Raw genomic sequence first — 72,089 nt, 5'->3', positions numbered from 1 at the left:
ACCTCCACCATCGTTATTTACAGACTGAACTTACATCCTCTCCCTCTCGCCCGGGTCACCACCACCGTCGACACCATCCAGCCTGCCTTCTCGACCCTGTTATCGGATTTCCCGGAGGCTTTAGAGGCTTTACGAGACGATGCACCCGTGTGATTGTTTTGGCCAAAGCTGCAAACGACAACGCCAGAAGAAAATGCCAGGACTCTTATTCGATTTCTGTCAAGTTTTGTTAGTCTTGCGCCGATCCCCAGTGTCATACATCATTGCTCTATTGAAACTAATATTAAAACGAGGTTGATATTCTCTACGTTTTAAGTTTGTTCGTATTTCACCAGATCTGTTGTGAGGTCATCCGCCTCGTGCTGGCACGTCGTCATATTATATCATTCTTGCATGTCGTTTTACACCATGTCAGCGTTGCTATGTTATGTTGTATAATGTTACTGCTGTGATATGTCATGTTCTTGCCCCAGTGTAATGTTCTGTTGGTGTCGCGATGTCTTGTCAGTAGTGTAAATTCATTTTATGAGGGGCAAAACATTCCACCTCGTAATTTATTAGAGGAAAAATGTATTTCGTCAAACTGTTCTTTGATGTGACAGTGGCTGGTTGCGCGCGCGCGCGCGTGTATGTGTGTGTGTGTGTGTGTGTGTGTGTGTGTGTGTGTGTGTGTGTGTGTGTGTGTGTGTGTGTGTGTGTGTGTGTGCAACCATCTGTAAAGTATATTACATAAAAACACTTTTACAAGAACTGGGCATGATCGATCAAGGGTCCGAAACATATACAACAGTTAGTAGTAAAGAGAATACGATAATTGAAAAGCAGTCATCAGACACTTCTAGTCACGGAATCGAAGTAAATGATGACAACAAAAAATTACCATCCATACCTAGTATAGTAAAAATGCATAAAAACCCTGTAAAATTCAGATTCATAATTTCCTTTTGAATATGAGCAACAAAATCACTGGGAAAGAAACTATCACACATCTATAAATTGATTTACAAGCAGCACAAAAGATATTGTTATAAACTAAATTTATATACAGGAATCAATCGCATGTGGATATGTGATAACTCAGAAATGTGCAGAAAGGATATTGCTTCCATCAACCACAAAAGAAATGCAAGAAATGTAGCAACATATGATTTGTCAACGTTATACACGAAGATCGAACACGAGGATATAAAAAAGAAGTTGGAATGGACAGTGCAAGTTGCTTTTTAAGGACTGAATAAGAATTTGATCGTAGTAGGTGAACACGAAGGATACTGGGTAAATAAAAGAGATGGCAAAAACTTGACGTTCTCAGAGGATCAGATAATAGATATGACAAATTACCTGGTAGAAAACTGCTTTTTTCACTTGTGGAAATATGTTTTTCAAACAGTGCATAAGAATACCCATGGGAACATACCCAGCCCCATTCATGGCAAATCTATACTTATATAGTTATGTATTCAAGTGGATGGAACGAATGTCAAAAGTTCAATATTCAGTAGCGAAGAAATTTAACAACACTAGATGATTTATCGATGATCTAATATCCTTAAACAATGATGGAGAAATGAATGCAAGGACAAAAGAAATATATCCGGAAGCACTAGTATTAAATAAAGAAAATACCGACCACTGCCAAGTAAGCTTTTTGGAAATTAATATCAAAACAGACAACAAAATTATATCAACAAAACTCTATGATAAAAGAGATGATTATAATTTTGAAATTGTATCATACCCAAATTTGTCGAGAAACATACCTAGAGTTCCAGCGCACGGTGTATACATGTCTCAGTTGCTACGGGTCACAAAGGCAAGTACAAATTTGGAAAACTTTACTGCAGGAATCCAACAGATCACAAGAGAATTCCTCAGTCAAGGATTTTTCAAAACAGAATTACGTAAGACATTAAAGAAAACGTATCACCGTCATTATAACTCCTTCAAACACCTGAGAAGGAGATATAAATAGTCTTACAATAGAAATATTTGATTCTGCTGCGGATACAATAGTATCCCAGGGCCGTCGACGGGCAGAGAGTGCTCACGGGATCCCCCCCTGGCTCTGCATTGAGTCAGGGCAAGACACGATCTGATTCAGTCTGAAGTGTGTGTGTGTGTGTGTGTGTGTGTGTGTGTGTGTGTGTGTGTGTGTGTGTGTGTGTTTGCCTGTCACCCCACCAGCCAATCATAGTGGACTGTAGGTGAAGCGATTTTGACGTCAAATCCCAGAGGTGGAGTATTTTCCTTCAAACCAACCTGAACAGAGTATACCGGTAGTGAGGGTGTGATGGCTTGGATCACGAGCTTCGTGAAGTTTTGCTAGGTGAGCCCCGGGATGATTTTTGGCGCGGTATTATGCCGCCGCTTTCCACAGTAGTGGGAGTGTTACTGCTATTTTATGTTTGTCGTCCTCAAACCCGATGTCTAGCAATGGCTTAATAATCGCCAGAAGCGTGTGGACATCGTACTGTTCTGCATCAAATTTAGGCAATTGCACGTGCGGTTTGGTTGCCATTTTGCCGGTATTTCCTGAATGCCTCTCACGTATGTCCGGGTCAACAACCACCGCTGTCCACCAGTGTTATGCTAAGTGTTTCAGGGTCGACAGCTTCCCGTCCCTTGAACGCCTAGTATGCAGCTGGGTTCTCTTTCTAGACCGGTGCTTTGACAAATAAGAGAGAGGCAGGACACAAAAACTCAAGGCAACAACCTTTCACGCATATTGACTAATTCTACTTGTGGAACAGCTAGATGTCACAACAACAGGAATCTGAGTAATTATAACTCATATACTGGTATCGCAGTATAGCGCAGGATACTATTTGGTCAGTAGTTCAGGATAGCAGGTGAATGGCACAATAAATAGTGTTCGTAGTATTTCGGGCAGGGGGAATAGCTCGCTGTCACTTGGAGGGAAATAGAAGCTGTACTTAGGCTGGGCAAGTATTACACTGGTCTTGTAGTGCAGAGGAATTACACTATAAAGGCCGAGTCTGATGTTTACTGAAATCACTGCACTCTTATTAAATCTCTCTTACTCTCACTGTGTCACTTTTTGCCCAGATCTTGATTAGCGCCTGTTACTAGGCCTTGGACTTATATTCTATTGGAGATCACTTGCCCGATATTTGAGTCATTATCACACTGTCACTGCACTATTCACTGTCACTCACTGTTGGTGGCGCGGTGGAAGGACTCACAGCCCGACTCCTGATGGGGGCTGAGTCCTGCCTGTGGCCTCTGTATCCAGCGACCACAGAGTCACTTGTAGAGGCGTCTTCTCTTGTCTGAGGCTAGGGGCGGCAAAGGGCTCTGTACTGTCAGGGCTAGGGGTTGGAGTGCGACCCTCAGAGCTGGGGCCAAACAGCACCCTGAAACGCGTACTCAGGCGCCTGAGGGAGAACGAGGGTCGTCGGCATTGGGGTGGGGAGAGGCCTAGCCTAGGGGTCCTGGGGGCGGCTGCGGGGGCCCGGTGACTGCGGCCTCCTGCCGTCAAGGATGCCGTCAGGAGTGAGCTGCGGCGTCTGTCGTCGTTGAAGTCTTCAGGTAGGGTCCCTCTGGAGCCGGCTGGGCGGAGTACAACCCGGGGATAGCACAGGGCCTCTCCACAGGTCCTCAGGACTGGGACCCTCCTCCTGGAGGATATCACGTCATGGGGGTGTGGCAGCACTTGACGGAGGAGCGGCTGCTGGCCATCTCCTGGCGTAGAGCCTGGCTACTGGCTGTGGCCTGTGTGGGGGTGTGGCAACCGGCCATCTCCTGAGGGATGGGCCAGCAACTACTGGCTATCTCAAGGGCATCTTTGGAGTGGCTACCGGCCGTCTCAAGACGAAGGCAGGAGCGGCTACCGACTGTCTCCTGAAGGAGGGGTGAGCGGCTACTGGCCGTCTCAATGGCACTGTCGAAGCGGCTACTGACCGTCTCAAGACGAAGGCGGGAGTGGCTACTGGCCATCTCGTAAACGAGGGGTGAGCGGCTACTGGCCATCTCAAGGGCACCTTTGGAGCAGCTACCAGCCATCTCAAGATGAAGGCGGGAGAGGCTACTGGCCGTCTCCTGAAGAAGAAGTGAGGGGCTGAAAGCTGTTTCAGGAAGGGCGCAGCTACCAGCCATCACTGGGGTGCTGCCTGGACCTAAAGTAATAGCTCCACCCCGATTCTGTCGAGAGTCAGTTCGCCCACAAGGTAGTCTCCTTCTCCTGCAATGGCAGTGGTAGGTGAGTTCCGGGTCATAGAGGCGCGCGGCCAGGGTGGACTTATGTCCCTGTCATCCGGGGTCAGGTCCCGCTCTGTCTGCCCCTCCGTAGGCTCCTCCTGGGGTTGTCGTGTTGCCCTCAGTCGCTATTCCCGGCATTTTAATATATATATATATATATATAGAACAGTGTATATGTACGTGTGTGTGTGTGTGTGTGTGTGTGTGTGTGTGTTTTAGACCATGGAGTGTGCATGCGTGAGTGTGATTGTGGACGTATTTTGTATACATGCGTGTACCTGCAGAGTAAGGTACCCCTGATTTCCCCGAAGTATCCGTAGGGCTTTTCACCCAGGATTTACTGCAGCTTCATCATCACCGCTGCCACTGGAGCCTTCTTACCTCCTGGAGGATGAAAGTAATGTTTTCCATGAAGTTTTTTTTAACAAACTTAGGGTACTTTTCAGAGATAATTTACTCAAATTTCTTTTAATTTGTATACCTGTACTTTGCTCCGCTTCTTATGTATTATTAATAGTTCTTATACACAGCTTAATTTTCAGTATGTGTTCGTATCTATCTATCTATCTAACTATCTATCTATCTATCTATCTATATAGTAGAGAAAGAGGAAGAGAATCACTAGGGCTTGTATATTCAGCTTCATCTTTATTGGCTAACGTTTCGGTACAAACTTTTACCATCATCAGATCCTAAAAAAAGAATTAAAGGGCAGTACATGTAATATTCTTCCTTACTTTATTTTAGTCATAAATGCTCAAAATCACATCTTTCATTCTCATAGAATACAAACGAAATTTGGTGGTAACACTAGCTACACGAGCTTTTCATATTAGTCCAGATTACTTTAAGTTTGATGCTGAACTCCAATACCTGAGAAATTTACTACAAAACGAATTTTCATTTAAATTATATATATATATATATATATATATATATATATATATATATATATATATATATATATATATATATATATATATATATATATATAAATCATTATGCTCATCTGTTAAGTCACCTACTGTACCTAAAGATATGATTTATTTCCCTATTGTTTTTTGCTGGGAAACGCAGCTCTTCTCTCTGTAAACGTTTAAGCAGCTTACTACGTGAATTTTATCCACAGCTAAATCTTAGAGTAGTTTTCAAGGCAAATTGTACTATCCAGTCATTGTTTAGGTTCAAATATGTGATCCCTGAGGAGCTGAAATCGTCCGTTGTATGTCAATAAAAGTGTCAAAGCTGTAGTTCTTTGTATATAGGGAAGACGAAACGGCACCTCAAAACACGCCTCTGTGAACTCTTTGGTCGGTCTGTTCGAACAAACTACCCTATCACCAGCCCGCCTTTCTCAGCAATTCGTAAACATGCTCACCACAAAGACCACCCTATGTCCTCGGAGAGCTTTTCTGTGCTGACCAGTTCCTCCTCACTTTTTTGCATGGTCGCAGAGAGTGTGGACGTGTTTTCTAGCTCTCCTCTAGCATAGGGCTGCCTCACCGGCATTAGCTTTTGTTTTTTTCAGCCACTAGGGTGTTTTTTAAATAAAGTTAGGCTAGATAGTACTCATTTTCCTCCCCTCCCTGTTATAGACACATTAGGTGTTTGTGTCTGTTTTTGGGTTTACCTTTGCTTATCGCCCGCGGAGGGTCCCCCCCACTGATCGCTCTGGGGCGTGAAATGACACGGTCGAGCCTCCCTGGAGTGGTTTGAGACGGCAACCTCAGACACAGGTGTTTGGTCCCAGGTTGATTGTCCCTTGGTCGTTTTCTCTCCTCCTTCCGACTTCCCCCGTTAGGGGGGAGTGGTACTGTCAGACGCCCCTACTGCCTCCCCCCCCTTCAGGGGGGGAGGCGGTCCTGACCGACCCCCGACTGAACCACAGACTGACAGCCTCCAGACAGAACGGCCCCAGATTCGAACCACCCTTGACATTCCTGTACATAATGCCCAGTTTGTGACTCTCCATGCTCTCGGTTCCACTCCCTTGAGCAGTATCAATCCTTTCATCATCAAGAAAGTGATTGATTACTGTGCTGGGGAGGTGGAACAAGTAAAAAAACTTGGTAATGGAGACCTTCTTATCAAAACTGTAAACACATCCCAGGTTAAAGACTTAATGAAACTGCGTAAGTTCCACGAATATGATGTCGAGCCGAGGATCCTGTATTCCATGAATTCCTGCAAAGATGTTATCACCTGCAGGGATCTCATGGTTATGGAAGAGGACGAGATCATACGGGAACTTGCTCAGCAGGACGTAATTGGTGCCCGGTTTATTACTAGATATTCTGAAGGCGTGAGGACGAAGACTGCTACAATTAACTTGATGTTTGGCAAAGTTTCACTCCGGGACCATGTCAAAATTGGCTACGAAATTGTTAACGTAAGGCCTTATATCCCCAATCCACTTCGTTGCTTAAGGTGTCAATTATATGGGCACGGTGACAAGACTTGTCGGGCTTCCCAGTCAGTGTGTGGCAAATGTGCAACACAGGGACATGATGCTGAACACTGCACATCGGAGACGGTACGTTGTTTTCACTGCAAGGGCGCACACTCCACTTCCTCTAGGGATTGTCCCAAGTGGAAGGAGGAGAAGGAGGTCTGCGTAGTGAAAGCAACTGAGGGCATTTCCTACTATGAAGCTAGGAAAAAGGTGAAGGAGTTGCATGCAACTCCCACGCCGAATAGGTCCTATGCTTCGGCGGTAATGTCCCGTCCCATGATGTGCTCTGTTGAAACACAGACTGACCCTGAACCTGTTCCTCTTGCCTCACACTCTACCTCTCCATCTCAGCCTCTTGTCCAATCCAACTCTCAAACTGACATCCCCACTGCAACTTCCTACTCTCAGGCTGCTGCTGCCTCTCAGTCAGTAAAGCCTAAACAGAAGTCTGACAACTCTGTTAAGAGTAATATGACCACCCTTTCAAAACAGCCACGTCCTCATGTCCTTCCTGCTCCTGGTCCAGCGAGGGAGAAAAAGTTTAGTTCTTCCTCGGGGAACTCTGGGAGCCTAGTTATTGATGATCAATGTATGGAGGTTTCCGTTAGTAAGCACCGGGATAGGTCCCCCGGTAGCCACTCGCCTGGCGGCGGGCGGTATAAAAAAGCTAAGCACACTGGCCCCCCTCGTAAATCTTAAACCACCACATTCACTGTATTACAATGGAACTGTAGGACTCTTGGGAATAAATTCCACAATATAGCAATTTTGCATCTATACACAGGCCAGACATTGTTTGTTTACAGGAGACGCGCTTGGTGGATCACCCAGATCCTCCACAGTTCAAACACTACCATTCGTATAGAAGATATGATGGTCACGGAGTCGCCATATACACCTACAAATCACACCCACAAACGGAAGTGATTCTAAGTTCTACTCTGGAAGCTGTCGCGTGCAGAGCAAAATTTAATAACACGTATCTGTCTATTTGTTCTATCTACTGTCCTCCCCGTGGTCCCATTGATGGTGATGCTTTCACTTCATTAACCCATCAACTTTGGGTCATAAATTAATTTTAGGCAATTTTAACGCCCATCACTGTCAATGGGGAAACTTGAGGAGTGATGGCAGGGGAGAGCAAGTAGCCGAGCTCATACTGCAGTCAAACCTCTGTCTTCTAAACAATGGTAGAGCGACTCGTGTAGATGACCACACTGGTAACATGTCATGTATAGATCTGTCCTTGTCATCTCCTGATATACACACTAACATCTCTTGGGACCCATATGACGACTCGATGGGTAACGATCGTTTTCCAATCTGTCTTTCTTATACACGCGACGATTCTTGGCCTCCTCCACCACCTAAATTTAACTTTAAGAAAGCAGATTGGGGGTACTACTCACGGGTCGCCAATCTAGATATATCGGGAGATAACATTGACGAGAAAGTTTCGCACCTACAGACTTCCATTATACATGCAGCTGAGGCTGCTATTCCCAAGACATCTACAATTCCAAACAAGTGTAGAGTTTCGTGGTGGACACCAGATTGCCAACAAGCACATCAAGCGCAATAGGAGATACAGGATTTTTGAGAAACAGCCAACAGAATCAAACTTTATTGCCTACACAGCAGCTAAGGCTGAGGCAAGGAGGACAATTAAAGTGGCAAAACGGACTAACTGACGTAGTTTTGTGTCTACAGTGAATTGCTCCACCCCACTAAGTCAGGTCTGGTCCACCATAAATGTACTAAATAACAAGTACACCCGGTCACCAATCACCACACTTGAGGTGGCCGGGAATGTCATTGACGATCCCGTGGATATTGCCAATACTATCCCAACCATTTTGCCCAGTTAAGCAGCTCAGCCAACTATGATCTTCGCTTTCTCCACCATAAGTGTACAGCTGAGCTGCAAAACTTAGACTTTGCCATGGAAGACGGAGAGACCAGCTACAACTCCGAATTTAAGTTAGATGAACTTCTCCTTGCCCTTAAATCCTGTAAAGGCTCCAGTCCCGGTCCATCCACCATTACGTACAGTATGATCCGGCATCTTACTCAGGCCAACCTGAGTAAGCTGTTAGCGGTGTACAATGAGATTTGGGCGTCTCATACGTTCCCAAAATCATGGCACTATGTGCAAGTCATACCGATACCTCGCCGAGACGGTCGCCTTACGAGTCCCAGCTCGTTTCGACCTATTGCGCTAACTGACTGTCTATGTAAGGTCTTTGAACGTATGGTTAATAAAAGGTTACTTTTTGTTTTGGAGTCGAAGGGTGTGTTAGATGATCAACAGAGTGGATTCCGTAAATACAGGTCCACTCTGGATCATTTAGTGTACCTGGAGCACAGCATAGTCGGGGCTTTTGCCAATCGCGAATTCATTATGGGAATTTTTCCGGATATTCATAAGATTTATGATATGACCTGCCGAAACAGAATACTACGTAAACTCTATGCTTATGGTTTAAGAGGTAATTTGCCCATTTTCCTTCGGATCTTCCTTACTGACAACGTTTTCTCTCAGGTTACCCTGTAACATAACTTCGGACATATTTGTCCAAGAGAATGGGGTACCTCAAGGAAGTGTCCTTAGCCCTACTTTGTTCAGCGTTGCCATTAATGACGTTCTGTCGTCCGCTTCCGTCCCCAGGACGATTAGATACTCACTCTATGCTGATGATTGTGCAGTATGGCACTCTTCCCGCAATGCACAATCCTCGTTAAAGCAGATTCAACTGACACTTGAATCTATTCAGCGTTGGGCCCTGGAGTGGGGATTTAAATTTTCCGTCCCGAAATGTGTCGGTGTTGTTTTTACTCGTAAACTTAACATATATCCTTTGCATTTAACTTTAGATAATCAGCCGATACCTTTCAAAATTCAGTCAGATTCCTGGGTCTACATTTTGACAGTAGGCTCAGTTGGAGAACACACATTAATCATTTGCTTGCTTCTTGTAGTAAAAACGAAAACGTCCTTAAGTTTCTTTCCGGTAAATCGTGGGGAGTAGACAGAACGTCTTTACTGATGGTGTTTAAGTCCCTTATCCGTTCTAAGCTTGACTATGGCTCACAGGTGTATGGGTCGGCATCAGATGCTGTCCTCCGTAGACTGGTTGTGCTTCAGAACGTATGCTTGCGTATATGTCTTGGAGCCCTTCGATGTACTCGTGTGGAGCGGTTGGAAGTGGAGGCTAATGTGCCTCCCCTCCGTCTACGACGTGACCACCTATTATTTTCTTACGGTATCACCACCCACCGTAAACGCTCACTTGGCCTTCCGACCTGTCGGATCCTCCTACAGTGGGTATACCTGCTGTATGCGGCCCTCAAGCCGGTGGCTGTGAGGCTTCACTTCCTCTGTGAGGCGTTAGGGTACGACCTTTCTAATGGGGATCAGGGTTTAACATCAAAAATAGAGCCCTGGGAGTCACTTGCCACCACATTCAACACTGACTGGCTCCCGGTCTCAAAGTACAAGGCGCCAGAGGTGGAGGTACGACAGTTGTTCCGGCTGATCCTCATTAGACACCTAGCATCATTCCACTTGTACAACGATGGCTCTAAGATGGATGAGTGTGTGGGTGCGAGTGTGTGGTCTACAGAGTGCCGCATCCGTTTTTGCTTGCCCCCCCATACGTCTGTATTCACTGCCGAATTATTTGCCATAGATCAAGCTATAGACACTGCTTTGCGTTCGGATCACAACAGTTTTGTCATTTTTTCGGACTCTAAGTCCGCCCTTCAGGCAATTCATTCATTTAGGACTGATTCACATGAGATCCTGGGCCGCATTATCAATAAGCCGCACACATGTGCTAAATCCTTCTCTCTGATCTGGGTGCCTGGTCATTGCGGTATTTACGGCAATGAGCAGGCTGACGTACTAGCTAAATCATCTGTAGAACTCGAGGAGACTTGGGACGTTCCTCGTGAGCTACAGTCTACTCTCTCTTTCGGAAAGAAATCAATTAATCTTCTGTGGCAAAGTCAGTGGACCGACCTGGCAATTCCATCAGTGAAAAGGACCATATGTGACTGGTCCAGTTCCTCCCGAGGAAAGAGACGGGAGAAGGTCGCTTTAGCCCGCCTCCGCATAAATTCCACCCTAATAACACATATGTTACCATATATTAACAGACAATTTCCACCGCGTTGTACCACCTGTGACGCGGTGTTATCTATTACTCACATCCTTGAACTGCAGTAGGTATGCTGGGGAACGTACCTCTTTGGCTGCCTACTGTAGGACAAATGCGCTCCCTTTCACTTTTTTTTTTTTTTTTTTTTGTGTGTGTGTCCGACTCTGGGCATAGGCTTCACAACCTGCTATCAAGGCCCAGCAGTCCTCCTACATACCATGCACCTCTACATGTCACCACTTCGGCGCTAACACCCACCGTCCATATTGAATACATGCTAGGGCTGTCTCATACAGGACTGGTGTATTGGTATTAGCGGGGGTATTTTTACGACATGTCAGCGGGGCTTCTGGTAGATCAGTAAAGCCTGGTTTGATTCTGTCTTGGGTGATGAGGACGTTGGTGTGACTAATAAATTGATGACTTTCCTGAAAGAGACCAGATTACTCAGAGAGTTGTGATTTATTTTATGAACTCGGTTGTGGTTTCCTTTTTTTTTTTTTTTGTATATAGGGATATGGTTTTTGTACATATGTGAATACGTCAATACACTTTTATAGATTTGTGAACCGCAGGAGGAGGTTACATTTATATGTGTATTATTTTTCCTTTTGTTCAGGACCAGTAAATTTGTAATTGTTCTTTTTATGTATTTTTTACATAAATTTGATAATTACATGATTATTTTGTAGTAGTATAGTAATGAGTCTACATGTGATGTATAGATGGAAGTATTTGTCCTGGTACTATCCATGTATACTGATGTATTCTTTATTACTTATTGTGTTTCATAATCATGAATAATAACTTAATATTGGTATGAAATAGATGCAAATATTTCATATCATTATTTTGGCTTTCATGATTATTGATTCTTGCTGGCCTAATGCCCCTTCAGGGTGATGGAAAATCCTCCTCAGACAGTGGCCTGTTAATACTGAAGTCCCTTCTGTCATACAGGGACAAACCTACTATCTGCAATAATGAGGCATCTACAAAATCATTGTGTTTTTTCCATGTCTTGGACTCTTTTTTTTTTTTTTTTTTTTTTTTTTTTCTTTTTTACGAAACAAAGTTTTGCTAACTGTTGTGTCATCTAGTGCATTCATTTTCTTTTTACTTTTAAGATTTTTGCACTAGTATTTACGTAAGAGTTTGATACGTTAATGAATTCTTGCCACACTTTGCAACGGCTTGTGACTTTATTTATTTATATACTTTGTTTACTTGCCAGACCCGATTTCAGATTTTTGTTATTATTATTTGACCTGGAATGATTTTTCAAATTCATTATTTCACATAAGTTAATTTCACCCAAAAGTATTCATTTTGCACTATTCACCTTAAGGCTTTTATGCAGATATTAATGCAGTTTTATTTTATTACTTATGATTAAAACACAATAAGGAAGAATATTACATGTACAGTACTTCAATTCTTTTTTTAGGCCCTGATGATGGTAAAAGTTTGTACCGAAACGTTAGCCAATAAAGATGAAGATGTACAGTATATACAAGCCCTGGTGATTCTCTTCCTATGAAGACTGCGCTTTCCAAGCAACTATTCCAAGGCTGATTATATATATATATATATATATATATATATATATATATATATATATATATATATATATAATATTAGATAGATATTGATATAGATTAAAGGGTGGAGTATCTCAAATCTGATGTCAGTAGATGTGTTGCTTGCACAATTCATACAAAAGCCTGGTATAATGGTGGAGACTTTTGTAGCTGTCTGTGAGCGCCTTGCCTTGAAAATAATTGTAGAGACGTGTTAAGTGCTGGTTGTTGAACAAAGTGATTTTCTTTGTGATGAATGAAGAGGGACTTAAGGTGGTGAGAGAGTTTAAGGATCTAGATGCAGTGGTAGACAAGAGAGGCAAATGTGCAAAAGAAGTGGAAAGAAGTGGAAAGGCATAGGAAAGGAAAGTGGATGATATTGTGGAGTAGCTGATAAGAGCGTGGCGACTGCTAGAGGTTTACATGAAGGGTGTAATATTATGAAGTGACAAGAAAACGGAAAGTCAAGAATAAGGACAGTAGAGCATGAGCAGTGGGCTGTTGACGAATGCATGTGGAGTGTAGAGAGTTGCTGGGATAAGGAATAACGTGATCTGTGAGAGATGCAGAGAAAAGGAATCTGTGGACCTCAGTGCAGAAGGTGATAGGACACGTGGTAGGCCTAGGAGGTGTATAGAAATGGTTAATGAGTGTACGAGAAAAAATGGTATAGGAACTAAAGAGGCTGGGAAAGTGACAAGCGGTCGACGTAGCTGGATGAATTATTGTGCTGAGGAGTGTATGACCAGGGTTTGGCACCCGTTTTTAACTTGACAGTTGGTGGACTGACTCTGTTTGATAGGTGAGTGTGAAGCTATGTACTGACTGTTTTTTTTTTTTTTACCTTAGTTGGAGCCAGGATTCCGAGGGCTTCAACGGTGAGTGAATAGGAGTGTGGCTCTTTCAGTTGGGCCTTTCGTTAGCATTTCATTATAACAAGATTTTATTTTCGCTCTGGACCCTACCTCGCCCTACCTTTGGGTGGGAAAGAAGACCTGGATAATGATGATGACGATGATGATGATAATGTTTGACCTGTTTCTCTGTGTGATTTACACTAAACTTGGTGCAAGAGATTTACCAACACATTTTATGACAGTAAGTCAAAGGTTTAAGTCACATGAAATTGTCCCTTTAACCCACGTCCTCTTGGAGTTTTAACAGAGTGCCGTTTTTTCCATGTGTACCTTACCTTACCGATGTGCCACGCCAGATTTTGCGTTGGCGATCATGGACTTCCATTCTTCTCTCTTTTATCTTCTGCAACAAATCTGTAGTTTTCCACCTGTCTCCTGTGACTTTCTCTATTCCGTACATGTACTTCTCCCTTGGTCTTCCCCGAACTCTTCTACCTTCCATTTTTCATCATGTGTCTCAAGAACTGCAGTTGTCTTCATCTAATTACTATCAGTAGTTCTCGACTAGTTTCTATTCTTTCTAATATTCTCTAATTGGTAACTCTTGCTGTCCACGACACTCTCAAAACTCTTCTCCAAAACCACATCTCCTCTGCTTCCAGTCTCTTTTCCATATTCTTACACATGGTCCACACCTTGCAGCCATACATCACAGGCCACACATGTTTTCACCATCCTCTTTCTACGTTTCCTCGATATATTTCTGTTTGACAAGAGGATTTTCCTTCTATTGACAACGCTTTTGGCCTCACCAATTCTTCTAATTTCACTGTCACGCCGTGCATCTTTGGTTACCTGACTTCCCAGATAACAAAACCAGCTCATCTGATTTATACCTTTGATTCTAATATTCACATTACATCTGAACTCTTTACCTTTTATTTTTATCATGCATTCCATCTATTTCAAATTTATGATTAATCCTTTTTCTTCAATAACTCTGTTCATTCTTTCCATTTACTAAAACTGGACATGTTCATGGATTCATACCTCAGCAACTATATCACCTACAATAATCAGTTAACTACCAAAATACTCAACAACTCATCTTCTTTACAAGTTTCCCTAGACCGCTAGGCAGATAAGTGAGATAACTTTTGGCCGCAAAAAGGGGCTGCCTACTGGTGCGCACAATGACTGTAGCCTGGGTGGGCGCGGTACATGTTTCACTAACTTTGTACATTTGGTGCTTACCAGTTCGCCTGTTTTCCAACCATCCAGAGTGACACTGTGCCCCATGGTGTGAAGGAGGTAATAAATGTTACAAATAAACAATCAGTAAATGAAAACCACATACATTTTTATATTACTTTCTTTTACCTTATTTCACTGGCATAACTTAACGCGCTATTGCATCCTTTGCTAAACACTTTTTTTTCCTCTCTCTAAATCTCTTATTCTTATATCTTATATTATGAAAATATCTTATGAACAGGCACATACTTTCTATCCACGCAAAACTAATTACTAAAGGAATCACTTTTCTTTTACCTCTTTTCATGGAACCATGCTTAAGTTTTGCCACCGTACTATACATCTCAAAGGCTTTTGACCGAATCTGTCATAAGTCTTTAATTTCCATACGTCCCTTTTACCGTTTCTATCTTTCTATCAGAGCCTTCATCTCTCGCATCCTTTCAGGTCGTTCTGTAACTGCTCTTGTAGACAGCCACCGTTCTTCTAGAACTGAGAATAGTGGCGTTCCACAGGGTTTTTCCTTCTGTTCATTAATGACCTAAACTCTACGAGTATATTTGGCCCCATCCACTCATACGCTGATGACTCCACTCTCCTCTTCCATTCACTTCTTGTAGCATCTTCATCAACATTTATTTCAACAAATACCGGATGAGGCTATGGTGCACCTAATATCTGATTTGGCTCATATCTCTGAATGAGTTAAAATAATCGTGGTGTTTTTAATGCATCAGAAACTCAGTTCTTACATCTTTCCTCCCATCAGAATCTTCTGCAGGAGTATCCTGTAATTTTTAACAATATCCAAATAAATTTTTCATTATCTTTAAACATACCTGGGGTTTCATGCTCTTGGGATCTATTTTGGAAAGATTGTATTACATCTCTTGTAATATTTGCTTCCAAAAGTTTAGGTGTGCCAGGCCAACTCCAGGCCTCCTTTGCCCCTGTACATTGGTTGGCTTTATACAGGGATATTGTTCGCCCCTGTATAGAGTACAACTCTCATGTGTGGCGAGGTTCCCCACATATAAGTCTTCTCAAGAAACTGGAGTCAGAGGCTTTTCGACTCATTAAGTCTTCTCTTACTGGCTTCCTTCAACCTCTGTCGCCTGGATGCATTGTTGCATCTTTAAGTCTTTTCTGTTGCTATTTCAGAGAATATTGCTCCTCTGAGCTGTTTGCTTGCATCCCTCCACCACTACGGCGGGCACATAGCATCCGTTTGGCAACAACTTCTCGTCGCTTTTCTGTCCAGCTCTCTAAAGCAAGAGTTAATCGTTACACACGGCCCTTCGTGTGTGCAACAGGTCAGCTCAGGAACTGTCTTTCTCTGTTTGTGTTTCCTGCTTCTTATGATCTCTGGTCTTTTAAACGTAATGTGTCCAGGCATCTTGAAATGAGCAAAGGTTGAATTTGGCTCTTTCATAGTTTTTTATTCTCTCGAGGGAAGAAACTTGCAGCGTCTTGCCTTCGGTTCCATCCTCCCAGCATATATATATATATATATATATATATATATATATATATATATATATATATTTTTTTTTTTACAAAAATTATGTGTGCTCACTTTAAACCATGTTACTTGACATTTTTTTTCCACACGACACACAGCAACATCATAATATTTCCGCCGACATGTCGTAAAAATACCCCCGCTAATACCAATACACCAGTCCTGTATGAGACAGCCCTAGCATGTATTCAATATGGACGGTGGGTGTTAGCGCCGAAGTGGTGACATGTAGAGGTGTATGGTATGTAGGAGGACTGCTGGGCCTTGATAGCAGGCTGTGAAGCCTATGCCCAGAGTCGGACACATAAAAAAAAAAATGTGTAATTTAATTACACATGTTTGGCCATGTGGAAAGGATGGAGAACGAGAGACTAACGAGGAGAGCGTATGAGTGAGGTGGAGGGGTGGGGAGGAAGGAGGAGGCCAAGGATGAGATAGAGGGATGGAGTGGAGAGGTATGTGAGAGGTGGAGAGTGAGCTGGGAGCGGGGCAGTGAAATGCGGGGGGACAGGGCGATATGGAGGCGATTTGTTTGTGGCCACCCTTTTAGGGGATTAAGGCGTCTGGCAATAGATAGATAGATCATTAAAATCTTACTCATTCAGCTAAGTGAGAAGGTTATATATTTAAAACTAATTTGTTATTACAAAGTGATATAATACACACACACACACACAAACACACACACACACGCACACACACAGCTAAAGAAGCTTGTAGAAATTCTCTCTCTAGCATCCAATATTGTTGCCGGTTTCTGACATTTTGTACCTGGACTTCAAGAGCCTGTTTGGGGGTGCAGTGGGGAATTATGGAGGAGAGAGGATGAAATGTGAACGTGATATGGTATTAATAAGAAGAAGGAAAGTGAAGGAAATAGAAAGACGGAAAGAGGTGCCGGAGAGCAGTGAAAAGAGAAAACATAAACTAGAAACGGTAACTGCCAGCTCATATGAGTATTGACCTCTTCGGTGCATACCGGCCCGAGGTGATGGTGCCGTAGTCCAGAATACTTCAGCTATGAGACAGACCATCGACCCTGGTAGCATTTGTCACGATACAAAAACCTGTGGTGACCTCCGGAACACTAACTGTGGCAAATAATCCACAGTACGTTTCAAGTACTGAGAGTTCTTCCATAACAACCACCAGGAGTTTGAAAAGATCATGAAAAACTACACAGGAAGGGACGTTATTAGGCCCCTTGTGATCTAATAGTCTCCTGCACCTAGTTGGGTCAAAGTCAAATGGGATAAGTTAAAGGTTCCTAGGAGTCGGCTGGATATTTTCAGTTAAGCACTACCACCGGGGGCATAGGCTGGGTGTGTAAGACTAACCCATCACGTCCCAACCAATTTTCCACCACAGACTCCCCCCACTCCCAACTAATTTTGGAAAGAAAAAAAAAATTGGCTCAAACCTCAGCTTTTGGTGAGAAACATCGAAAATTCATAGAGAAATAGCTCACCTGAGGTTTAAAATACTCGATACAGGTAGCAGTACCTCCTTACCTTACTGGGTTTTCTATCAGGCTGGCTCCAAGGAAAATGAGTTCTATGGGAGGGTAACTATTCAACTCTACTCATAAACGGTATTTATTTATTTATTTGGTACAAATTTGTATGTAGTACGAGAGTATATTGGTTCACAAACAGTAATATAGGCATTATAAGCATTATTTCACTTACTAACTCATCAACATACCTGACCTTTTTTGGCGACATTACCTGATCATCATTTCTGAATGTTTCTTCCTCTAATGCTATGTAAACTTTGTCCTCCACATTGTCTTCAATTGGGGAATCACTCTGGCCCTGAATGTCTTTATTGGCCAGGTCACTGGTAACAGGTGAATTGCCGAGACAATGGCGTGCGGGGGGGGGGGTCATGTGGGGTAAGGCATTGTCCCTGCCTGGCATCTTGTAGAGGAACAGAGGAAGGTGTCCCGTGTATACGTACCAAAAATCATGCACGAAAATTGAAAGTTGTGCAAATTATGAACCTTGCAATTGCACGACGTACCAGTACGTCCATGGGTCTAGCTGTGACAAAACATTGCAACCTACCCATACATCGATGGGATGCCTCAGGCTAAGGTTGCCAGAGGCTGTGCTCTCACACCTCGTAAGAAATTATTTGAAAGCGATCCTCACCTTGTGTGCTGTAGTATGAGTTTGTTAAATTTGCTGTAGTCAACGGGATCACTCGTAAAGTGCCTAGTTTCCGAAAATCGTTAGTGAAAGATATGCAGAGCCATCCTAGTTACGCTCACAATTCTAACAGTAGAGAGAAAACTAGACAACGAATAATTATGATGGATTAGCTAAAAGTGGAGAAAATGACGAGTTTTGCTATGTACAGCTTTCTTCTCACTGTAAGGGATAAGTGGATGAAAACAAAGAAAAATATGGGAAGCATAGGCGGATCTTCGGAAGTGCTTTGGGGGGGGGGGCCAACATACCAGAGAGCCTAGTATACTTAAGTGTTGTATGCCATACTAAATTGTCTAGTATTGTTGCAGCATATTCTTTTGGCACAAATAGTCATAAGTAAACGGCTATTACAACGAACCAGTGCATCAGCATCACAAAAAATTTTACTTAATTTGGACGATTTGTATATAATCTGCATTCAAATGACCCCGGAGAAAAAAATACGTACGTAAATAAGCATTACATAATATATTTCAAGAGTATATACAACAATAATTGCATAAGTTTAATGGGCTGCTTTGATACATCAATAGCTTGTACATACCAAACAAAAAAAAGGTAGATTTGTAATAATGACATATAAAAAACGAGAAAAGTAGCACCATTACATGATAAACACCAACAACCACCACAACCATACAAATCATCTGAAGTTTATAGCAAAGAAAAGTCTCGTCGATGCGGTTATGCTGACAATGACTTTAATGTTGACTGTGAATCGCTGTTGTTAAGGGGTGCCGTTGTTCAGGCGTTGGCTTCCAACCAACATCACAGTTGATCAGGTAGGTGCAGATTTTGTGTATACTTGGTTAGATTTATTTGAAGCCCATCACAGTCAGTCATCATCATCATCAATTTACTGTCCAGTGCTGAACACAGGCCTCTCCAAACCATCTCCATGAATTCTTTGCGTTGATCTCTACCACGCTCTTTCCTACAGTCTTTTATATTTTGTCCCTCCACCTCATGTCTGGTCTTTTTCTACTCTGCCTGCAACCTAGGTCGATAAATTACAGAACATCTTTTCTTACAAACGATACTGTATGTATGGAACTTAATAATCACATATATTTTGGTTAACTGGTGATGTATTAAATTCATCCACAAATGATAAACCTAAACCTACATTTGATTAACCTACTTACATCAAGAAATACCGGTAAGGAAATTTAACCCTATTAAAAAGTTCTCATTTTTAAAATTACCACGATACATGCTCTCAAAATGTTGGTTAACCCGCCCCATCCCGACGTTTTCTGGGCAGTGGTACGCCCCAGTCCCGACATTTTTGGACCTTTTTTTTTTGGCTCAAACATCTGCTTTTGATGAGAAACATCGAAAATTCATAGAGAAATCGCTCACCTGAGGTTTAAAATACTCGATCCAGGTAGGAGTACCTCCTTACCTTACAGGGTTTTCTATCAGGCTGGCTGCAAAGAAAACGAGTTCTATGGGAAGATAACTATTCTACACCACTCATAAACGGTATTTATTTTTTTATTTGTTACGAATTTATATGTAGTGCGAGAGTATATTGGTTTTCAAACGGTAATATAGGCATTATAAGCATTGTTTCACTCACTAACTCATCACCATTCCTGACCTTTTTTTGCCACATTACCTGATCATCATTTCTGACTGTTTCTTCCTCTAATGTTTGTCCTCCACATTGTCATTGATTAGGGAATCACTCTGGCCCTGAATTTCGTACCATGGCATGACATGGCTTTACTGGCCAGGTCACTGATAACAGGTGAATTGCTGAGAAAAGGTCATGCAGAGGGGGGAGGAGGTCATGCTGGGTAAGGCATTGTCCCTACCTGGCATCTTGTAGAGGAAGGTGTCCAGTGTATACATGCCAAAAATCACTCAAGAAAATTGAAAATTGTGCAAATTAGGGGCCTTGCAAAGTTCTTTGCAATGTTGCCGCGTTAATTTACTTTCCGAGATATGAGTGCACATCATGTGAGGACGTGAATTCACGTCTCCAGGACGGGGCGAGTTAAAGTAGGTTCAGTTTTAGGTTAGGTTAGGTTTGGTTAGGTTAGGTTAGGTTTGGTTAGGTTTTGCAGTGGCATCACCAGGAGGAGGCTGGGGGGGGGCTTAGATCCTCCAATTCAAGCACTTAGCCCCCCAAAATTGCAACCTCCCAAAATAATATTAAAAACAGAATATATACCACCAACATACACTGTATGCCTGCGGCTCAAAACTGACTTACCTCTCACCCATCCACTTTTTATCCATTTAACCATATAATTTAAATTCAGGCCCATTAATATTTAGGTGTCCTGTTGGTTTCCCAGTTATAGATCTATGACAACTCCATTCCACTTTTTATTCCTCCATAGGCCTCAAACAGTCCCGGAAATTATTCAGTTCTCCAAAAAAAAAAAAAAAAATCCGGATCCCCCAGCTGCATAGCCTTCATTCGCCCATACCCATCTACCTATGCCAGGGCTACAGCACCCCCCCCCCCCCCAAAAAAAAAAAACACTGGTGACGCCACTAGGTTTTAGGTTAGGTTAGGTTAGGCTTTAGGTTACTTATATGTTTGGCAAGGTTAGATTTTAGGCCAGGATAGGTCTGAATTTTAGCTAGGTTAGGCTATATGTTTGGTAAGGTTCACTAACCAAACCTAAAATTTTTAGCTTTGGTTAGGTTAGTGAGTTAGGTTAGGTGGCTTTTTTAATGGGCAACAAAGCATTTCCAACAAAAATGAAGATCAGAATCATCCAGACACCATAAAACACACCACACATAACAATGTTGTACCAGAGGATTAGATGTGCTGGCCATCCAAGCCAAGACGTTGGGTGCAATCTAAACGATCAACCAAATACGTGTCAGCATATGGTCCCTGCCTTTTGCACATAGTTAGGCTGGCAAGCTGTCTTAAGTGTCTTTCCTATATATATTAACTGGAATATGTACGTACAATTGATGACTCACCCATCAACTGTGATTTGCTTCTCAACAGATGCAACTGGAGCTGGACGAATCTTCCCTGTGCCAGAAATCCGTTCACCTACTGTTTTCTCAGCCACAGGAACCTCAGGCACAGGCAGCTTGGATTTTTCCTCCCCCCAAAAAATTGATATCGCCGGCTGAGACGTTGACCGTATCACTGTTAAGAAATACAAAACAGTTGTACACAAACGCTAACGGATGGCCACTTGCCCACTCACGCACGCAACCAGCACAACACCCACGCGCTCACGCCGAAACCTTCACCGTGAACGTTCATAAACATACCCAAAGTTACCAAAATTAAATAAGAAACCATCAAAAACATTTTCGTGTACAATTTTTTTCGTTTTTTTTCATGTTCAGTTTTGCATTACTCTATATTTTTCCAGTGACATCACATCAAGGGAAAAAAGGCTTCAAACCTTTTTTGGGGGACAAAATATGTTATTTTTCCTTTTGGGGGGGCAATGGCCCCGGTGGCCCCCCCCCTTAATCCGCTTATGATGGGAAGTACAGATAATTGGAGGCTTTTTGGTTCATGAAGAAGTTATCTGCTGGAAAAAATGAGCTGATTTTGCCAAGATCTAACGAATTGTAAGAGAAAAGCTTGAAAAACGATGTTGGAAGAGGAAAGCTGATACTATATATATATATATATATATATATATATATATATATATATATATATATATATATATATGTGTGTGTGTGTGTGTGTGTGTGTGCGTGTGTGTGTGTGTGTGTGTGTATGTATAGAATAGAATACCGGGGGTAAGCGGCTTTAGACAGGATGTAGGTCAGAGGAAATAGACATTCATATATTAATAAAGCAATGATGTCGTTCCTTTCTTTATGCAACTAATTCCCTTGTGCTGCCTCCTTCATTGCCTCACATCTCGTCTCTTCTTTCTCTTAAAGCTTCGCATTACATTTCCTCGCATCACATTTCTTCGCATCACATTTCCTCGTCCACCCTCCTTCGCCCCACCTCGTCTTGGTTACGTCTATAAGAAAATGTTTTGTTTGTGTATGTGAAACAGAGAGAGAGAGAGAGAGAGAGAGAGGAAGTTAGTATGCATTGCATAATTCTCTCTCTCTCTCTCTCTCTCTCTCTCTCTCTCTCTCTCTCTCTCTCTCTCTCTCTCTCTCTCCATTCTCAGTCCCCAGGTCCCACATTCCATCCTTCAAGCTGACAGACCCTCGCGGGAAATATAAGCTTGGTGTATCATGGATCCGCGGGTACACTGCATGAAAAGAGGTAGAATGAGCGAGACCTTTTTTTTTTTTTTTTTTTTTTCAAGAGATGCAGGTACAGTACCATCCTCCTTTACTGGTGTTGTTTTTCTTCTTCTTCTTCTTCTTATTATTATTATTATTATTATTATTGTTATTGTTATTGACACATGTCAAGAGTGAGAGCAGTGGAAATGAGTTATTTAAGAGAAGCCTGTGGAGTCACATGGAGAGACAGGCTGACGAATGAGGATATAAAGGAGCGTTGTGGTGTGGATGTGGATGTGATAGGAAGCGTTATGAGGAACACACTGAGGTGGTTTGGCCATGTGGAGAGGATGGAGGGTGAAAGACTGACGAAGAGAGTGTATGTGAGTGAGGTGGAGGGAGGAAGAGGGAGGGGGAGGCCGAGGATGAGATGGAGGGATGGGGTGGAGAGGTATATGAGAGAGGGGGGTGTGAGTTGGGAGCAGGGCAGTGAAATGGCGGGGGACAGGGCGACTTGGAGGCAATTTGTTTGTGGCCACCCCAAACGGGATTGAGGCGTCTGGCAATAGATAGATAGATAGATTATTATTATCATTATCCATCCATCCATCATCCAATCCTATGTTGCCCCAAGAGGAGCGTAGAAGCCCGGGGCTAAGCAAATGATCCTGACGTTTAAGATGAGAGTGACCAGCCTTACTCATCCCTGAGTGATATTACATGAGCAATAAACCCCAACCTCCCCTTGGATGTGAACCTACACTGGTTCAATCCGATTGGAGCACCTTAATTACCCACCAAACCACCAGACGCCATAATTTGGTTAGTTGGTTACCACCCAGCGCGGTAAATGGTATCCTGGTGTACAGGAAACAATTTGCCTTGTTACTCAGTGTTCAGTCACCCGTAGACGGAATTAAGAGAAAAGAATGAAAGAAAGAAGGACAGAAGAGGATGGAAGGAAGAGAGGAAAGGGTAGACACCCGAGAGCAGCACTACATCGAGTGAGTGGATGGTGAGCACCTCCACCTACCACCAACATTATTATTATTAATATTGTGTTTTAGAGTTATAGCAAAGCTATCATCTCACTGAAACCAGTAGGGGTCTATCTTATTGTTCCATCATTATATAAGGAGCCAAATGCAAGGTGAAGTGTGCCGCTCCATAAATCGTGGAATGGGTTTACGCTACCATGGTTCCTGACCACGCAAATCAAAGTAGTGTTAAACTAAGGTATTGCATTACCTAGTTGTCATCATGCCAAGGACTAGGATGATTTAATCTTCATCTGCGCATCAGTCCCACCGCTACGGCGGGTCACAGAATTATATCCTCTCTTGGAGCTGCTGTTCATCACGTCTTCTGTCGGCAAACGAAGAATTTGGCTTCACGCCATCTCTTCACACGATTCTTCGTTGCCCCAGAGACCTTCCCCCACTGACTGCGCCTCCATGCAATATTGACAGGCTGCATCTCATCCTTTCTCGTTACGCGGCAGCATCACTGCAGCATTGGTTCTCACACATGGTTATCCACACCGCTCCTTCTCTTCTCTCCACTTCCTTACGCCTAGTCCTGTTGCATAGAGAAACATATATCCACCTCAACATTCACACTGCGGTCCTTTCAAATAACTTATCCTCCTTCCTCGTTAACGTTTCGTCAGGCGATAGTATTTTACTAGTTTCATATAGTGTTATTCAATGAAGAAAATATCTCTTGTACTGAATGGGAAAATTAAAACTTTATCTAGCACGTCCCGTGGTAGAGGTCATCTTAACCTGATGAAAATTTCCTGATAGCAAAAATTAAATGAATATATAATCGGTCAAAAGAGATTAATCCCTTTTATGAGTGGCATCTCTTAAGCCGCATAAAATAATCTGGGGTTGTCCAGAATAAAAACGCGAAACACGTCCTTAAGTTGAACGGGGTAAAGTCCAAACCTCTGCCCCATACAATAAAACTGAGCTACTGAACTTTTTTCTTGATGGCATGTAACCCCAATTAATTATTGGGCTCTAACGATTCCATCAAAGCCGTCCTTACTCTCCTCAAGATGACTACAGGCTCTTCCATAATAGTTCCTTTCTGGACTGGTGTCAGCGTCTGTCAGCATACTCGAAATTGCCTCTTTACAAATTGTTAGTGTGTCGCCTCAGTCTCTCATGGTTTCAGTCAGCTTCCCCGTCTTTTACTGGAATCGATCATATGATACGACATTAAGTTGGCTTAGATTGCCCAAGTTATTAAGGAGTAGAATAAGTGATGGAGTGAGACTTTAGAAGATGTGGAAATGAATTACGAGGAGTCGATGGGAAGGCAAACTGAGAAAGGGGTGACTGGAGAAAAGTGGAGAGGAGGGAAATAGTGAGGATAAACTATGATATAATGAGGTAAAATATACTCGAGGAGTTAGGTATGGATGATGATTTTCAGTGGCTGAAGAAAAGTAAGAATGAGTTATGAATTGTCGTTCAGAGATGATTCCGGATAATGAGTGGAAGGACAAAGTGAAAAGTTATAAGATGGAAGGCCTTCTGAAGCGGAAGACAGAATGGTGATGAGTTACAGTAAAAGGTAGCGGAAACATTTTCCGTGGTCATTATGGATATGCTTGGGGTTTTATTCTCTCGGGATTTATCTTGGAAAGATCATAGTTATTACCTCTCTTGTAAAATCTGCTCCCAAGAGATTAGGTGTGCTAAGCCGACTCCGTGCCTTCTGTACCCCTGTACAGTTGTTGACTTTATACCCGGTTTTAATTATCCCCTGTGTAGGGTACAACTCTCATGTGTGGGGAGGCTCCCTACATACAGCTCTTCTCAATAAGGTGGAGTCAAAGGCTTTTCGTCTCATTATATCTTCTCCGCTTACTGGCTCCCTTCAACCTCTGTCTCTTCGCCACACTGTTGCATCTTTATCTCTTTCCTATCGCTACATTATTGGTCACTGCTCCTCTGAACTATCTGCTTGCATCCCTCGACCACTATGGCGGGCGCGTAGCAACAAATTCTCAACTCTTTTCTGTCCAGCTCTCGAATGCAAGAGTTAACCATTACTCCCAGTCTTTCATGTATGCAACAGTTCAGCTCTGGAACTGTTTTCCCCTGTTTGTATTTCCCACTGCCTATGACCTCCAGTCTTTCAAATGCAGTGTGTCCAGGGGTATCGATGTGAACGGATCTTGATTTTGACTCTGTTACCTCGTTTTTGTTTTTTCTTGGAGGGATCAATCTTACAGGCTTCTGATTTTTGGTTCCATCTTCATTGCATAAAAAAAAATAATAATAATTCCTTTTGTGTCCAACTCTTTAATGCAAGAGTTAAGAGTTACTTCCATTCCTTAATGTATGGAACAGGTCAACTCAGGAACTGTCTTCCTATTTCCCATTACCTATGACTTCCAGTCTTTCAAAAGCAATGTGTTTTGTCATTCCAAAAAGAACACATCATGAATTTGGCTCTCTTATATTGTTTTTTGTTTTTTTCTTGGAGGGAACAATCTCGTCGGCTTCTGGCCTTTGGTTCCTTTTTCCTTGCATAATACAGCACATCAAATGAGTGGATGATGGTCGCACCCATCTACCACCAGCAGATACTGGGAAAGTAGAGAAGTGTAGGTGAGATGAGATGAGATTAGCACCAAAAATTAGGTCTTAAAACAAGATATCTCTGACTGAAGATATCGAAGGTAAGTTCAAAGGAGATGGGATGAGGGCATGCCAGGTCAAAATGAAAATAGGTGAGATAAGGTTTGGCGGGTGTGGTGGGGAGGGCGGCAGTGATTGTGACTGATGGGATAGCCTCTGGGCTGGGCTGGCACGCGGATTCTATCAGGACGCAGGAGAGAAGGGGAAGATGAAGGGAGTGAATGGAGGAGTTACTGGCCGTGGATGATGCTGGAGCTAGTCATAGGAGGAAGAACTGACGGGTATGGTTGCAATGAATTATAGGGAACAACTATTGATATGAAAAAAAAAAGAAGAAATGAAGTGTACCCAGTGTTAGGACGGAGAAAAAAAAAATACTGTTTTGTTCTTTTTTAAGTAATGCAAGTAACAGCAACATGCAATTCTTTCTCAAGAAACACATTCATAACAGAAAGTAGCGCTAACAATGATGACAGACATACACAGGTAAACTAGGTTTTTGGACACACGAAGTAAATAATTACATCGGCGGTGGAATACCATGATTTGTTGTATGTGTGATTTATATTCACCTGTGATCCTACCTGGCCTGTGTGTGTAGTGGAAGAATGGATTATCCATCTATCTGATTTAGTCTGAGTATTACTTATTTGTCTACACCCCACTCTGGCAGCGGGATGGTCGGCTGAGCCAGGGAACGTCAGGGAGGCGGGGTTGGTGAAGTGGCAGAGCGGTGAGACTATCCAGGGACACAGTAAATATTCAAAGCAGACAAGGAACATGAGGCGAAAATAGGAGTGTGAGACAGGGAGACAGGTGAGGGAAAGGTGGAGGCAAGGCGGGCAGGACGGGGTTGTAGAAGACTGAGCAGGGCGGAGAAGGGACGAAATAAAAGTGTTCACAAGGTGGGAGAGGGAGGCACGGCGCAAGTAAACAGAAACATGTTATGCAGGCGAGCTGGGTGATACCAGAATAGGAAGACGAGTATGCTGAGAAAGGATGTGGGTGAAGAAGGCAAGAGCGCAAGATATGTCGTAGGGTGGAAAGGCAATGGCTGAGCCAGAGCAGCAAGACAAGAGCTCAGACATGGTAGCAAGGCAAGGGGTGAGGCGGATAGCAAGAGAAGGGGTGAGGCAGTGCAAGAAGGCATGGGGCGAAGCAGGGTACGAAGCTGAAGGGTGAGGCATGGCAGGGAGGAAAGAGATAAAGCATAACAAGAAGATAAGGGTGCGGCAAGGCAGGCTGGCACCGGGTGAGGCAGGGCAGGAAGGTACGGAGGGAGGCAGGACAGGGATGCACAGGGTGAAACTGGGTAGGAAGGCATTAGATGCTGCAAGGCAAAAGGGTAAGGAGGGAGGTAGGGAAGGAAGATAAGGGGTGTGACAAGGCAAGAAGGTAAGGTGTGAGATAATATAAAAGGGTAACGAATGAGACAATACAGAAAGGCAAGAAGAGAGTAGGTAGGTATGCTCAGCAGGTGGTAGGGAGCGTAGGGATTCAGGTAAATGGAGAGAGAGGATGGGTAGGGAAAAAGAGAAACGGGAACGAAGATGCAGGACTGTCACAAGTAAGGACGGCTGGGAGAAGAAAATGAAGAAAGAAGACAAAAATGAAAAGACCAATATGGAATGTGAAGGAGAGAGTGAGGGAGTAAGCGTGTGTGAGAGTGTAAGAAGCTGTGAATAAAATACGACACTAAAAGAAGTATGAGATACGACTAGCGTAAATGTGAGGGAGCTGCGGAATTAAAAAAGAAAGGAATGAATGGCAATATGTATATTACCGGCAAAGTGGGAAACCAGTCATTGTAAAGAATTTCTTGGTATTCAACAGAATGCCTAAAACTTCAAGACAAAATAAAAAATAAAATCATCTCTACACATTACCTAGGTATTCTGTAGATATCAGAGTTTGTTTTAGGGAACGTGTGAAACGACCAAACTACAGGAAACAGGCAAGCTGTGAAATAAGTAATTTAATTTACGTTGCGTAAATTTAGGCTCCGGATAGGTTAGGCTGGAATTATCTCGGGTAAGTTTAGGTTAGATTAGGCTAGGTTGGTTAAGTTAGGTTAGTTAATTTAGATAAACGCTTAGCATACCTTGGCGTTCTTTTGTATTAACATAACCTAACTTAACATAAGCTAACCTAACGTAACCTGACCTAACCTAGCCTAACTTAACTTGAACTTAACCTAGCTTATCTAAGCCTAACCCCATGTTGTCTGTTATATTATACTTTGCCAAAAAAAAAAATACATATATATATATATATATATATATATATATATATCCTATTAGCGCCCAGTGTCCTCAGTATAGGACGGAACTGAGCATTTTCAAAATTTGAGAAAAAAAGGGAACCCGGGGGAAGGCACCTATGAGCTTCGCGGGTATGAGTCGACAGGCTGAGGGAGGTACGCCTAGCATCCTTCCAGCAAAATCCCTCGCACAGGAAGTCTGGGAGCCAATGGGATGTGGAGAGAGAGAGAGAGAGAGAGAGTGTTCAGGGTTTCCGTCATTTTTGTGTGCATAATACGCATGGGATTCGTAGGTAGTTAAGTTCGTGCAGTAGCCTCAGTAAGAACTACGACTGTACAAATGGATGAGTGTCATATTTTGGATTTATGCAGTGACAGTTAACAGGCCTTTATTCCAGCCCAGCTTCAATGGTGGTGCCTCCCTGGTACGATATTAACCATCCGTTTTCTGTATACACAGTAATATACATCAAATAAACTCCAGATTATTTTCCAGTGGACGTAATCAAATACCTGTCCTTTGTATCTTTTTTTTTTTTTCAGTTTAGAGTGTGATGCTATTCCTTATCTCGCTGATGTACAGGTAGAAGAACAGATCCGTTCAGAGGAGTGGAAGCGGGAGTAAATAGGACCAACTATTGCCGAAAAATAGACAGAGAAACTTAGCCTTGTAATGAAAGAGGGAATATAATGAGTAGGAAGAGGAGTTTGCAAGAATAAAGTGAAGAATCTGTAATAAGAGGGTAGAAAGTGAAAAGGGAAGAATCTGGATGAAGGTAAATTGGGTGAGGATAACCGACGAGGAAAGAGCTAGGCAAAGAGGAATACAGGGTAATCAAAGTATTAAAATAGATGGAAAATAAAACGACGGAAAAGAATGAGTGAAGAGGGGGAGAATCGGAAGGGGAGAAACAAGTAGTATATAATGTCTTAAACCGAAAAGGAAAGGATGATACAAATAGGAAAGCAAGTAATTATTAAATAAGGGGGAGAGTTGGCGGAGGAAGGTTCAAAACTGACGGGATGACGTAATCAGGTGAAGGTTAGGGCCATAGACGGGAAGGAGAAAGGAGAATTCCAGGAATGGAAGGAGAGGTCCATTAAATGATGAATGAGTTGGGTCGGAAAATCTTCATGGAAAAACGTTTCTCATTAGCGATTAAGTAAACTGGATGAGAGAGAGAGAGAGAGAGAGAGAGAGAGAGAGAGAGAGAGAGAGAGAGAGAGAGAACTCAGCCTGTTTGTTTCACATTTAGTCTCCCTGGGGTCTTTTGTAATGATCTGTACAAAACATTATTGTTTTCTAGTCATCCACGAGCTGGCCCAGTGATTAATTTATGGTTTACCTCAGTCCTTTCTCTTTACTGGATGTCATAGATTATTGACAGCGAGTCGTCCCTACATTAACCAATTCATTTCAGTTTCTTCTACTCCACAAATGGCTCTTAACTTCTTCAATGCCCAGACCTATTTCATTCAAAATCCCTTTCACACAGTTCTTCCACTCTCTCCTTCGCATTCCTTTCATTTCCTCGTCTGCTGTATCTGCTATAACTCGTCTACCTCCCCACCTGTCTCGTATAATGTCATTTTTCTCATCATGGCACTTTACCTCTAGTACTTCGGGATGAAACATGGAATATGATTACTGCAGAGAGGAAAAGTTTGAATGTAAATGAGATGAGGTGTCATAGGAGTATGTGTGGAGTGACGCGTATGGATCGAGTGTGAAATGATGAAGTGGGAAGAAGATGGCTGATTGAGTTGAACACAGAATGCGATGGTTTGGGCATATGGAGAGAATGGATGATGAGCGATTGGTGAAAAAAGATAACTGGATCGGATATGAGAGGTGTAAGGCTAAGAGGAAGACCACGAATAGGATGGATGGACAGTGTGAAGAGAGTGTTAGATGCAAGAGGGATGTCTGTTGGGCATGGAAGAGTGGCTGCGCATGATAGGAATTATTGGAGAGAATTTGTGAATGAATAAATGGTGATGCGGCCCTGCGGGGATATACTCCAGCATTTGGTCTGATCAGCTGATTAGGTTAGGTGCTGGTAAAGGGATGGGTCCGTTATAATGTTGCAGGGGTAAACCAGCTCTGTTGTTGGGCCCTGCTGCGGATGTCACTGATTGCATTGCCCAGTTGTCCCTCGTGCTGTGTGGTGCGGTGAGGATCTGTCCCTTCTCCTCTTGGGGCTAAGATACGAATAAATGTGTGTGTGTGTGTGGATGAGTAAATTGGGAGTGTGTCTTCCTGTCTCGGCTACCCCTTTTCCTTGGGGAAAGCAGCCTAGGTATATAGATAAAACTCGGTCCTTAGTATTCAAAGACCACGACTCACATCTGTACAGGTCTGTAGACATCACTGAACCTACGTGTACACCCATCTATGCCTGTACGTGTACACCTCATAATGCCCATAATGCTTTTGCTTCTTCTCTCATCTTATTATTTATTTCAGGTCTGCGAATTCCATATGGTGGTACGTCTACCCTAAGATTCCTAAAACGCTTCATTTCCTCTAAATTTTCCTCCCTAACTTAATCGCATTTCGCACTGCCCCGTCTGTTTAGTATATATATTTCATTACCTTGAACTTTCTTGCATTCATTCGCAACTTGTTCCTTTTCAAACTTTTGGAAGATCAGATTCAAACTGCTGAGATTTCCCTACTAAGTGTGCCACAGAAGCTGTATGATCTGCAAAGAAAAGTTGGTTTACTTTTCAGTCTTCTTTTCTTCTTTTATACTCATGTACTTGCACGTTTTCCTTGCACCCTTATATCTACCTCTCCTACCAACTCATGAATGAAAAGATTCAACAGCCATTGAGACATATCTCATTCCTTGACCAAAGCCCACTTTTATGTCAGACCATTCACTCTCTTCGCTCCCCACTTCTATATATTTGTCCTGCTCTTTTTTTCTTTGTACAGAAAAAAAAATCACTTTATTTTTCTCTCCTTGTAGATTTATAATACCTTACACAATGCACCTCTACCAACTTTGCGATACAGTATGCTTTGTCCAGATAGCAAACCGTGGCTAGGATAAACACATACCTCTGTCTATCTGTCTACCTTTCGCCCCCCCAGCCTCATCTCATACACTCTTCTCGTTAGCCTCTCACTCTCCATCCTCTCTGCATGGCAAAACCACCTCATTGCATTTCTCCTAACGCTTTCTATCACCCATATCCACACCAAAACGCTCCTTCACTCCCTTATTTGCCAATCTGCCTCTCCATGTAACTCCAGATGCTTCTCTCAAATAACTCATTTCCACTGCTCTCACTCTTAACTTGTGTCCTTCCAACAAGGTCAAAGCTTCGCTTCCAAGCGTTAGAGTTGGTATCACAATACTATCATGCAGCGATTTTTTTTTTTACTTCCATGCTCACTTCCCAATTTCTTATCACTGCTGTCAAAGAACCAGCAAACTTTTTTCCCTGCTGTACCCTTTCAAGCACTTTATCCTCTAAATTTCCATCCTTGCTTATCATACTGTCCAAATAGGCTACTTAAATGCGTCTACATTTTCCATTTCCTCCTCAACCAGTCTCAACTGAGCATTCAGTGACCATATTTCTTTCTATGACCACAACTTTACTCTTCCTAACGTTTATCTATAGATTTTGTTTTTCATTAACTCCTCTAAGTTCATTCACAGTGCATTGTAGTTCCCCTTCGTGTTCACTTAACAATACAGTATCATCTGCAAACAAGAGAACAAGAAGTGTTCAATGTGCAAAATTTCGTGTTCCTACATTAAAAGCTCTGGCCATCCGTAATGGCTTAGCTGGGATCCACGCCCCACTCCCCCACACACACTCCCCGGCGAGAGTGATTCCTTCCTTCCCCACACCTGGCCAGGAAACGTAAATCAATATGCAGAATTTCATGTTCTTTGCTTGACAGCATGGCCGTACATAACGTCTTTGGCCGAGAGCGCGGTAGAGTGGGGGGGAGGGGTCTCTGAGGGGCCCTACCACGCTTATGCCGTTGTGCAAAAATTTTTGTTCCTAGGTAAGAAACTGGCCGCGTCAAACGGTGCTGGGCTGGACTCGCGGGGGCGACCCTTGGGGGTTCCACCCTGCCTGAAACCTGGCCAGAATAGAGGTCTACCAATGTGCGAAATTTCACATTCATAAAACCACTCATAAAAAGCCCATACACCTTTCTTCAAGAATGTATAGTAACTCAGTGAGTGAGTGAGCGATGGATGAGTGACACTGTTAGGGAGAAACACACGTGGGTGTGGCAAAAAAAGAGAATACACAGGTATGAACAACCTGAAAAAGAAACACAGAGAAAGCAGAGAAACTGAAGCGCAGAGACAGTTTAAATGGGAGGGGGGGATGAAAGGCAATGATGAAAAAGATTGAAAAAGAGGATCTGTTAGAGAGAGAGAGAGAGAGAGAGAGAGAGAGAGAGAGAGAGAGAGAGAGAGAGAGAGATGGGGTTATAATGAAAAAAAATGTTAATCCTTGTTAGGTCGTAAGTCAAGATAGTTTATGGGCAAGGGTCTGACACAGAGGAAAGGCAGGTTAAGAGCACCTCCCCCTCTCTCCTTGCCTCCTCTCCTCGTAACTGTACATTCTTTTTCACATGCCATAACTCTGTCACCTTCACATATATTTCAATTAACTCCGTCAGTACAGTGACGGCTGTTTTATTTTAAACCTTTTATCTTTTGCAATTATGGCAGGACTTCCGCAGTAGAAGAGCTAATGAAGGATCTTACCCTTGCCTTATGACGTATCTCCAAAACCATATATATATATATATATATATATATATATATATATATATATATATATATATATATATATATATATATTGTCTGGAAGGGTTTAGAACAAAACATTCTTGGAATCACTGTAGTAAAGGAAGGATTTTCTCTCCATCCTTCCAGTACACCATCACCTCCGTCCGTCCAGGCCCCATGACCCCAACACCTTCCACACCAACGTCGTAAGTTTATGTTGGAGGAGTCGAGCGGAATAGGGCAGTAAGGAGGTTTTACAATGGGCGTTCTTGGGGTAGAGGAGGCCATGAGGGGACGATTTTCAGAATAAGTGTGCAGAAGTGGAATAAAAAAGAAGCAGTCGGACACGTAGGAGCATGAGAAGGAAAGGAAGGCGGAAGTGTGTAGAAGGCAGCTGCAGCGAAAAAGGACAAGGAAAAAGAGAGGAATATACAAGGCAGACATAAAGTATGTAGGAGTGGAATAAGATAGAAGCTGGATACGGAATAGCATGAGAAGGAAAGAGGGATGGAAGTGAGTAGAATGGAGGTGTAACGAAAAAAGAGAAAGAGGAAGACAGAAGTGAACAAGACAGATATAAAATGTAATTCAGAAAAAGCGTGCGAGAGTGGGAATAAGAGAAGCAGTTGGATACGTGGGATGATGAGAAGGAAAGAAGGATGGAAATGAGTTAAAGGGCGGTGTGACTAAAATGAAGAGAGAGAGAGAGAGAGAGAGAGAGAGAGAGAGAGAGAGAGAGAGAGAGGAGCAGACAAGGATGAAAAAAAATGTACCACCATTTTTCAGACATACAGTGTAAAGTGAACCAAACCATCCATCATCCAGTCTTGCAGTGCCTCATCAGAAACATAGGAACCCAGAATTTGGCCAAGTAATCCAAACATTGATGGTAAGGGGGACCAGTGATTCGCCTCTGAGCGTCATAATTTGTGCAGTAAAAACATATTTTTTGGACATGAACCCTTATGGTCAGTTTTCGGTTAGAGTATTGTGACCCACAGGACCACCAGTCATCCATAATTTTGTTACATTATTTTCAATCCAAATAAAATATCAGCTTCCTGACCTGCAGAAAACTTATCGGTTTGTCACCAGTAGGCAACACAGCTAGTGAGTAGAGGAAGAAAGATACACAAATCTGAGAGGGGGACACAGACAGTGAGAAAATGTGGGAGGGAGATGTCGATGAATGGAAAGCAGAAAGAGGAAGGTAAGGAAAGAGCGGCTGAAGGTGTGACAGTAAAGAGGAAAGAGGGCGGGAAGGAAAGGGCGGTAGAGGGTGTGCAAGTAAATAGCAAAGAGGGAAGAAAGGAAAGAGCAGTGGAGGGTGTGATAGTAAAAAGAAGGCGGAAGGAAAGAGCGGAAGAAGGCGTGATAATAAAGACAAAGAGGAGGGAAGGAAAGAGCTGCTTAGGGTGTAACAGTAAAGAGGACTGTGGGAGGGAAGGAAAGAGAGGCTGAGGGTGTGATAGTAAAGAGGAAAGAGGGCGGGAAGGAAAGAGCAGTGGAGGGTATGATAGTAAAAAGAAAAGAAGGCGGAAGGAAATAGCGGTAGAGGGTGTGATAGTAAAGAGGAAAGAGGGAGAGAAGGAAAGAGCTGCTGAGGATGTAACATTAAAGAGGACTGAGGGAGGGAAGGAAAGAGCGGTAGAGGGTGTGATAGTAAAAATAAAAGTAGGCGGAAGGAAAGAGAGGTAGAGTGTGTGATAGTAAAGAGGAAAGAGGGAGGGAAGGAATTGAGGCAACACAATGGCCAGTCAGGATGTATGGAGTGAGCGTGTGGGAGATGGAATGGATAAGTGAGGGGAAGCTGAGTTTACAAAAAAGACAAAGGACATAGCACCAGTGATGGAGGTGGGGGAGGGGGTGGCAGGGGAGAAGAAAGGGCTGGGATGGCAAGAATATCGAAGAGAGAGAGAGAGAGAGAGAGAGAGAGAGAGAGAGAGAGAGAGAGAGAGAGAGAGTCGAGTATAAATATGTCTGACCAAACCAATATCCGCACTGTAATCTCCGCCTGTCGTTCTCCTCTTTTTTCTCCCTCCCCCCCCCCCCTTCCGTTTCCCATCCTATTTCTCCTCCTCCTCCTCCTCCCATTTCCACGTAGCAGCATACTACTTTCTGCCATTCTCAAATTAATGCTACCGTTGTTTCTTGCGTTCATGAATCTTTTTCCCCTCATATTTCTTTATTAACTACAGGTATTTGTTTGTCTGACCACCACTGTCTGTATCTGCCAAAATATTTCTCATTTGCAGTATATCCACTTTTCCTGTTTGTCTCGCCATATTTGACTCAGCTGCATTTATTCAGTCAGTCCAGCCCTTCAAAATATTCTGATTTTTCTTTCTCCCAAACCCATAACATTTTTTCCATTTTCCTACAGTTGTTCTATTTTCTCTTTACACTTACAGCATTACCATTGCCTGTCCTCCTCCATTATTATCATTTTCTTCCTTCTTCCTCCACGAGTCTCTTAACTAAACTCCTTCCCCTTTCCACACTTGTCCTATCCGGCTCTTCCATTTCAGGATATTTTCTCTTCACCTTCCTGCACTCACTGTTTTCCTCCTCACTTCCCATTGTCTATCTATCTATCTATTGCCAGACGCCTTAATCCCGTAAGGAGTGGCCACAAACAAATCGCCTCCATGTCGCCCTGTCCCCCGCCATTTCACTGCCCTGCTTCCAGCTCACACATCCCCTCTCTCATATACCTCTCCACTCCATCTCTCCATCTCATCCTTGGCCTCCCCCTCCCTCTCCCCCCTCCACCTCACTTACATACACTCTCCTCGTTAGTTTCTCACTCTCCATCCTCTCCACATGGCCAAACCACCTCAGTGTGCTTCTCCTATCGCTTCCTATCACATTCACATCCACACCACAACGATCCATCACTTCCTCATTTGTCAATCTGTCTCTCCATGTGACTCCACATGCTCCTCTCAAATAACTCATTTCCACAGCTCTCACTCTTGACTTCTGTCCCTCCAACAAGGTCCAAGCTTCGATTCCATACGTTTGAGTTGGTATCACAAAACTGCCATGTAGTAACTTTTTCACTTCCATGCTCACTTCCCTGTTTCTTATCACTGCTTTCAAGGAATCAGCAACATTTCTTCCTTGTTGTACCCTTTCAAGCACTTCACTCTACAAACTTCCATCCTTACTCATCACACTACCCAAGTATTTAAACGCACTGACATTTTCCATTTCCTCCTCATCCAGCCTCACTGTACATTCACTGACTTCACCTCTTTCGAGGACCATAACTTTACTCTTCCCTACGTTCACCTTCAGATTCCGTTTCTTACTCCCCCAAACTCATCCACCAAGCCTTGCAGCTCCCCTTCGTCGTCACTTAAGAACACAGTATCATCTGGAAAGAACAAATACAGTGAATTTTCAAACACTGCCCTCCCTCACACTAGGGCCACTCCAACATCCACTGCCCTACCTTGTATCCCTTTTATAACCCCATCCATATAAAGACTGAACAACCATGGAGACATGACACATCTCTGTTTCAATCCAACCTTCAAATAGAATAATTCACTTAGTTCACTATCCACACGCACTGCAGCCTTAGCACCCTCATACATGCTCTTCACGGCATTCAACAACCTCCCATCTACTCCATATATTCCTAATACTTTTCACAATCCTTGTCTATTCACCCTGTCATATGCTTTCTCCAGATCCATGAAGGCCGCACACAACTTCTTTCCCTTCTCTAAAAACTTTTCCAATAAAGATCTAAGAATGAATATCTGATCTACACAACCTCTTCCCATCCTAGAACCTCCCTGTTCTTCTCCAACTAATTCCTCTGTTATTTCCCTAAATTTGTCAATAAGTATCTTTCCATATACTTTTCCTATTACACTAAGAAGACATTAATGCCCTTATGATTACGACATACTTCTTTTTCCCTTTTTCCTTTGAACAAGGGAATTATTATACCTGACTTCCAATCATCCGGGACTGTACCTTCCTCCCAGGCCAATCTGCACATCTTCCACATCCATTCTACTACCGTCTCTCCCCCATGCTTCAGCATTTCACCACACACTCCATCAATTCCTGCGGCTTTCCCCAATTTGACTTTCTTCCATCCCACTGATTTCTTCCTGTCTTCTCACCTCCCTCCGTCTCCCAGCCATTCCCCAGCCACTTATACTCGCATTACTTTCATTCTCTATGTTACAACAATTGTTTAAAGTGTTCTCGCCATCTACTCACTTTTTCTCCCTTCTCCACCAGTAATCTACCATTTTTATCTTTCACTCCCCAACTAACTTCTTTGGCACCCTGTCTAACTCTCTTTACCTCTTTCCAGAACATTTTCTTACATTCCCTCCACTTTACACTCAAATTCCTTCCAATTTCCTCATCCACTCTCTTCTTACTCCCTCTTATTGTTGTCCTTCTTAATATTTCTCTTTATCTTCCCCGACGTAAAAAGTACCATCAGTGGATCTCATGTACTATAAACCAAGTGTGTGTGTGTGTGTGTGTGTGTGTGTGTGTGTGTGTAGTGCAGCCAAAACTGAAAACAATATTATTTTGATGTTGCTTGGCAGGCTAGCTGGAATGGGGTTCCAAGTGGGTCAGTTTCAATTTCATATCTATTGATATTTTCTATTTTTTTTGTTTTGAGCCCTAATAATGTCCATATTGGTGTTTTATTACAGTGTATTTCCGTGGAGTTCCATGCTACACTACAAAACGGCTCTCATTTGGGCAAGTACTTGAACACATAAATCGTTGGTTATCAGCAAAGTGAAGAGCTGTTAAAAAACATTTCTTATTGAAGAAGTGCTGAGCATCGATATTTCGAGCATCAGGAGAGGTGCACATGAAAAACGGCCTTCATTCAAACACACTAGACCTAGTCCAGCCAAACTGGAAAAAGAATGCCGATGAAACTTGGTGTGGTAGTTGAAATTCAGTCTCAAATGGGCCGGTTTCAATTTCGTGCCAATTAATATTTTTTTAAGGGATGTTTTGGACTCTAATAATTGTCCCCATTGATGTTACAATACGTGCATGTGGAAGATTAGGCGGAACATTTACATATAAACAATTTGATGTCTATTACTTCATTTTTTGTGCTACGAGAAGACGATTTAATTCAGCGGAAATTTGTGGTAGCTGTGGTGGCGGTGGTGGTAGTAGCTATGACACTGATGGTGGTGATGGTGGCAGCTGTGATGATTTAGTGGGGGCTGTTAATGTTGGTGGTGGTGTTATCTGTTATGGTGACGGTGGTAGGTGTGATGATGATGGTGGTGTTGGAGGCAGCTGTAGTGATGGTGATGGTGGTGCTCATGGTAGATGTGATGATAATGGTGGTGGTGGCGATGGTGGTGGTGTTTATGGTATAGCTGTGATGGTGGTGGTAGTGGTAACTGTGGTGGTGGTGCTGATGATAACAGTTCAGAAACGGCTCTCATTTGGCCCAGCACTTGCGCCAAAGGGAACCTTAGCTGAAACGACTCTGATCTGGACAAGTGGTGAGCGGCCCCGCGAGGCTCATTTGGTGTCTATAACAAAGGAAACATGTATCGTGAGTTGACGCCAAATATCACAACTTTACTGTATCTTGGTCTGGTCTGATCACATATGGACTACACAATATTGCTCTTGTAATTTTCTAAAAGATATATGGAACTAAACTTGAAAGTGTCCAGAGCAAGTAATGGAGATGACACGTCTTGACATTAGGCTTTTGTTTTCTGAGGATACTCTTTATTAGAGAAGCCGTAGGTATTTTGATCGAGTCAGTGTCTTTGTATGTGTCTATGCATCTCTGTGTACATGCTTTTTTATACGGTCGACTCTGGAATAGGTTTAATAGCTCATTCGCTTGGCCGTAGAAGTCTACTTACGTACCTAACAACTCCACATGTTACCATTCCGGCGCCAACATCAACGTTCATATTGAATGTATGCTAGGACTGTCTCGTACAGGACCAGTGTATTGGTACTCGTATTAGCGGAGGTGAGTTAACATGTTGGCGGATCTCATGGTAGATCAGTGAAGTCTTAAACTATTCCCTGCCCCAATTGGGAATCGAACTCGCTTCCGTTAGGACAGCTGACCACCCCTCTACCGACTCGACCATCACCAAGTATCCCAAGAATGTCTGGTCGTATATGAATTATAACTGGCACATTGTGGGTACGAGAATTAGCAACTGTTTTAGTATTGTTTATTCAATGTCACGGGTCAAGGTCTAAGTTTTGTTGCGGTGTCGCTGTGCTCTCTAAGCACTTTTAATCAAGTTAAATTGACATTTATTCGAGAGACGAAATATAACTTTTAATAAGACAGGTGTGTAAGTGGACAAAGGAAATAAATACAGGCAATAACAGTAAAGTAACGATGATGAGTAGCCGGACACTGAACAAAAACGGATTTAACTTAAGATATATTTTATTCAGAAGGAAACCAGGTAAGCAATTTTTTAATAATATTGTAAAATACGATTCACATATAGTACCTGACTGCATAGTACCTTACGTCTTCGCTGAAGGCTGTAAGAATAATCTTGTTGAAAAGTATACGTAATGCAAGCTGGAAACGGCTGGAAACTTGTCGGTGCTTAAGCTGTGGTGAGACAAAGCTTTACTGACAGTGAATTAACACCCGATATCTTGAAATAAGTAATATGAGAGATTACTCAGTATGAAGCGTTTTATTATGTCTAAGAATTAGCTCACTGATCTGAGAAAACCATGGCTTTTCATTCTTCCAAAACTGATTAACCAAAGGGAATGTGTCTCTTATTTTACTGATTAATGTGCATTTTTTCATCACATTATTTTCCACACTGTATGAAATTCTTTAGTTATTCATGATGGGTAGGGCGAAATGTGTGCACGTGTGTTGTGGGAGAAGAATCTTCTGATTCTCAGTACTTTACCAAGTAATTTGATTGGTTTGAACATTTAATAATATTAATAAGTGCAATCTCTCATGGAAAAATGAATCTACTGCAGCATCTTTCAAAGTCAGTTATGTATTTCTTTCATTTACCATTCCCATTATAGGTTGCTTGTGAAATATTTGTATCTGTGAAACTGTAACAGCGAAATGACTGACTGTACACCTGTCATCCATTAACACTCACCTCACCCTATAGCTCCCTCCTTCTTCTCTGCCTTCTTTCTACTATCCTCTCTCCATCGCCCTCTCCCTCCTCCAGCCAGTAATACCTTTTGTTTATTATCGAGACAGTAATTACGCCGGCGGTAGATTTGTGTCGAGCACATGGTGGGAAAGGGAAAGGAAAGTATATGTTCAGAGATAAACATAGAAGAGAGAGGGTGCGGGGAGAGGAGGAGGAAAAGGAGAGCTCGAAGACTGGAAATCCAAGGAGGAGGAAAGGGGAGAAGGAGATGACACGACGGAAAAATGTGCACACTATTAGAAAGAGAAGAAGGGGAGGAGTAAAGATTTTATTGTAGAAAAGAACAGTATGTGAGGATTAAATAAATGGAAGGAAGAAGGAACTGTAAAAAGAAAATGATGTCGAGGACTTTGGGAGGTATACTGTAAATGAGAAGTAGAGAGTGAACATGGTTGATGAAAATTATATTGTGGGTGTCAGGAAAGAAAGGGTTAAACATTGGATTTATGGAGGAAAATGAGCTGGGGTATTGAAGTAAGAAGGGAAAGGGAAATATGAAATAAGATCCAAGGCATGGTGAAAAGAGGATATAAGAGTAATGACAACGTCTAAGGAGAAGTAAAATATGGGGGAATAATAAAATCATACTATTAAATTTTGGTGGAGTGGAGAAAGCAAAAGAAAAATGATGGTAAGAGACAGCTGAAAAGAAGCTATAAAAACTTAAATATAAGAAGTACAGTAGTTCCAAAGAGGAAAATGAAAACTGTAAGAGAGAAGAAATTGAAGTCATAGAGAGAAAAGAAAAAAAAAAAAGTCAGTGTAAGACAACAATGAACGTAGAAATTCCATAGGTAAGGAAGTGTGTGTGTGTGTGTGTGTGTGTGTGTGTGTGTGTGTGTGTGTGTGTGTGTGTGTGTGTGTGAGAGAGAGAGACAGACAGACAGACAGACAGACAGACAGACAGACAGAGAGGAATTATTACAAAACTCACTGTTAATTCCTTTCAATCGGATGAAAGCTTTGTATAAAATGTTTGGGATGGAGAAGCGGGCAATATCATACAAGTTATAATGATTGGCATATGTGAGGGAATAAAATCTAACTTTATGCTTAGATTAAAGTGGTAATTGCGCACGATGAAAATCATGACTGTAAAATGTCGTTAAATATAAGGAGGAAGACAATGTAGATGAAAGATGAATGTACAATATAGAGTTCAGTGTCTTGCTTGGTAGTGGAGTTTGTTAACTGTTGCCTACCCATAACTACATGAAGTTGGTCCTTGTGTTAGAGTCAGGAGAGTGCACATAATGCAGACCAACACAGTGTTTGGATCATACAGTTTCCTCAACACTAATATAAACATATTGGAATAGCCAGATCTTCTCAAGAACTGTTTAAATTTTGATTTACCTTATACAACGGATCGGACATCTAGAAAATTTAAGAACTGAATAATTTACGTTTCTTTTCATGCTCCTTTAGCGAAGCCCAGAGAGACGGTGTGGAGTATGAATGGCCTTTACGTAGCATAAATCCCTTTTGGCTTATGTTATTTACCTTTGATCAGCTTTCAGGTTATAGCTAACTGAGGAAAAATGAACCATCACGGATTTGCCTGGTAGATAATGTACAGTATAAGCTCAGTGTGCTAAATAAGGCTCCATTTGGTTTATGACGTAAATATCGATCTTGAATTGAACTGATTCAGGGTTTCATAGTGCTAGGTATCAAGGACAATGCAGCACTACTTCAAAGCAAAGACCAGGAATGGAACAGAAACGAAAGAGGCGTAAAAATGGTTTTGGCATGGAAGCGATCTTGGCGTTGAAGTAGTCTTAGCGTTGAAATAGTCTTGGCGTTGTAGTAGCATGGCGTTGAAGAGGTCTTACTGTAGAAGTGGTCTTGGCATTGAAGTGTCTCGGCAATGAACTGGCTTGACGATGAAGTCGCTTGGTGTTGAAGCGGCTTGACGTTAAAGTGACTTGGCGATGAAGTGGCTTGATTGGTTAGTTTTTGACAAACTTGACACTGGAAGGGAGATAGGGTCGACGTCAATAGGAGGTCTTTAAACCAATAATGCCACGAAGCCAAAAGTCAACCCTGGTAGGAGCAAAGGTATTTAGGTTGGAAGAAACACGAAATATTAAGAAGAGAGGTAGAGAGGAAGAGAAATGAACGATATTAAGAACAGGACGACTGAAAACAAAAAGGCCCATATTAGTGACCTCTGAGGAAAGCAAGGATAGTGGGGAAGTATTCTTTCCCCCGCCCCCTCCCCTATGGGATTTCGATCTTGAAATATTTAATGTTTGTTGGGGTAGAGTATTAATAGTACACAAACGATGATCTGAACAAAGAGAATTGGAAGAATATAGGATTACCGAAAAAAATAACACCATTCCATTTCACTGTTCTCAGTATATTCCTCCATCTTAACTTTTCATGTAGTCCTTTCTCCTCGTATCTTCATTATATAAACATGAAACTTAAAACAATATCTCAGTCTCACTGATCTTGAAACATCCCCAATTATCATCAGGTTGGAAATATGATATGGCACCGCATCCTTCACTCCAAAAATATCATATGAAAACAGACGCACGTGAATCATAAAATCCAAATTCCCCTGCTGCTCCTCCCGCCACTCTTGGACGCCCACCCTTGTATAAGCATAGGCTGAAATATGGTATGTCTCTAACTACCGTCTTCCCCTCTCTAAAACTGCTGAATAAAGACACCATTGCTGGAGATGGCCAGAAAAAATGTTCGGTCCCCAATATTTTGCTTCCCAGGCTGGGTAAATCTGGACATTGATCCGAGTCCACAAAATGGCTGAGGCAGTGGATGGCGGGAAATAAAAAATGGAAGGGAAGTAAAGGAAAAATAAGAGTCAAGAAGAAAGGAGCAGAAAAGCCAGTAAACAAGAATACGGTGCAAAATGAGAAAAGAGTAATCACATAAAGCAAAAAGAACGACAAGGAAAGTAGAGTGAAACTTAACACACACACACACACACACACACACACACACACACACACACACACAGAATACAGGAAACAAAATATGCGTGGGAAAAAGCTGAGAGGAGGAATAGGAATTCTAAGAGAGCATCCGAAAAAAAAGTAGACATTGAAAGTGAAAAATGTAAAGGGGAGACAATTGATCAAAATATTTAAATGCTGGATAAGTTTAGAGCCACGACATAACGTTGTTGTTGTTGTTGTTGTTGTTGTTGTTGGTGGTGGTGGTGGTGGTGGTGGTGATGGTGTCCTGGGCTCATCTACACGTGAACCTGGTGGACTGCAGACTGATCTTGCAGTTCTCCTGTAGTCCACTATAATTTTACCAGATGACGGGGGAGACGCTGAGGGACGCTTGTATAGCCTGGCAGAGGGAAGCATGTATACCCCGGCAGAGGGACGCTTGTATACCCTGGCACCTAGATATTGTGATGCAATCACATGAAGGCGTCCCTCTGCAGCAGCAAAGAAAAAAAATGTTATGTAAAAAAAAAAAAAAAAAAAGCTGAAGCGTAAAAATGGAGTCTGTATCGGAAAAACAACTGGACTGTGTTTACCCCCGAAATATATTGTGCCTTTAAATGAAAAGCTGCCAATAGGGGGTGAGTGGTGACATATTTTACTGTATGATATATGTAAAAATAAAGTAAAAAATATATACGTGCAGGGGAGCAACAGAAAAATAAGTGTAAAGCGAATGAAGGAATAGACACTTAATAGAATAAAATACAACGAAATAATAGTGATATAAACCTAACAAAGCAGGAAACATGGACTACGCAGACAACGATGTTTTTTTTTTTTTTTTTTTTAACTCATCGTGTTCAGATTTCACACATGAAAATCAGTCAGGGGAAAATGACCAGGGAAGGCTGAAAGTAGAAAAGTAAAAACAAAATGGTAGATCAATCTAGGAAGAAGTTACATAACCTGTGGTTGAGAGATGTTTAACTCACCACTTCTTTGGCCCAGCAGATTGAAATATAAATAAATAAAATAAGCAAATACAGAACCCTATAAATAAATAACCAGTTAATTAAAAGGCGCAGTTTTCTTCCTGAGCGTGACATGAAGAGCCAAGGGAGTCGTGTTTACAGACGCAGGTTTGCAGAATGCAATGACTAGTAGGCTGGCAATTTTTTTTTTTTTTTTTTATATATGAGGAAATGGTAGCTTATTGGCAGAAAGAAGGACATTGACTTGATATAATCATCATTATTTACTGCGCACCTCTGTAAATGGATAAATATTTTCTATAGAAAAACACTACAAATACAAGAGCATAAATCTGTATATATTCCCAGTCGAAACAAACAAAAAAATACATGGCTCGTAACATCCTAACTTTTCGTGAAAAATGGGCTCTGTCAAGAACGTGCAACATGGAACCATCCCTCCTTGTATCGGTGTACAGAGATAATTCAACCGCTAACTACCTGTGGAGCAAAGTCAGTTCCAATGAAGTGGTAAAGAGGGGCGGGGGGGGGGGTAGTAAATAGGACATACATCTCTTATTAGTATCAAAAAGAGATCACAAGCATTAACCTGAAAAGCTTTTTCCTCTACATATTTTTTAATACCGTGATAATATTCTAGATAGGTGAATCAATCATGACGAAAGCCACTCTGGTATGTATGAGTTAACATCACCCAAGAACAAACACACTTGTGAAGCTCTTTGAACCTAAAGAATGATTGTGTCCACAATTGACTTAGACAGAGAGAGAGAGAAAAAAGGACAAGCATCGTTTATGAACGAGACAGAGTCACAGGACGAACCTAAACACAAAAAGAAGCAAAAGGCAGGGAGGCAGTGTACAAGAATGATAAAGAGGGGGGGAGGAAAGAAATTTATTCAGATGTGTAACAAAAGGAGGGAGATATGATGGGATACAAAAAGAGACTAAGGGACATAAGATAGGGGAGGAAGCCTTAGTGAGAAAAGAAAGAGGAGAATGGAGAGGAAGGGATAGAAAGCGAGTTTATGGGGAAGGAAATGGATAATTTCGCTAAATGGACAGTTTGTGAGAAGTAAAGGTACATGGAACACCGAAGGTAAAAAGTATGACTGAACAAAAGAAGAATATGAATATATGCGCTGAGAAGACGGCAAAAACTAAAAAAAGAATAACAGTAATGTAAGTCGGAATAGAGGCGAGAGAATATGGAATTAGGAAAGGGAAAGGAGATGAATATATTTTCATCTCCTTTCCCTTAGTTAGCAAGCAGGAAATGAGGTGTAGAGGAGGAAGAATGAAGAAATGAAATGTATGACAGCCATGAAAAAATAATGAATATAAGCTGAATACAAATAGGAGCACGACAAGAGAAGGAACGATGGCAGGAAGTAGGGGAAACTGAATCCTAGGCAGAAATGCTGGGAATTCTGTTGTGGAAAAATGTATGGAAAATAACAGTAGAAGAAGTGCTGAAAGTTTTTGATGGGAGACAATGAAGGAAAAAAATCATCAAATATGAAACAGCACATGAAAGTAAAGAAAAATGGGAAGAAAAGACAACCGCAAGAAAATGAAAACAGACCGAGAATAATATTATATATCATGTAAACAAAATACTAGAATTATGAAAAAAAGTTAACAAGCCTACTCAAGTAACCTTTCAGTAAGATGGTCAGTAAACAGCAAATAGCCCCACACCCTGCCATGTAATGTCAAAGATTATTAGTTCTTCTGACATTGCTCCCATGAAGCGACAACGTGGACTGATGAACAGCTGTATAAAATTACGTCTTCTTTTTATGGTTCATTTTTCTACCACCAGACAATCGTACTAAGTTAGATGGAGACCTCATATAACAAATCCACTAATGAAGGCTGTATGAGACATCCAGAGTTCTAAAAGAATCACCAAACCTGGGAAAAGAGTCTGGCCTCGGAAAATCTTAGGAGGAAATTACATCATTGCAGTGGAAGGGATGGGGGTATAAGCTGTTCCTTTATTACGGGTTTGGATAGATAACATTTTCATTGATCTCACAGCCCCAGGGGGATGTCCCTGTCTATATAAAAATCATCCGGTGGCAATCATGATAAAGTATATAAGATGTCATTCTAGTGAAAATTTTCCACATGAAAGATAAGGGTAAATAGAGGGGAGAGAGAGGCATACGACAAGCTTCATGGGGGAAGATTACACAGACACACACACACACACATCTCTGTCTGTCTGTCTGTCTGTCTGTCTCTCTCTCTCTCTCTCTCTCTCTCTCTCTCTCTCTGTATATATATATATATATATATATATATATATATTTAGAGAGAGAGAGAGAGAGAGAGAGAGAGAGAGAGAGAGGTTAAAAATCAATATTATATCTTTAGAGAGCGATGTAAAAGAATGATGTTCGCCTATACCCTGCGTGCCAGTGGAACGACAGGACACGTAGTTTTATCATTCCAGAATGTCGTGAGCAAAGGAGATGCTCATGATATAGAATGATGAAGTACTGGGTCGTGTGTAGTTGATGGTAATGAGATCGATTTATGAAAGATTATGGTGCATAGGACGTTGAAGGAATTCTGAAGATAATGTTTACAAAACAAAATCTTAATATAGGATATATGTGTTATGTTTTTTCATTTGTGAATGTTGAAGAAACTGATATGGTGGACGGTGAAGGACGCAAATGGAAAACATAAATATAGCTTTGCTATTTTGCCCAACATTATATACATCCTCGCCGCTATTTATCAGGCCTGTTTACTTTACACTTCATGTTCCTCTGTCTTTTACCCCTCCGTCTTTACCTTCCATTTTTCTTCTGTTCATTCACATATATCTAGGATTTCCTTATATCTCTTTTCCCATTCATTTTACCTTTCTTCACCTACTTCTTGTGTTCTCGTCTTTCTGTTTCCTCATCCGCATCTTATATTCCTTTTCCTCCCTCTCACCTAACCAAAATTTTAAACTTTCTTCAGCATACTCCAACACCTTTATCTAATTCCCCGGTTCCACTCTCTACTTTCTGATCTGTTTTAATTAAGTTCCCCCATCTCATCCTCCTTTTCCCTCGTCCTTATCTAATATTACCTCTAACCCACGCTCCTTATCCACTTAGGTCCATTTTTCGACCCTGTCCCTCATTCATATCTAGTCTTCCTTTCTCCCCTTCTCTTGAAACCCGCTTTTATCTTTTATTTCTTGGAATCCCTGATCCATATTATTTACTCGCACACACCCCGCCCTCGCTTCTTTGTTGTCTCTTCTTTCTCTTCCCTTCTCCTTATGTAATCTTACCTAAGTTCGTTCTCGCCAGGTCCAATTTGTTCCTTTTTTCTTCCTATGTTATCGTCCCTCTCCTTCCTCTCTCTCCTTCCTATGAAATTTGCCACATAACGTGTGTTTTCTGATGAAGGATAATGACAGAGAGGAGCGGAGCACTTTAAGAATTTGCATACCACGTCCTTTTCCCTTCCTTCTATATATTCCATTCTGCACCCTTCCTTTTCAATTGTCCGTCTCCCGTCATGAAACACTTTTTCATTTAATTTGTTACTATATGAACCAAATTCATTTATATTACAATTTAGTTATTACAGAAGTCAAGACATACTTTGGAATAAAAACACGTGTCAGCTTAACGACTACTTGTCAGTATCTTATTGACTGTTTGTACAATCACAACAAACCAACTTTCCTTAGAAACGAATTAAATTTGTCTTGTGGTAAATTTATAAAATCAAAAATGCGTCATAAAATCAGAGCCGTTAGTGGAGACTGCCTTTAACTCCCACAAAATCAGTCGCATCTCCTAACGTGCAGAAAATCGCAAGGGAAGAGAAAAGCCTGTTTACATTTAACGTTCTTGCAGTGAAGGGTGAAAACAGAGCTCCTTTGCCTTGCAGATAATTCCTCTACCCTACGGATATTAACACATTCAGCACAAAAAATATTCTAAGCAGCAAAACTTAGCTTTATTCTGTGTGTGAAAGACCTATTTAATATTTCGCTGTCGCCACGATAATAAGTCTTTTTACATTGCCTACCGCCATAGGAATACATTTAGCTTACGAGAACATTTCCCTTAAACCGCGACTATAATCTTTAAATATTCCCTTATAGATGCTTGTGTTCGGTTTTCTACAAGTCTGTGTGTATGTGTGTGTGTGTGTGTGTGTGTGTGTGTGTGTGTGTGTGTGTGTGTGTTTCTGTTCCAATGAGTTGAGGTTGGTGGTAAGAGAGAGAGAGAGAGAGAGAGAGAGACTGGGGGAGGTAATAGGGTAGGTGACAAGTAAACAAACAGGTTACAGTAATTGTGAGGAACAATGAAAATATTTAGGTGGTGACCGATGTGAAAATAACTGTAAAGTGTGAGAGAAAAATAAAGAAAGGATAAAAGAGAAAGTATCATATCTGTAAGAATGTAACCCTGACTTCAGCTCAGTGGAGAGAGAATGGAATATGAAGAAGAGAATTTAGAAATTGAGAGGGAGAGAAAACAGAGAATGCAAGTAGGCAAATAAATGAGCATCTGGTATAGAGGGTGTGAGGAGGTGAACAGAGTGGTGTAAAGAAGAGTCAAGAGAGTCTGGTGGGATCTGGGTGGATGCAGTTTCGTTGGAAGGCTAGCAGCAGGGTAGGAGAATAGATGGAAATGTGATAAAGGTTACAGCTGGAAGCGAGGTGAGAGTGACAGAACGATCTGAGAGTATTGTGCCAAAAAAATGGGCTTTAGAGAAGTGGAAGCGTGTGTGTGTGTGTGTGTGTGTGTGTGTGTGTGTGTGTGTGTGTGTGTGTGTGTGTGTGTGTGTGTGTGTGTGTGTGTGTGTGTGTGTGTGTGTGTGTGTGTGTGTGTGTGTGTGTGTGTGTGTGTGTGTGTGTATGTGTGTGTGTGTGTGTGTGTGTGTGTGTGTGTGTGTGTGTGTGTGTGTGTGTGTGTGTGTGTGTGTGTGTGTGTGTGTCAGAGAGAGAGAGAGAGAGAGAGAGAGAGAGAGAGAGAGAGAGAGAGAGAGAGAGAGAGAGAGAGAGAGAGAGAGAGAGAGATAAATGACCCCACACAAATCCCGTTCCCGGTCCTTGTACCGTACTTTGTTGGCTTGACTAATGGGAGAGTATGTCTTCGAGGAGAGCCTCACTACAAGACTGTCTTCTTATATTTTTATTGTCAACATTTGCAGTTTTGTATGGTCTACGAGTGAAGCACCCGAAATGAAGGGATAAGATACCACCGCCATGAATTCCTTCCCTCCTGGACTACAATCAGATCGCAACACCAGATGGAGCACTTAAAGAGATGAACTCCCAGGCCAGCACCTGGGCTGAGGGCCAAACATTTGACTCTGCCCTGTGGCGGATCCAGTTAAAGACGACTGAATTCAGTGTTAGTAAGTGTCCACGCGACTGGGATGGGTGTCAGCAAGAGAACAAAATGTGATCATAAAACTGGGATGGAAGGCCTTACTAATGCAATAGCGGAGAGAGACTTGTGTGTAATGACACAGTAGGGATTATCACCGGAGACCTATATAAATAAGGTAAACAGCGAAACGTATAGTCAGGTGATGAATATACGAAAACCATATAATGATATGGTAAAGAAATGGTGGGTAAATTGATAATGACAATGGTAATTTCTAGATTACATCTTAGTGGTAGGTGAGGGCGCTCATCATCCCACTCACTCGATGTAGTGCTGCTCTCGGGTGCCTGCCCTTTCCTCTCATCCTTCCTTCTCTCCTTCCTTCCTCTTCAGTCTATCTTTCTTTGATTCTTTCCTCTTCCTTCTTTCTACGGCGACCCTACACTGATTGACAAACCAAATGGTTTCCTGTACATCATTAAACCATTTACTACGCTGGGTGGTGACCATATAACTCAACTATGGCGCCTGGTGGTTTAGTGGGTAATTAAGGCGCTCCAATCGGATTGAGCCTGTGTAGGTTTATGTCCTGGTTGGGGTTTATTCCTCACCGAATGCCATTCAGTGATTAGTGAGGCTGGTCACTCTCATCTTAAATGTCAGGACCAACTTACCTAGCCCCGGGCTCCTACGCTCCTCATGGGGCAACATAGGATTGGATGATTGATGGATGGATGGACTACCGCATCAGCAACATGGCTTCCACACTCAAAGAAACATTTCAGTTAACCGGTGAAGTTGCAAAGGGTGGTTGCTAAGATTACAGGCAACATGAAGGAACTACAGTATGAGCAGAAATTACAGTGCCTGAACTACCTATACTGCAAGAGAAAGAAAAAAAGGAGATATGATTGTATTTTGTAACTGTACTCACCGTCCTGATGGTTTTAGTGGAGATAAGTATATTATGGAGGACCGTAGGAGAATAAGATGACGTGCCTATAAACTTAGGCTGCCAGGGTGCTCAGATGATGCAAAAGAATGTAGTTTTCCTATTATAGGCTTAGAAAGAATGGAATCAAGTGGTTATAACTGTGGGAAATTCTAAGAAAATCCATCCATTTTTAAAAAGGTGGATAGATATAACGATAAAGGAAGGATAAAAAAAAACAATTATAGTTCAAGCCCAGCAATATAAAGGTGAACAGAAGTATGGGAATCCGCTTACACACACAATCACGGGAAAAAAATAACTGCCATTTTTACCGCTTCTGTTAGCAAAATTTAAAGACTGCCTTTTTTACTCTCTCTCTCTCTCTCTCTCTCTCTCTCTCTCTCTCTCTTCGTTTCTCCATCGTCTTCCCTCCGCCCACCTTTCTGTCCCCTTCTGTCCTTGTTCTTTCTCTGGCTCAGAATTTCATTACTCGTCGTTCTTCTGCATCTGTCAGTTCTATCCCTCCTTCTTCATCACCCTAGTCTACCTATTTTTCCTCTCTCACACTCCTCTTCTTTAACTTTTTCACTGTCATGTCGCCATATATATTATGTTCCATGGCATATATTCTATTGATGAATATATGAAAACCATATAATTATTTAAGTAAGGATATGGTAGGTAGACTGATAATGACAATGGTAATTTCTAGAAGCAATGACAAGATGAAAGAGGAGGAGAGAGGGTCAGGGGTAAAGGTAAGAACGAGTTATGAGAAAGACTAAGGAGATGTATGAGAATGGCAACGGAAATTAGTTGGCTAGAAAAACGTGATAAAAAGCTGACGCTGAACCCCGACTGATGACGAAGGGTACATGAGAACAGAGGTAATGAGAGGGAAACAAGAGAGGGAGGTATCAGAGCTGTGAGAGGTGATGAACACATGAACACTGGGTAAAAATGAGAGAGAGAGAGAGAGAGAGAGAGAGAGAGAGAGAGCAAAGGAAGTGATAAGAAGAGTTGTCTAGCAGTAGTGGTCACATACACAGTATGTATAGATGCGAGACTGTTATGATATTAGAGATGAAAAGTCATGATTGAGGGCAATGGAAATGAAGTTTTTGAGGAAAGTGTGTGGAATGCGTAGAGGATATAAGAAGTGTTGAGATACATGTCAGAAGTGGTGTAAGGAAGTCTGTTATTAAAGACTGTCCTCAGATGGCATAATCCTGTGGAGAGATTGGATGTAAATCTAATACATATTTTGAAATGTGTCTGTTTGTCTGTCCATTTGTCACCTGTGGAAATTAAGGGGGGACACTCTCTAGGGCTCCAGAGGGGTCTAACAGGGCTAAGGTTTTATGAGAAAGTTAATGTTGTGGTTCAAATTCCTTAAATGGTGCCCCTGATTGCCAAAAGTAAAACTAATCATGTGAAATTGGAAGACTCTCAGTGGCCGATTAGATATATAACTTACATCCAATAACTTGTCAAAGCTTGGTGGCCACGTGGGTAGGATAGTGAGAGTAAGGGTTGTGTGTGTGTGTGTGTGTGTGTGTGTGTGTGTGTGTGTGTGTGTGTGTGTGTGTGTGTGTATGTGTGTGTGTGTGTGTGTGTGTGTGTGTGTGTGTGTGTGTGTGTGTGTGTGTGTGTGTGTTTGTGTGTGTGTGTGTGTGTGTGTGTGTGTGTGTGTGTGTGTGTGTGTGTGTGTGTGTGTGTGTGTGTGTGTGTGTGTGTGTGTGTGTGTGTGGTGGGGCAGGGTGGGAATGTACGGGTGGGGATGTGGGAGGGCGATCAGAGTAGTTGTTGATGGGTGGGCAAGACAAACGGAGGCATGGGAACGGGGTGGATAGACAGAGTTGGGTGGATGGGTATGCGTGTGTGAGGTGAGGCAGGGTGGAAAAGTGTGGGTGGGCAAGGTGGGTGGGTGGGTGGGTGGGCAGGGTTGTGGATGGGAAGGGTGGACGGGTATGTGAGTACTGGGAAAGTATATCCATGGGGAATACTTCCATGGGATGAATAGGCTCATGGTAAGAATAGGTGCGTGGGGGATATATCCCTGAAGATAGGGCTTCAATAGGGAACATAGGCTCAGTCGGTAAAGTGAAACCCCCGGGGACGTCTTCCCAAAGGGTTTAACACTCCAAGGTCCGAGGCAATGCACGGTCATAGTTTTTTTTTTTTTTTTTTTTTTTACTCGAACAACGCCGAGAGTTCTGTAAGTAGAGTACTGAAACTGTTTGTGAGAGTGAGACTGAAGATGTAAGGAAGCTTCACAGGCAAAGAATGTTGCTGAGTTTGGTAAGATGGTGTATAAGCAAGTGACATCTGGTGGTGGATGGGGCTAGGGAATTGATAGGAAACAGAATTGACTGCATAACTGAATTCGTAGGAGCACATGAAACGGATTTACTATCCTGTGGTGCTGGGACACATAATTTTTTTTTATCAAGGTAAGTATAATAATGTAGGATCTGACACATATTCTCACCCACTAAACACAGTAGAGAGATACAGAAACAGCAGGAAAATATTGCTTTAAATATTTTAAGTGTAACAATTTAAAGTCCTCTTAATGAATTTTGCCCAATAAACGAAACCACAGCCAATCAAAGTAAATTCTTGTGAGTGCACCAGCTCCTCTGTCCCGTCTTCTTCATTCGTATATCTGTAGTCGGCAGCTCTTCGTTCTTTACACTTACGAAAAGACCTCACACCCGTAGTCAGTCGGACCCACACAGCACACTTGTAGACAACTCCAGCAGGCACCACTTGTTGTCCTCTGGCTCTCTGGTCTTCCTATCTGTTGGCACTGCTCGTTGGACCTGTGTCATGTAACACGGCGTCGGAGGTAGGTAGGAATGGAAACATGACAGAGATTACTGGCAGTAGGAAACGAGTAACGGCAGGCAGCTACCCTCCATCCCGTCTTCCATTCAGACAACTGCTTCCCGACTGCTTGGACAAGGCGACTGGTTCAGAGTTGGGAACAGTAGCTGTAGTGATGTGGATTCTTGTCTGCCTGTTGCGGGTCTGCCCTCAGCAGTACTGCCCGTCTTATATCGTTATTCCCAAACCCACTGAACAAGTTCAACAACCCAGAAACTTGTGAACCACACAGATCAGGATATTACAACCCCACGTTCCTAAATCACTCGATATAGGTTAGGCACAGATCAGTAAACTCGAAACCCCAAACTCATAATCTGGTGAAATTCTGTCACTCCTACATCTTTTTTTTATTTCTTTTCTTCCTCGAGACCGTCCGACTGACTGTCTGGCAGCAAATGTGAAGTGCACCTACAATTATAACACAAAAAACAAAACTACAGATGGTTTGGCCTGTAAGGTAGAATACAATTGGACTGAATGGTAAGTGAATGAATATCTGGCCCATTTCACAGGGCATGCTCTTGGCTAGTTCTCCCTCTAACTTTCTTTCTCTTTCCTTGGTTTCTGGGCCATACCTTACTGTAGCCATACACGGCAGAATTAGGTAGGTATGATGATAATGATGATGGTGATGGTGATTAATGGTTGATGGATAGCAGGATGGATTATAGCATCAAATCATGCGATCGTAACATCAAAGGCCATTACCTCCAAATAACGATGTAAGAATGATAAAAATAAGAAAGAACAAAATAACAAGGAGTGAATACGAATATGAACATAATACAAGATGAAAACTGTAGTACAGCGTTAGACATACTCGTATACTAAACCACTGGTTCTCAAACTGGATTTTAGGGGGGTCATGGCGAGCTAGTGTACTGTAAGTAGTACACTCGGGCGAGGGGGGGGCACGTGCTCGAGCATAACATCAAAGATGATTATCTCTTCTGTACACAGCTTGAAACTACCACAGATTCATTCCGACATTTAAGAGCAGCTAAAGAGGTTGAATCTCAGGCTACAAGATAAGGAAGGAAATGTATTTCGCGACATGGACTGTAAAGCGTGCATTTCTTGTTAAACTCCAGAACTGACAGAGGAAAAAGGGTGTAGAAAATGTTGCCATGTTTGAGATTCTTTCAACTGTTTTTGACGAGACTGAAGAGGATCACCTATTTGACTCATCGTTCAAAAGTGAATTAATTCAGCACTTGAAATCGTTGGAATGTGTGCTCAAAAAACTTTCCAAAATTTAACGAGGAAGAAGGAAAACTGGTGAGGAATTCATTCTCTGACACTCTTAATAATGCCGCCATTCCCGATGATGTTCAGGACGAATTCCATGACCTCAGGAATGATTCTGCTGCCAGATTCCTTTATGAAGAAAAATATTTGACTGTGTTCTGGTGCTCCATGTATCAGTCATATCCAAAGGTTAGTGAAATCGCATTAAGAGTCCTCTTGCTATTTTCCAAAATATATTCATGTGAATCTTTTTTTTTTATGTGTCCGACTCTGGGCAAAGGCTTCACAGCCTGCTCCCAAGGCCCAGTAGTCCTCCTACATACCATGCTCCTGTACATGTCGCCACTTCGGCGCTAACACCCACCGTCCATATTGAATCCATGCTAGGGCTGTCTCATACAGGACTGGTGTACTGGTATTAGCGGGGGTATTTTTACGACATGTCTGTTTTTACTAAATTCAAATCCTTAAACTGTTCCCTGCCCCAGCGGGGATTTGAACCTGGGTCCGTTAGGACTACAGGCCACCACTCTACCGACTGAGCTACCACCTTTCCACCCTTCTACACATAGAAATAAAAGCCGAAACCGATTGGATGTGGACCCAGATATGGGATGTGCGTTATCAGTGACAAAGCCTCGAATCAGTCGACTGACAAAGCAAACAGTGTCATCGATCCCACTGACATGGAACACAATATGCATTCTGACTGACAGTTGTTACCATTAAAATAAATGGAGAGCACGAAAACATTTTTTTTTTCATCATTATTTATGAGAGGCTTCAGAGAAAACTGGAGAGGGTGTCACGAGAATGTTAAAATCCTCACAAGTGGGGAATGAAGTGAAAAAGTCTTAAACACGCTGTACTTGGCAGATTACTGCCAGTAATTTTGACAACTACATCAAATAAACAAAGATAAAAATTTAAAAAAATAACTCCTACAATGCTGACACTACTGCTACTACTACTACTACTACTACTACTATTACTACTACTACTACTACTACTACTACTACTAATAATAATAATAATAATACCAATAATAATGATGATGATGATGATGATGATATAATAATAATAATAATAATAACAATAATAACAATAATAATAATAATAATAATAGCGGTAATAATAAAAATAATAATAATAATAATAATAATAATAATTATAATAATAATAATCATAATCAGTAGTAGTAGCAGTAGTAGTAGTATAATGCTATTACCCTCAATACCTCTTACTGAAGCCAGCAGGAAAAGGTATAAATGGACATGAGATTTTTTTTTTTTTTTTTTTTAATCAAACAAAACGTAGATTCATACTTCCTCTTTTGCTGTAGCCAAAACAAACACAGAAATAATTTATCAAACTGACAGTACAAAAAGAATGAGAACTGAAAGGATAAAAAAGACAAACACTGAGAAAAAAATGGACGAGAAGGGGGAGAGAGTGAGGGCGTAGAAGGTTGAAAACAAAAGAGAAGTGGCAGGAAAAAGGGAAGGGTGACAGTGGAAGGGGTGAAGTGGCTGAATTAAACTGAGGAGAATCACAATGATGGTATAAGGACATGAAATACAAATGCAGAATGATGAACAGGTATGAAATTATAAACAAAAATCATGTGATGATATACAGAGATTAGAGAGATGGAAGGTCAAGGGGAAGGAGTAAATGATACCTTGTCTGAAGTAAGAAGCAAGCAAGTTAGAGTAAGGATGTTGAGAATGGAAGCAAAATAATAAACAATAATAGGAAATAGGGAGGTGTACGAAGTACAAAGGAGTACAAAGGAAAGCAAACAGAACAGACCTTATAGTCCTTTCGAGGCTGCTTGTTACAAAGAAGACTATTACTATGATATCTAATTCTACAACTTGAAGGTAAGGATAGTAAAGTAAGAAGGCTCTCCTCCACCCACCAAACCCTCCAGTTAAAACTGGCAGGAAAAAAACTGAGAAGGACCACCATGAAGCATGGAAAAGCTGACATGGAATTTTCATAGGAAAGACTGAAAAGTTGTAAACTATACATTGTGCCACTATATCTATACAGTACATATAGTGCCAGTAAGGGTAAGAGAGGTAGGAAAGCAAAGAAAGGAAAATCTGTATATATAAAAGAGCCGCGTTTTTGTGTGTTTGTTTGTCCTTCCCTTTTGTTTCTTTGTTGTCTCTTCTTTCTCTTTCCTTCATATCTAATCTTATCTAATCTCGTTGTCTCCGGTCCAATTTGTTCCTTTTTTCTTCCTATCTAATCCTCCCTCTCCTTCCTCTCTCTCGTTCCTATCAACATTGCCACATAACGTGTTTTCTGTTGCAGGATAATGACAGAGAGGAATGAAACACTTTAATATCATGTACTGTATACCACGTCCCTTTGCCTTCCTCTCATATATTCCACTCTCAACCTTTCCCTATCAAATGTCTGTCTCCCGTTATGAAACCCGTTTTCATTCAGTTATTACTGCATAAACCAAAGTTACATATATCAGAATTTAGTTTTTATAGAAATAAAGACAAACTGGAATAGTAATACGGGCCAACTCAAAAAACTAAATGTCAGTAACTTATCGACTATTAGCACAGTAACTACGAGGCAATTCTCAATAGAATCCGATTAAAATTATTCATCTTGCAGTAACAAGAATAAAATTCGAAAGAACACCATAAGACAAACGGGGTTAGTGGAGACTGCCTTTAACTCCGACAGGCTGAGTCGTCTCTCCTGACCTGCAGAAAATCGCAAGGGAGGAGAAAAATTTGCTTAAATTCAGCGTTATCGTGGCGGCGTTAAAACAGTTCCTTTGCATTGCATTTAATTCTTCTTTCCTACCGATATTAACTCTTTCAAAACAATATGTATTCTAGAGACCAAAACTTACCTTTGTTAGGTTTGTGATAGACCTATTAAATCATTCGTCGTCTACAAAATTATAAACAGTTTTGTACTGCCTACTTTCAGACAGATTGTTTTGGGAATATTGTCCTTAATGTGCGACTACTCGTTTCTCCTTAAATATTCCAGTATACTTGTATTCTGTTTTTACATGTGAGTGTGTGTGTGTGTGTGTGAGAGAGAGAGAGAGAGAGAGAGAGAGAGAGAGAGAGAGAGAGAGAGAGAGAGAGAGTACAGAGTCAGTGACACATGAGGGGAGGCAAGAGGGTTGGTGAAAAGAAGAGAAACAGGTTACAATAACTGCAAGGAATAATGAAAATATTTAGGTGACGACGTATGTGAAAATAACTGTAAAGTGTGAGAGAAAAATAAAGAGAGAGGAAAAGAACGAAAAAGTATTGTATCTGTTGGCATGTAACCCTGACTTCAGCTCAACTGAGAAAGAATAGACTATGAGCAGCAGAATTTAGAAAGTGAGAGAGCGAGAAAACAGACAATGCAAGTGGGCAAAACAGTGAGGGTGTGAGGAGGTGAACAACATGATGTGAAGAAATGAGTCTGGTGGGATCTGGGTGGATGCAGTTACAACACAAGACTAGCAGCAGGGTAGGAGAATAAAGGGACTTGTGATAAAGGTTACAACTGAAAGCGAGGTGAGAGTGACGGAACGAAGTGAGAATTGTGCCCAAAAACTGGGTTTTAGCGAACTGGAAGTCTGTGTGTGTGTGTGTGTGTGTGTGTGTGTGTGTGTGTGTGTGTGTGTCTGTGTCTGTGTGTGTCTGTGTCTGTGTGTGAGAGAGAGAGAGAGAGAGAGAGAGAGAGAGAGAGAGAGAGAGAGAGAGAGAGAGAGAGAAAGAGAGACAGACAGGCAGACAGACAGACAGACAGACAAAGACAGAGACAAAGACAGAGACAGAGACAGAAACAAATGACTTCAGACAAATTCCGTTCCCGGTCCTTGTATTGTACTTTGTGGGCTTGACTAATGGAAGAATATGTCTTCAAGGATAGCCTCACTACAAGACTGTCTTTTAATATCTTTCTTGTCATTTGCTGGAAGTTATGTACAGTTTACGAATGAAATTCACGAAATGAAGGGATAAGATACCACCTCCGTAAATTCCTTCCCTCCTGGACTACAATCAGATCGCAATACCAGATGGAGCACTTAAAGAGATGAACTCCCAGACCAGCACCTGGGCTGAGGGCCAAACATTTGACTCTGCCCTGTGGCGGATCCAGTTAAAGACGACTGAATTCAGTGTTAGTAAGTGTCCACGCGACTGGGATGGGTGTCAGCAAGAGAACAAAATGTGATCATAAAATTGGGATGGAAGGCCTTACTAATGCAATAGCGGAGAGAGACTTGGGTGTAATGATGCAGTAGGGATTATCACCAGAGAACTATATAAGTAAGGTAAACAGTGAAGCATTGAGTCTGTTGATGAATATACGAAAACCTTATAATTATATAAGCAAACAAACTGTAGGAAAATTGATAATGACACTGGTAATTTCTAGAACAGTACCACATCAGTTATATGGCTTCTCCACTCAAAGAAACATTTCAGTTAATTGGAGGAGTTGCAAAGAATGGTTTCTGAGATTACATGCAACATGAAGGAAATACAGTATGATGAGAAATTACAATGCCTGAACTACCTACACTGCAAGAGAAAGAAAAAAGGGGATATGATAAGGTTTTATAAGTGTCCTCACGGTACTGAAGGTATTGGTGGAGATAAGTATATTATGGAGGATGGTAGGAGAACAAGAGGACATGCACGGAAAGTTAGGATGCCAGGGTGCTCGGATGATGCCAGAAAATGTAGTTTTCGTAGTTTAAGCTTAGCAAGAAAGAAATCAGGTGTTTAAGCTATAGGAGGTGCTAAGATTATCCATTCATTTTTATAAAGGTGGATAGGTGTAACGCTAAAGGCAGGAGTAACGAGTATAAATCAAACCCTGCAATATAATGGTGAATAAAAGTATGGGAATCCGCTTACACACAGAATCACGCAAAAGAAAAAAAAAAATGCCGTTTTTACAGCTTCTCTTAATATTTAACTATTGCCCTTTTTACTTTCTCTTTCTCTCTCTCTCTCTCGTCATATTCTCTCCACCCACCCTTCAGTTCCCTTCTGTCGTTGTTCTTTCTTTGGCTCAGAATTTCATTACTCCTCGTTCTTCTCCATCTGTCAGTTTTATCGCTCCTTATTTATCTTCCTAGTCGTTCTATTTTTCTTCTCTCACACTCTTCTTCTTTAACTTTTTCACTGTCATGCCGCCATTTACATTATGTTCCATGGCATATATTCTATTGATGAATATATGAAAACCATGTAATTATTCAAGTGAGTAAATGGTAGGTAGATTGATAATGACAATGGTAATTTCTAGAAGCAATGACAAGATGAAAGAGGAGGAGAGAGGGTCAGGGGTAAAGGTAAGAACGAGTTATGAGAAAGACTAAGGAGATGTAAGAGAATGGCAACGGAAATTAGTTGGCGAGAAAAAGGTGATAAAAAGCTGACGCTGAACCCCGACAGATGACGAAGGGTACATGAGAACAGAGGTAATGAGAGGGAAACAAGAGAGGGAGGTATCAGAGCTGTGAGAGGTGATGAACACATGAACACTGGGTAGAAATGAGAGAGAGAGAGAGAGAGAGAGAGAGAGAGAGAGAGAGAGAGAGAGAGAGATTTTGCCAATGAAGTGGTAAGAAGAGCAGTAAAGCATTAGTGGTCACATTAATGTATGGATGCGAGACTGTCATGGAAAGTCATGACTGAACAATGGAAGTGGAGTTTTTGAGGAGAAAAGTCATGACTGAACAATGGAAGTGGAGTTTTTGAGGAAAGTGTGTGGAATGCGTAGAGGATAAAAGAACTGTTGTGATACATGTCAGAAGTGGTGTAAGGAAGTTTGTTATTAAAGACTGTCCTCAGATGGCATAATCCTGTGGAGAGATTGAATGTAAATCTAATACATATTTTGAAATGTGTCTGTTTGTCTGTCTGTTTGTCCGTTGTAGTAACTAATGGGGGACACTCTCTAGGGCTCCAGAGGGGTCTAACAGGGCTAAGGTTTTACGGGAAAGTTAATGGTGTGGTTTAAATTCCTTAAATGGCGACCCTGATGGCCCATAGTACAGGTGAAATTAGACGAACTTAATGGCCGATTAGATATACTAACTTCCTGCAATAACTAATCAAAGCTTGGTGACCACATGGGTAGGGTAGTGTGTGTGTGTGTGTGTGTGTGTGTGTGTGTGTGTGTGTGTGTGTGTGTGTGTGTGTGTGTGTGTGTGTGTGTGTGTGTGTGTGTGTGTGTGTGTGTGAGTGTGTGTGTGTGTGGTGGAGCAGGATAGAAATGTATGGGTGGGGATGTGGGAGGGCGATTAGAGTGGGTTGTTGATGGGTGGTCAAGACAAATGGAGGCATGAGATCGAGTTGGGTAGGCAGAGTTGCGTAGATAAGTATGCGTGTGTGAGGTGGGGCAGGGTGGAAAAGTGTGGGTGGGCCGGGTGGGCAAGGTAGTTGGGTGGGTGGGTAGGTGGGCAGCATGAGTGTCTGAATGGGTGGGTAGGTGGGCAGGGTCATGGGTGGGAAGGGTGGATGGGCATGTGAGCAATGAGAAAATTATCCATGGGGAATACTTCCATGGGTTGAGTAGGCTCATGGTAAGAATAGGTGCAGGGAGGATATTATCCCTGAAGAAAGGGGTTCAATAGGGAACACTGGCGCAGTGGGGAAAACGGAACCCCAGGGACGTCTTCCCAAGGGGCTTAACACCCCAAGGTCCGAGGCAATGCACGATCATAATTTTTTTTCTTTTTTACTCGAACGCCGGAAATTCTGTAAGTAGACTATTGAAACTGTATATGCGCGTGAGACTGAAGATGTGAGGAAATTTCATAGGCAAAGAATGTTGCCAAATTAGGTAAGATAGTGTGCAAGCAAGCTACATCTGGTAGTGGATGAGGCTAAGGAATTGATAGGAAATAGAACTGACTGGATAAACTGAATACGGAGGAGCACATAAAGCAGATTTACTATCCTGCAGTGCTGGGTCACTAATTTTTTCTCAAGGTAAATATAATATTGCAGGATGGGACACATACAGTATTCTCGCATTCTAACCACAGCCAAAGGATTTTAAAAAAGCAGGAAACTTTTGCTTTTAATATGGTAAGAGTAACAAATTAAAGTCCTCTGAATGAACTTGGCCCGATAAACGGAACCACGACAAATCAATGTAAATTCTTGCGAGTGCAGTAACTCCTCCGTTCCGTCCTTGTCACTCGGATATATGTAGTCGGCAACTCCTCGCTCTTTAACGTACACTCAAGAGAAAACTTCACACCTGTAGTCAGTTGGACCCACGCAGCACACTCGTAGACCGCTCCACCAGGCACCACTTGTTGTCCTCTGGCTCTCTGGTCCACCTAACTGTTGGCATTGCTAGTTGGACTCCCGTGTCATGATACTCGGTCTCGGAGGTGGGTAGGAATAGAAACATGACGGAGCTTATGACAGTAAAGAATGAGTAATGTAAGGCAGCTACCCTTCAACACTTCTGCCATCCTGTTAAAACTCTCCCGACTGTTTGGACAAAGCAGCTGGATCAGAGTTGGGAACGGTAGCGGTAGTGATGTGGATTCTTGGGATTCCTGTCTGCCTGTTGCAGGTTTGCCCTCAGCAGCACTGGCCTTCTTACATCGTTATTCCCAAACCCACGGAACTTGTTCAACAACCCAGAAATGTCTGCAGCACGCAGATCAGGATGTTACAAACCTACGTTCCTAAACCATACAAATCAAGAAACTGAACGACACTGATCAGGATATTCAAAACCTCAAACTTACACTCTGGTGATATTATCACCCTCCTCATTTTTTTTTTTTTTTTTTAACTTGAGACCGTCCAACTGACTAAGTCTGGTGGCAAATGTGAAGTGCATCTATAAGCAAAACACAAAGAACAAAACTGCAGATGGTTTGGCCTGTAAGGTAGAATCCCGTTGGACTGAATGGTAAGTGAATGAATATCTGGCTCATTTCACAGGGCATGCTGTTGGCAAGTTCTTCCTCTAACTTTCTTTCCCTTTCCTTGGTTGCTGGGCCGTACCTTACTCTAGCCTTACACGGCAGAATTAGGTAGGTATGATGATAATGATGATGGTGATGATGATTAATGGTTGAGGGATGGAAGGATGGATTATGGCATCAAATCATGCAATCGTAACATCAACGACCATTGCCTCCAAATAACGATGAAAGAATGACAAAAATTAAAAAAGGACAAAATGACAAGAAGGGAATACGAATATGAATATAATACAAGATGAAAACTGTAGTACAGTTTAGGTATACTCGTATACTTGACCACTGGTTCTCAAACTGGGAGCCAATGCCCCCAAGGGGGCCACGGCAGGACTTTATGCGGGTCATGGCGGGCTAGTGTAAGTAGTAAATCAGAGTGTGCCTGCCTTGCACTCGGGCGAGGGGGGCCACGTGCTTAAGCATGACTTCAAAGATGAATATCTGTTCTGTACACAGCTTGAAACTACCACAAAAGCTTTATATGTGATGGGAAAGTTGACATCTATCTGACAGCTTTCTTCACAGCTAACGGAATAGCCCGGGAAAATTGTTTTGGATTCTGTACTGACGGAGCTCTGGCGATGCTGGCATCAAAATCGGGGTGACAGAAGCATGTCAAGGAAGCAGCTCCGAATGCGAAAGTGGTTCACTGTATGATCCATCGTTTTGCACTGGCGTCAAAAACACTCCCTAATGCCCTTTGCAAGATCCTAGACGTTGTGGTAAAATGTGTCAAGTTTGTGAAACAGGAGATTCAAATTCTCGCCTTTTCCAGAAACTCTGTGAAGACATGGATTCAGAGCATGAATCCCTCCTCCTTTACTCCAAAGTCCGATTGCTCTCCAAAGGCAATGTCGTGAGCAGAGTATTTGAATTTCGGATAAAACTTAAATTTTTTTGAAAATGAAATGGTAGGCTGAGGGAGTCACGTCCTGCATACCTGGCCGAAATTTCTGAGCAGCTAAACAGGTTGAATCTCAGGCTACAAGACAAGGAAAGAAATGTATTTCACCTCATGGACTGGATGCGTGCATTTCTTGCTAAACTCCAGAACTGGCAAAGGAAAGTGAGTGCAGAAAATCTTGCCATGTTTGAGAATCTTTCAACTGTTCTTGGCTAGATTGAAAAGGATAACCTACTTGATCCATCACTCAAAAGTGAAATAATTCAGCACTTGAAGTCCTTGGAGTGTGAACTCAAAAGATACTTCCCAGAATTTAAGGAGGAAGAAGGGAAATTGATGAGGAATCCCTCCTGTTACACTCTTGATAATGCTGTCATTCCCGACGATGCTCAGGACGAATTCCTTGACCTCAAGAATGATTCTGTTCCCAGACACCTTTATGAAGAAAAACCTCTGAATGTGTTCAGGTGCTCCCTGTATCAGTCATATCCAGAAGTTTGTGAAACCGCACGTAGAGTCATCTTGCCATTCTCCACAACATATTTATGTGAATCTGGTTTCTCCACCCTTCTGCACATAAAAGGTAAAAGCCGAAACCGGTTGGATGTGGACCCAGATATGAGATGTGCGTTATCAGTGACTCATCCTCGAGTCAGTCGACTGCCTGAAAGCAAACACTATCAACCATCCCAATGATATGTAACAAAATATGCATTCTGATTGATGGTTTTAAGCTACAGTATCTGTCTATTGCCAGATGCCTTAATCCAGTAAGGGGTGGCCACAAACTAATCGTCTCCCTGTCGCCCCTTCTCCAGCCATTTCACTTCCCTGCTCCCAGATCACACACACCTTCTCTCATACACCTCTCCACTCTATGCCTCCATCTCATCCTTGGCCTCCCCCTCCCTCTCCCCCCCTCCACCTTACTCACAAACAGGCTCTTCGTCAGTCTCTCACTCTCCATCCTCTCCACATGGCCAAACGCTTCCTATCACATCCACATCCACACCACAACACTCCTTCACTTCCTCAGTGGTCAGTCTGTCTCTCCATGTGACTCCACAGGCTCCTCTCAAATAACCCATTTCCACTGCTCTCACCCTTAACTTCTGCCCCTCCAACAAGGTCCAAGCTTCACTTCCATAATTTCGAGTTGGAAACACAATACTTTCATGTAGTAAGTTTTTCACTTCCATGCTCATTTTCCTGTTTCTTACCACTGCTTTCAAGGAACCAACCTTTCTTCCTTGTTATACCCTTTCAAGCACTTCATCCTCTAAATTTCCATCCTTACTCATCACACTGCAAAAGTACTTAAACACACTCACATTTTCCGTTGCCTCCTCATCCAGTCTCACTGTACATTCACTGCCTTCACTTCTCTCGAAGACCACAACTTTACTCTTCCTTACATTCACCTTTAGATTCCGTTTCTTACAAACTCTCCCAAACTCATCCACCAAGCCTTGCAGCTCCCCTTCGTCTTCATTTAACAACACAGTATCATCTGCAAACAGAAGTATTGGGAGTTTACAAACACTGCCCTCTCTCACTGGGGCCACTCCAGCATCCACTGCCCTACCTTGTATCTCTTTTATAACCCCATCCATATACAGACTGAACAACCATGGAGACATGACACATCCCTGTTTCAATCCAACCTCCAAGTAGAAGAATTCACTCAGTTCACTATCTACATGCACTGCAGCCTTAGCACCTTGATACATACTCTTCGCAGCATTCAACAACTTCCCATCTACTCCATATATTCTTAATACTTTCCACAATCCTTATCTGTCCACCATGTCATATGCTTTCTTCATATCCATGAATGCTGCATACAACTTCTTTCCCTTCTCTTGAAACTTTTCCACTAAATATCTATGAATGAATATCTGATCTACATACCTCTTCCGCTCCTAAAACCCCCATGTTCTTCTCCAACTAATTCCTGTTATTTCCCTAACCCCGTCAACAAGTATCGTACCATATAGTTTTCGTATTACACTAAGAAGACAAACGCCCCTATGATTACCACACGCTTCTTTTTCCCTTATTTCTTTGTACAGGGGAATAATTATACCTGACTTCCAATCCTCCGGGACTCTACCTTCATCCCAGGCCAATCTGCACATTTTCCACATCTATTCAACTATTATGTCTCCCCCATGCTTCAGCATTTCACCACACACTCCATCAATTCCTGGGGCTTTCCCCATTTTGACTATCTTCATTGCGTCCACAACTTAAATCCTACTGATTTCGTCCTCTCTTCTCACATTGCTCCGTCTCCCAGACATTCCCCTGCCACTTATACTCGCATTACTTTCATTCCCTATGTTCAACAATTCCTTAAAGTGTTCTCTCCATCTGCTCACATTTTCTCCCTTCTCCACTAGTAATCTACCATTTTTATCTTTCACTCCCCAACTAACTTCTTTGCCACCTTGTTCTAACTCTCTTTACCTCTTTCCAGAACATTTTCTTGCATTCCCTCCACTTTACACTCATTTTCCTTCCAAAGCCCTTCTCCACTGTCTTCTTACTCTCTCTTACTAATCTTTTCACCTCTCTCTTCCTCTCTACATATAACTCCCTCTTCCAAAACTCCCTCTTCCATCTCTCAGCTTCTTCCATGCCCCTATTTCTCATCCAGGCACTATATGGGTTCTTTTGTGCCACAGCCTATCTCACCTCTTCATTCCACCATGCTGTTCCTTGCACCCCCTTTCGTCTTCTCTTCACCCCACACACCACCTCACATACCGCACTAATTTCTTCTGTGAATATCTTGCACACACCTTCCACGTCCCCCATCTGCTCCAATCTGTATTTACCCAGTCACTCTTCCACTTCTCTCTTATGTTCAGCCTTTTTGTCATCCTTTTGTAACCTTTCCACTCTCCTTGCATATACTCCTTCCTCTCGTCCTTCCCTTCTTCTTTTTCTCCATTTCACTTTGACCTTGATTCTCACCACCACCAAGTTGTGGTCAGCAAGTCCACTTCCCCAACCTCTATGTGCTCTTGCATCCATTACACACCTTCACATCCTTTCATCCACACACACATAATCAGTTCATTCAGTTCACCACCCACCCTTCTCATCATTCGCAAGATATACCTATGGATCATTTTGTGCCTGAAGAGGGTATTAGCTATCACCAACCTCCTCCGGGCACAAATGTCCCACTAAAGCACTGCCATTCTCATTTGTCTCAGCAGGCACACCCCACTCACCAACTACTCCATCCACCTTCACATTCCCTACTTTACCATTCATATCACCAATCAAAAACACTCTCCCATTCCTTTCAATCTTTTCTATGGACACTTCCACATTTGTCCAGAACTCTTCTCTTACTCTGCTTGCACGATCTTGCGTTGGTGCATACAAGCACGCAATCGCCCACATTTGTAGTCCAACTTTCAATCTTACCCACACAATCCTCGAACCAACTGATCCATACTCTCTTATATTATTCTCCTTCCATCTGATACTCACAACAATACACACTCCCTCTTTTGCCCTCTCATTCTCACCCACATCCGCACATATACCCCATCCATACTCGCATTGTCTTACACTCTCACCTCCCCATTTACTTTCAGTTAATTCACATACATGCACCATCGCACCCTCAAGCAACTGGACAATCTCTCTTTCACCTCATCATTTGCACCCCTTACACTCCATGTAGCTATCTGTGCCATGTCCTTTGTTCGGTCTTAGTCGTCACCTTTTGGTCAGTCCTGGTCCTGGGCTTCTTGTTCGTATTTTTAGTTAGTTGTTTTCCGGGGCGGGGCACTAACTCTCCGCCAACCCAATTGTTATCACGTGGGGAACACGTGTTGGTTGGTTATAAGGTTACCACCCAGCGCTGTAAATGCTTTCCTGGTTTACAGGAAATTATTTGGCTTGCCACTCAGTGCAGAGCTACCCTAAAAAAAAAAAAAAAAAAAAAAAGAGTACCACTACACTAAGTGGGTGGATGATGGGCGCCTCCACCGACCACATGGTTGTAAGCATTAAAGTAAATGGAGCGCACCAAAACAGTTTTTTCGTCGTTATTTGTGAGGGGCTTAAGAGAAAACTGAAGGGGGGCCGCGAGGATGTTAAGATCCCCTCAAGTGGGGAATGAAGTGAAAAAGTTTGCGAAACACTGTACTTGGCAAATTGTTGCGGGTAATTTTGACAACTACAGTACATCAGATAAACAACAAAGATGAAAAAAAAAAAACTTACTCCTAGAATGCTAACACTGCAACTACTACTACTACTACTACTACTACTACTACAACTACTACAACAACAACAACAACAACAACTACTACTACTACTACTACTACTAATTATTATTATTATTATTATTATAATTAGTAGTAGTAGTAGTATAATGCTACAACCCTCAATAATACCTCTTACAGAAGCCAGCAGAAAAAGGTGTAAATGATCAACACAGAGGAAAATATGTTTTGAAAATTAAACAAAAGGACGATTGATACTTTCTCTGCTGCTGTAACCAAAACAAATACGGAAATAATTTGCCATACTAATAGTATCTGCTGTAAAACAGAAAGAATGAATGTTAAAACGATAAAAAGGCAAAAAGTGAAAACACACACACACACACACACACACACACACATATATATATATATATATATATATATATATATATATATATATATATATATATATATATATATATATATATATATATATATATATTTAAATAACAGAACGGAGGAAGGAAAAACAAATGGGTAAAAAAAAATAATCCATACACCAGATTACTGGTGTCCTCTGTTCATAAAATATCAGTAACAGTTAGACTTGAATACTTGTGGGTTGAAAATTGGAGGAAAACAACTCTGGGGAAGCGAGTTCCAGAAAGATGCAGTTCGGGGAATGAAAGAATTCTGATGGGCAGAAGTTCTGCAATATGGTTGAGTGACATTCCACTCATGAGCGCTACCAAATGCCCGTGTAGCACGAGGGAAGGCATGGAGAGGTGGCATCATGGATGCAACTTCGTCTGAGCATTTGCCAAAAAAATATCTGTAAAATAATGCAAGGGAGGCAACATTCCTTCTTACTTGCAGGGGAGGTAGTTTATATGTAATGGCAGGGTTGTTAATGATTCTGACAGCTTTATTCTGAATTTTGTCTAGTTGTCTTAATACAACCTCTCCACAACCATTCCACAAGGGTGAGCAATATTCAAGCTGAGAGCGCACATGACTCTTATAAATTATAGCAAACTGCTCATCGGCGAAGAAGTTATGGACTCTGTACAATAATCCAAGTTTCTTTGAGGCGGTTTTAGCAAGTGATCTGACACGAGAGGTCCAGCTGAGGGCACTGTTAAGTGAGACACCAAGAATTTCAATACTTTTGGAGATGGGAATATTAGTAGCACTGAAGTAATGTACGAATCTGGCAATATCTGTCTATTATTAAACAGTATATATTTAGTTTTACTAGCATTAAAAGAGACAAGGTTGTTTTGTCCCCATTCACTGATTGTAGATAGATCTTGATTTATGGAGATGGCTGTACTGAGTTGAGAGGTAGAGATATTAGACTCTGTGAATGGATGTCAGAGTGTGAATGAACTATGTAGTGTTGAGTCATCTGCATATGAGTGAATGGGATTGTGAGTGACAGATAAGAGATCATTAATATGAACCAGAAATAGGGTTGGCGCCAGAACTGATCCCTGCGGCACGGCGGCGTTAATTGAGTGGAAATTCGAATATACATCATCTACTTTTACTCTTATTTTCCTGTCACTAAGATAAGAAGAAATCAAAGGAACAAAAGACGTTAGTCCATAGCAAGGGAGTTTGGACAGCAGGGAACGGTGCCATACTCTGTCGAAAGCTTTAGAGATATCAAGAGCTACTGCATGAGTTTCTCCAAAAAGATCAATTGATTGATGGATGGTATGAGTTAAGAGATTGAGTATGTCAATGGTGGATCTTTCGTGGCGAAAACCGTATTGTCTATCACTAATTAAGTTGTTGGATTCAAGATGTTTAACAATATGCTTATTAATTAAAGTTTCAAATACCTTACCAAGAGAAGATGTGACAGCTATTGGTCTGTAATTGGAGGGGTCAGACGAACTTCCTTTCTTCGGAACTGGGTGGATATTGGCGTCTTTCCATGAATTTGGGAATAAAGAAGTATGTATGCATAGTCTGAATAATTTAGCTAGGACAGAGGCAAGTTCAGGGGAACACTTTTTCAAAACAATTGGCGGAATTCCATCTGGGCCTGGAGCTTTGTTGGTAGGTAAATTGTCTAGGATGGATTTTACGTATCTTATCTGTATTTTAAGTGGAGCAATTTCGGGAGAATCAAGTTCCAGTACTGAGACATTCTGGCTGGTATCATCTATGGTAGAGTTTCTGGCAATGGTACTAGCAAAGATATCCGCTTTCCCACGTGGGTCATTTGTAATATTGCCATATGAAGATTTTAGTGGGGGAATGGAGGATGACTTGTTAAAGTTATTATTGAAAGAATTAAGAGTTGACCAGAATATTCTATTGTCATTAGGGTTGTTAAGTAGTTTTGATGCTTGCTTTTGAAGAAAGTTTGATTTAGATAGATTTAATACAGCTTTTGCATGATTTCTAGCAATTTTAAATTGGGAGAGTGATTCAGATGTTTTTGATTTTAAGTAAGAGTTATATGCTAATGACTTTTGGGCTGTTGCTCTGGCACAATTGCCATCAAACCATTTTGGAGAGTTTGATCTTTTAGTGAATTGTTGACTTGGTATGAATAAATCCATACCAGCTAGTATTAAGTCGCAAATGTGGGACTGGGTAGAATTGGGATCACTAGAGAAGAAAGACTGCCATGGAACATCAGCAAGATAATTTTTAAATCCATCCCAGTCTGCCCTGTCAAAGTGTCATCGGGTCACCCTGACAGGTTCAGAATGGGGAGGTGTAGGAGAGTTAACAAATGAGGCTTTGATGAGATTGTGGTCAGAGGATCCAAGTGGTGACAGTACCTCTATCCTGTACTGATCTGGATTATTTGTCAAGAATAAATCCAAGAGATGGGCATTATGGTCAGGATTATCAGGTATTCTGGTTGGTTGCTTAACCAACTGGGTGAGATTAAACGATTCCGCAAACAGCTCGCATTCTAGACCAGCGTCGTCAGTCCGGGCAGAATGTAATAACCATTCAACATTGTGTATGTTAAAATCACCCAAAATGGTAATATCTATATATATATATATATATATATATATATAAATATATATATATATATATATATATATATATATATATATATACTATAGCACTAGCCGTGTGTGTGTGTGTGTGTGTGTGTGTGTGTGTTTTGGGCAGCCGAAACTACACATTCAAATCGCACCAAAATTGGCACAAAAATCGCAAAATAATTCGCTGATGTGAAAAAACTTGGTCCCATCACGACTGAAAAACTTTTTCTGTATTTAATGAGCGATCACATTTTGACCAAAAAACGCCGCTTCCGGCGCCCGGCATAGGATCTCAGTAGAATTTTTGCCCATAGCTACAACTAAAATATACTGTAGCAGTAGCCGTGTGTCTGTGTGTATTTCGGACTTGCGTTCGGACAACTTGGGTTCCATTCCCGAAACTGCAAATAACACGATCAATTGGTTAGCTGCAAAAAATCAAAGTGACAACGTTAGACTAGAACAGCACATAAACGTGACTCGGATTACCTGAAATGATCGCAAAGCACGCGTGAAGTGCGAGGAAACGAGATGAAAAAGCTAGCGCGCAGTGCGAGAGCCCTCTGTAGGAGCAAGTGCAAGGGGCCCAAGGGGCCCACGAGCACGTGTATATATATATATATATATATATATATATATATATATATATATATATATATATATATATATATATATATATATATATATATATATATATATATATATATATATGTATATATATATATATATGTATATATATATATATATATATATATATATATATATATATATATATATATATATGGACGAGAAAGGGGGAGAGAATGAGGGCGTAGAAGGTTGATAACAAAAGATATGTGGCTGAAAAAGGGAAGGGCGATAGTGGAAGGAACGATAATACTGAAATAATATGAGGAGAATCGCTGTGGTGGAGTAAGGACATGTAATACAATTGCAGACTGATAAAGCAATGTGAAAATGTAAAAAAAAAAAAAAAAAAAATCTGATGAAATCGAGCGATTGGAGAGAAGGAAGGTCAAGGGGAAGGAGTAAATTATAGCTTGGCTGAAGCAAGAAGTAAGAAAGTAAGAGTACGGATGTTGAGACTGGAAGCAGAATAGGAAAGAAGGATGGGAAATTTGGAGGTGAAAAAGGTAGGAAGGCAAAGGAAGGAAAATTAGTAATAAACATGAAAAAAGATGCATGAACCTTTACACAAGAGCAATCGTCCAATTCCATTATAAAACTAAACGAGAATACGA

This window comes from Coenobita brevimanus, chromosome 104 (genome assembly GCF_032717465.1).
Source record: "Coenobita brevimanus isolate Jiangsu-jjx chromosome 104, ASM3271746v2, whole genome shotgun sequence".
Classification (NCBI taxonomy): Eukaryota; Metazoa; Arthropoda; class Malacostraca; order Decapoda; family Coenobitidae; genus Coenobita; species Coenobita brevimanus.
The sequence above is the reverse complement of the archived record's forward strand: the minus strand, read 5'-3'. Positions refer to the sequence as shown.